General features: G+C 45.1%; 2 protein-coding genes across 2 annotated transcripts; both read left to right on the top strand.

Annotated features, from left to right (window-relative positions):
- The first annotated feature begins 31,389 nt into the window (after positions 1-31,389).
- Positions 31,390-37,987, top strand: NKX2-6 (NK2 homeobox 6). Its single transcript, XM_003902545.3, has 2 exons — positions 31,390-32,943; positions 36,091-37,987. The coding sequence occupies exons 1-2, from the start codon at positions 32,469-32,471 to the stop codon at positions 36,720-36,722; spliced, it is 1,107 nt and encodes a 368-aa protein (XP_003902594.2). The 5' UTR covers positions 31,390-32,468; the 3' UTR covers positions 36,723-37,987.
- A 23,504-nt stretch (positions 37,988-61,491) lies between these two features.
- NKX3-1 (NK3 homeobox 1) lies at positions 61,492-66,251 on the top strand. The gene is made up of 2 exons (XM_003902544.5): positions 61,492-62,345; positions 63,298-66,251. Exons 1-2 carry the CDS (start codon positions 62,066-62,068, stop codon positions 63,714-63,716), a joined length of 699 nt encoding a protein of 232 aa, XP_003902593.1. The 5' UTR covers positions 61,492-62,065; the 3' UTR covers positions 63,717-66,251.
- Positions 66,252-72,089: the final 5,838 nt, after the last annotated feature.

The following is a 72,089-nucleotide window of genomic DNA, read 5'->3' as shown; positions in this document are numbered from 1 at the left end:
TGGCTATGGTGGAAAATGCCACTGTGAACATGGGTGCACAAATATCTTCTCAAGGTCCTGCTATATTAATCTGTTTTCATACTGCGATAAAGAACTGCCAGAGACTGAGTAATTTATTATATAAAGGAAAGAGGTTTAATTGACTCACAGTTCAGCCTGGCTAGAGAGGGCTCAGGAAACCTAAAATCATGGCAGAAGGCAAAGGAGGAGCAAGGCACTTTCTTCACAAGGTCACAGGTGGGAGAAGTGCTGAGAAAAGGTGAGGGAAGAGCCCCTTATAAAACCATCAGATCTTGTGAGAACTCACTCACTATCATGAGAACAGCATAGGAGAAAATGCCCCCGTGATTTGATTACCTTCACCTGGTCTCTCCCTTGACACGTGGAAATTACAGGGATGACAATTAAGATGAGATGTGGGTGGGGTCACAAAGCCTAACCATATCACCTGCTTACAATTATTTTGATTATATACCCAGAAGTGGAATTGCTGAATCATATGATAATTCTATGTTTAATTTCTTTTGGGAGCCAACATACTGTTTTCCACCGCAGCTGTACCATTTTATATTCCCTCAACAGTGCACGAGGGTTTCAGTCTCTCCACATCATCACCAACACTTACTATTATTCTGGGATTTCTTATAGTAGCTGTCCTAATGGGTATGAAGTGGTATGGTTTTGATTTGTATTTCCCTAATGATTAGCGATGTTGAGCATCTTTTCGTGTGCTTGTTGGATGCTTGTATATCTTCTTTGAAGAAATGTCTCTTTAAGTCCTTTGCTCATTTTTTAATCGGATTGTTTATCTTGTTGTCGAGTTTTAGGAGTTCTCTGTATATTGTGAATCCTAATACCTTATCAGTATGTAATTTGCAAATATTTTCTCGCATTCTGTGGGCTGCCTGTTTTCTCTGTTGATAGTATCTTTTGATGCACAAAAGTTTTTCATTTTCATGTGGTCTAGTTTGTCCACTCTTTCTTTTGCCTGTGCCTTTCATGTCCCACATTCTCCCTTTATTCTTTAATCAGTTTGGGTATACTGTATTCTTCCAGGAATTTTACATCTATTTCCAAATGTATAATATTCTTCTATCACCTGATTAATGTCTGCAGCATATTTTATTATTCCATTTTTTTATTCCTGGTTTTGTTTTCTTGTGCCTTCTTCATTTCCTTAATCAATCTTGCCAGAGATTTTTCAACTGTGTTCATCTTTACACACAGCATTTTGGCTTTGCTAAAGTTCTCTTTTGCATGTTTGTTTTCTATTCCATCAACTTCTACCTTTCTCTCAATTTCCACTTTGCCATTCTCTTTAGAATTCTCCTCCATCTTTTTCCTAACTTCTTAAGGTCAATGCTTAGCTCACTCATTTTCAGCCTTTCTTTTCTGTTATAAACACTTTGGAGCTATAAATTTTCTTCTATATTCTACAAATTCTGATATGTAGTATTTTTATGACAATTCAGTCATAAATGATTTTTAATTTGTATTTTATGTTCTTTAACTCATGGGTTTATAAATTTTGCTATTATTTATAAGTTATATACATTACATGTGACTGAGACTGCACATTAGGAACAATGGTGACAGATAAATAATACTGTTGATTTAATTCAATTATCTGGCTCCAGATTTGAAAGCAAACTACATGGCAAATTAACAGTCTGGTTGCACTTATTTAAATAAGACTAATCTCACAAAAGCAACCTTATTTTGTGAACAAAAATAATCTTTCTTTGAGAGTATTATTACAAGGGGGAATATCATCATGAACAATGTTCAGATTTTGAAATGTGCAAAGAAAGAAAAGATTACTAAGTGTTCTGTCTACAGCATCATTCCAGGTTGTACCTGCCTTTCATTGCCTTTGAACTATTTTATAACTCCGTAAGTTGAAAAACTCTGACAATGATGCAAATGTTTTTGTCTATAGAAGTACAAATTAGCCGGGCGCGGTCGCTCACGCCTGTAATCCCAGCACTTTGGGAGGCCAAGGCGGGCAGATCAGGAGGTCAGGAGATGGAGACCACAGTGAAACCCTGTCTCTACTAAAAATACAAAAAAGTATCTGGGCACGGTGGCGGGCACCTGTAGTCCCAGCTACTTGGGAGGCTGGGGCAGGAGAATGGCGTGAACTTGGAAGGCGGAGCTTGCAGTGAGCTGAGATCGCGCCACTGCACTCCAGCCTGGGTGACAGAGCGAGACTCCATCTCAAAAACAAACAAACAAACAAAAAAGTACAAATAAATTAGGTCCAGTTGAATGCAATTGATTAGTGACCCATTTTGCATCTATTTCAAATTCATTTTAGCACTCCTTATCTGTGTGGGTGTGTTTGTGTGTGTGTGTGTGTGAGTGTGTTATTTCGAATTGTCCTTTGAATAAGTTATAACTTAATTAATGAGATAAATGAGATAAATTAGAACTCTGGAATATGTTCATTTAAAGAGATAAATTACTTGGCTGGGCGTCGTATCTCCTGCCTGTAATCTCAGCACTTTGGGAGGCCAAGGCAAGAAGATTGCTTGAGCTGAGGAGTTTGAGACCAGCCTGGGCAACATAATGAGACCCTGTCTCTACAAGAAGAACAAGAAGAAAAACAAGAAGAAGAAGAACAAGAAGAAGAAGATTGAATAATTAGCAGGGCATAGTGGTGTGCATCTGTCTTCCCAGCTGCTCAGGAGGCTGAGATGGTCTGCACTCTAGCTTGGGTGACAGAGCTAGATCCTGTCTCGAGGAGGAAGGAGGAGGAGGAGGAGGAGGAGGAAGGAGGAGGAGGAGGAGGAGGTCAATTGCTAAAAGTATTATTTTAAAACTTTTTCACTCTGGATATCTGTTTGTCTATTTCTCCTTACACATACAATAATTTTTGCTCTATATGCTTTAAAACTATGTTATTAGATACATACAAGTCTAGAATATTAACTCTTCTTCACAAACATAATCTCTCATTATAGGGCAACACTTTTTCTCTAAGAATGCTTCTTAACTCAAAGTCTATTTTCTCATAATTGATAGTATTGAGTTAGTAGGTATGTGCTTTATCTTTTTTCATTCTTTTAATTTCAAGTATTTTTAAGTGAATATGTTTTAGGTGTGTTTCTTGGAAAAATCTATTTTTTAACTGCAGGATTTAGTCTGTTTGCATTTATTGTAATTGCTTGTATATTTGCACTTTTTTTTTTTTTTTTTAAATGAAACAGGTTCTCACTCTGTCACCCAGGCTGGAGTGCAGTGGGTGCAATCTCGGCTCACTGCAACCTCTGCTTCCCAGGTTCAAGCGATTCTCCTGCCTCAGTATCCCAAGTAGCTGGGATTACAGTCAACTACCACCACGCCTGGCTGATTTTTGTATTTTTAGTAGAGATAAGATTTTACCACGTTGGCCAGGCTGTTCTCGAACTCCTGGCCACAAGCAATCCAGCCACCTCAGCCTCCCAAAGAGCTGGGATTACAGGCAGGACTACAGGTGTAAGCCACTGCACCAGGCCTGCACTTACTTTTATAATCTTATTTTATATTTCCTTTCTGTCCTGTCCCACCTTTTTTTTATTTATTTGCTTTTCTGTTTGTTTTGCTTCCCTTTCTCTCCTTTCTTGCCTTTTTTGATAATGAAGAATTTTTTTCTCTCATTCCAATTTCCCTCCCTCTTTCTGTTCTTTTAGTAGCCATTTGTTATATGTTATATTGTGTCCTCCCCCCGACCCCACCAGAAAAATTTGAAAATTCTAAGCCCCAGTACCGCAGAACATGACATCATTTAAATAGGGTCATTACCAAAGTAGTTAAGTTAAATTAAGATCATCATACTGGGTAGGGTGGGCCCTTAACCTAATATATCTGATGTCCTTATGAAAAGACAGAGATACACAGGAAGAAAATTATGTAAAGATCAAGGCAGAAATTGGAGGGCTGCATCTCCAAACCAAGGAACACTGTGGATTGCCAGCCATCAGCAGAAGATAGGACAGAAGCGTGGAAGAGATTCTCCTTCCCAGCCCCAGAAGGAACCAATCCTGCTGGCACCTTGATTTTGGACTTCAAGCCTCCAGAACTGGAGAAAATCAATTTCTGTTGTTTTAAGCCTCCCAGATTTTAGTACTTTGGGATGGTAGCCCTAGGGAATTAATACACTACCCCAGAAACTATAACATGCATACCCAATTTATCAAAATCATTACCATTAATGAGGTCATTATCATCCTCATGAACAACATAAGGACTATGGGATATTTTAACCATGGTTTTCCTATCGTCTTAACATGCTTTTTTTTGTTCTTTCCTATTTTGTGTTTTTCCCCAATCCCATAGGACATTATTTTTATGAATGTTATATGCCTTTGTGATTTGTTTACTTTCAATTACTTTCAATTTGTTTACTTTCAATTCACCATCTTCTTTGTTTAGCATTCGTTTTTTGTATCTCAAACTTCCTTTCTGGGATTACTTTCCTTGTGGCTAAAGTGCATTGATGAAAATTTGCTGGTGAAAATGCTCTCTGTTAGTCTAATAATGTCCTTCTTAGATACACTATACTAGGTTGTCAGGTGTTCACTCTTGGCACTTGACACCCTTGGTATATCTTGGAGATATTATTCCACTGTCTTCTGGCTTTCATTGTTGCTCTTGAGCACTCTATTGATAAGGCAGCCATCAGTCTAATCATTGCTCCTTTTTGAGTCATCTGTCTTTAGGGCTTCCTTAAGATTTTCTCTGCTTTTTGCACTCCGCCGCTTCCTCTGATGTATCTAGGTGTAGATTTCTATTTATATTTCATTATTGGGATTTGTTGGGATTCTGGAATCTGAGAATCGATACCTTTATCCTTTCAGAAAAATTGTCAGCCCAGTCTACTCAAATATTGCCTTAGCCTCATTCTCACTCTCCTCACCTTTGGGAATTTCTGGAATGTAGGTGACATATATGTTAGACCTTTTGCTGTCTCCTCTCTTTCATAGCTCGTGTTTGTCATTCTATATGCATAATCAGTAAATTCTTTAGATGCATTTTCCAGTTCACTAATTCTCTCTCTAGTGTTCAAGCTGTTGTTAAATGTGTTCAATTAGTTCCTAACTTTATAATTTTATTTATTGAAGTACTATTTGATTATTTTTCAAATTGGCTTGATTTTTATATTATCAATTATCTTTAGGCAAAGAACACCAGGAACACACCTGTAGTTGAGCAAGTGGGTTCATTACTCATTGCAGCAAAGGCACATGCATACCATAAGGATCCATGAGGATCTCAGTAAGAGGGTCTAGAGGCTGTAGATGCCATTAGGCATCTCAGTAAGGGGGTAGTAAAAGGACCTGTTAAAAAGATTTGGACTTTGGCTGGGTGATTTGAGGGAAGGTTTAAGAAACCAGGGTTTTGCTTTGTATTGGATGCGGTGAGGAAGCAAAATTAATTCTATAACTGTGTATCAATAAATCTTATCTAAAAAGAGGACAATTATGATCACTCATATTAGCCAAGATACGGGGATATTTGGTCATTTTTGCTATTAGGACAATGTTCATATATTGTCAGACATGACAGTGGAGTGGTCTTGGTTTTGCCCAGGTCCATAGTGGTCACAGAGTAGCCTTGTCTGGTGCTGATTTTCTTTTTCTTTTTTTTTAAGACAGGGTCTCACTCTGTTGCCCAGGCTAGACTACAGTGGCTCACTGCAACCTCCGATTGCCACGCTCAAGGAATCCTCCTACCTCAGCCTACCAAGTAGCTGGGATCAGAGGCGCTGCATATCCCCACCCCTGGCTAATGATTTTATTTATTATAGAGATGGGGGTCTCGCCATGTTTCCCAGGCTGGTCTCGAGCTCTTGGACTCAAGTGATCAGCCCACCTCGGCCTCCCAAAGTGCTGGGATTACAGGTGTGAGCCACAGCGCTCAGCCAATTTTCTGTTGTCTATGTTCAACAAAAGAACAGTGAGTGTCAGGCCAGATATTAGATGTTAGAGGCTACTTTTTGCTTTCTCAATAGTCTCTTACATTTTAAATTTTCAGTCCTTTCTTTTACATCATTACACACACCAAACATGGTTACTTTCCATTCTGAGTCAGATCACTTCAATATCTGTAACTTTTGTGGACCTAATGTTGCCATGTGTTGTTTCCACTGGCCCTAGCTTATGGTGCTTTGTTTGTGTGTATATGTGGGAGGTTTTTTGTTTGTTTGTTTTTTATTTGTTTGTTTGTTTTGAGACAGAGTTTCGCTCTTGTTGCCCAAGCTGGAGTGCAACGTCTGCCTCCCGGGTTCAAGCGATTCTCCTGCCTCAGACTCCCAAGTAGCTGGAATTACAGGTGCCCGCCACCACGCCCCAGTAACTTTTTGTATTTTTAGTAGGCATGGGGTTTCACCATGTTAGCCAGGCTGGTCTCAGCCGGACCTCAGGTGATCAGCCCACCTCGGCCTCCCAAAGTGCTGGGATTACAAGCTTGAGCCACCATGTCCTGCCTACGTGTGGGTTTTAACTCTGCCTTTGGTTTCCTACTTTGTGACATTTTACCTGTGTGAATTCTGAGTCTTAGAGTTGGGCTCCTGCAGCGAATATCTGCACATGCTTCCACCAGGACCCTGTGGGCACTACCAATCTATAAGCATGCTCATAAATTATTGGCTTGTAAATTATCAGTGTGATGTTCAGACCAGCCTGATGATGTGAATTGGTGCTACAAACCTGTGTGGGTGCCAGTTTTAAGCTTGAGTTCTCAGGTAATATGTTTTTTACTTTCTGCCTTAGTAGGCAAATTAACTGGCTGTATCCTCTTTTCTAAATCATTCTTGCACAGAGAATGTCATCACATGAAGTCCTAGCTTTCTGTAGAAATTCTCTATTAGCTTATCCCCAGTGAGCCTTAGGCTCACTGTCTCTGGTGCCATAAAAACTGAAACTCAGCTGGGCATGGTGACTCACGCCTGTGATACCAGCACTTTGAAAAGCCAAGGTGGGCAGATCACTTGAGGTCAGGAGTTTGAGACCAGCCTGGCCAACATGGTGAAACCCTGTCTCTACTAAAAATACAAAACAAAAATCAGCTGAGCATGGTGGTGGGCGCCTGTAGTCCCAGGTACTAGGGTGGCTGATGGAGGCTGAGGCAGGTGAATCACTTGAACCCAGGAGGCAGAGGTTGCAGTAAGCCAAGATTGTGCCACTGCACTCCAGCCAGGGTGACAGAGCAAGACTCCGTCTCAAAAAAAAAAAAAAAAAAAAGAGGGAGAGAGAGAAACAATATATGATGCCAGCTCTTCCAGTTTCTGAGAAATGCCAAAAATCAAGATTTAGTGATTTTTTTTGCCCTTTCTCATTTGAAAAACTTTTAAACATTAAAAAAGTTTCAAGAACAGTACAAAAATGCCCATGTGCCCTTTACCAATTCCCTGGACATTAAAATTTTACATTTACTTCATCCTTTTTTTCTCTCTATGTGTGTGTGTGTGAGTTATTTTGTAAACTGTGAAGTTTAAGACATAATGGGCCGGGCGCGGTGGCTCAAGCCTGTAATCCCAGCACTTTGGGAGGCCGAGACGGGTGGATCACGAGGTCAGGAGATCAAGACCATCCTGGCTAACACGGTGAAACCCCGTCTCTACTAAAAAATACAAAAAACTAGCCGGGTGAGGTGGCGGGCGCCTGTAGTCCCAGCTACTCGGGAGGCTGAGGCAGGAGAATGGCGTAAACTCGGGCGGCAGAGCTTGCAGTGAGCTGAGATCCGGCCACTGTACTCCAGCTTGGGCGACAGAGAGAAACCCATACAAAAAAAAAAAAAAAAAGACATAATGCCTCTTTATACCTAAATACTTGGGTATATGTTTTCTAAATACATTATCTTATATAACAAGAGTGAAGTTATTAAAATCAGGAAATTAGCACTAACATCTTACTCAGATTTCACCAACTTTCCAAATATTGCCTTTCATCGAAAAAAAAAAAAAAGACTCCTGGATCATGTTTTGCATTCAACGTCCAGGTCTCTTTAGTCTCACTGAATCAAGAAGAGTTATTCATTGTTTCCTTAACTTTTATGATCTTAACAATTTTGATGATTAAAGACCTGTAATAGATCGCATGTTCTAAAAATGGCCACAGTATTTCTAGTTCAATATGCTCTTCCAGAATAGTCTTGACACTCTCCATTGAGATGGGTAGAGTCTATTTCTTGAACGTGAGTGGGTTGTTGTTGCTTTGACGAGTAGAGTACAGCAGAAGTGATGCTCTCTGATTTCTGAAGCTAGGTTATGAAAAGAATGTGACTTTTGTCTGATTCTCTCTTTCTGTCTCTATCTCTTTATCTCTCTTGCTGTCTCTCTCTTCACTTATCCTTAGAATCCAGTCACCAAGTTGTGAAGAAACCAAGTAGGTCTCATGGAAAAACCGCATATCGGTGTTTCTGCCAAGAGGCCCAGCCAAGATCCCAGCAACAGGCAGCATCAACCACCAGACATGTAAGTGAATGAACTTTAAGACACTTCCAATCCCCAGGCTTTGAGTCTTCCAGCCAAGACCCACATATTATGGAGTAGGAGCAAACCACTCCTTTTCACACTTTCTGAATTCCTAGCCCAGAGGCCATAAACAAAATAAATGATTGTTTGACATAAATATGTGTTGGGGTTATTTGTTACACAGACATAATAACCAAAATAAGGCCTGTTATTTTTTAAGATATCCCTCAATTTGTGTTTATCCAATGTCAGATTTGTTCCTTAACATGCCTCTTTTTGTTTTTCTTTTCTTTTTTTTTTTTTTTTTTTTTTTTTGAGATGGAGTTTCACTCTTGTCACCCAGGCTGGAGTACAGTGGCACCATCTTGGCTCACTGCAACCCTCACCTCCCGGGTTCAAGCAATTGTCCCAAGTAGCTGGAATTACAGACACCCGCAGCCACACCCAACTAATTTTTATATTTTTAATAGAGACGGGGTTTCACCATATTGGCCAGGCTGGTCTCAAACTCCTGACCTCAAGTGATTCACCCACCTTGGCCTCCCAAAGTGCTGGGCTTACAGGAATATTTCTACTTTTAAAGTATGGGCTTAAATTCAAACATTTTAACATACAGTGTGGACCAGGAAATGATTTTTTTTTTTTTTTTAGATACAACACTGAAACACAATTCATAGAAGAAAAACTGATAAATTGGACTTCATTAAAATTTAATACTGCTCTGTGAAAGATGCTCTTAAAAGAATGAAAAGACAAGCCATAGACTAAGAGAAAATGTTTGCAGAATACATATCTGAAAAAAGATTTGTGTTCAAAATATACAAAGAACTCAACTCTCAATACAAAAACAAACAACCTAATGTAAAAATGGGCAAAAGACCTCAACACACACCTCACCAAAGAAGACATGCAGATGGCAAAATAAGCACATAAAAAGATGCTCCAGTCATTTCCCATTAATGAATTGCAAATTAAACCAGTGGTGAGATACTACTAGAATGACTAGTTGACCAGAATGAGGTATCATTTGAATGACTAATATCCAAAACACTAACAATTTTGAATGCTGGTGAGGATGTGGGGCAACAGGAACTCTCACTCATTGCTGGTTGGAGAGCAAAATTGTACAGCCACTTTGAAAGACTGTTTGGAATTTTCTGACAAAACTAAACATACTCTTACTGATCCAGCAATCAAACTCCTAGGTTTTTACCCAGATGAGTTAAAACCCTCTGTGCAGACAAAAATCTGCACACTAATATTTATAGCGGCATTATTCATAATTGCCAAAGACTAGGAGTAAGCAAGATGACCTTCAATAGATGAAAGGATAAGCCAACTGTGATACATCCAGATAATGGAATATTACTGTCGCTCACATCTATAATCCCAGCACTTTGGGAGGCCAAGACAGGAGGAAAGATTGAGCCCAGGAGTTGGAGACCAGCCTAGGCAACATAGGGAAACCTTGTCTCTACAAAAAATAAACAAAATTACCAAGGTGTGGTGGTGCACAACTGTGGTCCCAGCTATCCGGGAGACTTAGGTGGGAGGATCATTTGAGCCCAGGAGGATGAAGCTGCAGTGAGCCATAATCACACTACTGCACTCCAACCTGGACAACAGACTGAGACTCTCTAAAAAAAATTTAAAAAATAAAAATAGAGCTATCACGTCATGAAAAGACATGGAAGAACCTTAAATGCATGTTGCTAAGTGAAAAAAAAAAAACCAATCTGAAAAGGCCACAGACTATGATTCCAGCTATATGGCATTCTGGGAAAAGCAAAGCTACAGAAACATTTACAAAATCATTGGTTAACACGGATTCAAGGGGGAAGGAGGAAGGGATGAAGGGAACACACAGGATTTTTAGGGCAGTGAAACTATTCTTTATGATACGGTGATATTGGAGACATGTCATCATACATTTGTGAAAACCCATAGAATATGAAACACCAAGAGTGAACTCTACAGTAAACTATGGAATTTAGATTAAGACTAAGGTATCAAATATTGGTTCATCTATTATAACAAATATATCACACTAATCCAAGATTTTATTATCTAGTATGGGAAATTGTATAGGTGGGGTACATGGAAACACCACTTTCTGCTTAATCTTTCTATAAATCTAAAACTGCTCTAAAAAATGTCTATTAATTTGGCTGGGCACAGTGGCTCACGCCTATAATCCCAGCACTTTGGAAGGCCAAGGCGGGTGGATCACGAGGTCAGGAGATCAAGACCATCCTGGCTAGCATGGTGAAACCCCATCTCTACTAAAAATAAAAATGAAAAAATTAGCCGGGCTTGGTGGCAGGCACCTGTGATCCCAGTTGCCCTGGATGCTGAGGCAGGAGAATGGTGTGAACCCCTGGAGGCAGAGCTTGCAGTGAGCCGAGATTGCGCCACTGCACTCCAGCCTAGGTGACAGAGCAAGACTCCATCTAAAAAACAAAAAACGTCTATTAATTTTTAAAAAATACAGCATGGGCCAAACGCACCATCTCTGCAGGACCAATAGTTGGTAAGCCTTGTTTAAGAGAAGTGAATCCATTACTATACAAATGAACCCTATTTTCAGAAAAAGGAACAGATGCCCATTAACGACTGCAGTACTTAGTTAGTGGCTAAGTCAAGACTAGAATTTAGGCTTTTTGTTCAATTCCAAGTTCTTGTCAATGCACCTTACTGCAACATTAGTGTCCTCACCCTATCTAAGAACAGGCTTAGATAAAACTTGTCTTTGCTCTAAGTGAGCTGTAAGTTACTACAGGAAAAAGTCCACGGAATAGAAAAACGATCATCATTCCCAAAAATGAGTTGGAATGAGGCCTGATAAAGTACCAAGGGCAGTGGTCAATGTGGTCAAGGATGCCTTCCAATGCCCAGCTCCAGATGGCACTGTGCCCCTAAGGGTCCCCACCCCAACGCACATGCCCTCCTAAGATTGATGTGAGAGGTACAGAAACCAATGCCGCCACAAACTGTCACTTTTCTTTCTATGCATTTCCTCAAGAATTTGAACTCATAATAGTGAAGCATGATGCTTGAGTCATTTCAGGGAGAGGAATGTAACTTTCACTTTTGAACAAAACAGCTCTGTGTGAATACACATGCATTTAATATCCCTTTTATTTGTGTGGTTAGTCACATCAATCTACCTTTTGAGAACTTACTGCAAATCCATGGAGAAGAAAATATTAAACCTTTAAAGGCAGTCAAGGCTTTACATCTAGAAAAAGCATGTTTATATGGGGTTTTCCCCCCATAATTCTTGCATAAACCCAGTGATACAGATTACTATGCCCATTTTACAGATGAGGAAACAAAGTTCAGAGAAGCTGTGTGACTTACCCAAATTCATGCAGTAAGTGATGTAAGCCAAACTTAACAGCTTGGCCTCCAAGAGGCCTGCTCTTCATTACAAACCTTGTCTTTTTTTTTTTTTTTTTAGACCTTGTCTCACTCTGTCACCCAGGGTAGAGTGCAGTGGCATGATCTCGGCTCACAGCAGCAGTATCCACCTCCCAGGTTCAAGGGATTCTCCTGCCTCAGCCTCCCAAGTAGCTGGAATTACAGGGGCAGACCACCATGTCCTGCTAATTTTTGTATTTTTAATAGAAACTGGGTTTCACCAAGTTGGCCAGGCTAGTCTCGAACTCCTGGCCTCAAGTGATTCACCTGCCTTTGCCTCCCAAAGTGCTAGGATTATAGGCATGAGCCACCTCCCCTGGCCAAACCTCCTTGCCATTCTAATCAATTCATAAGCAAAGAGTCCACTCAAGCAAAGGAAGGTGATGCCAACTGAGGGCTGTCGGGAAAGGCAACTGCCCTAAGTTTTCTGTCCCTTGAGCCAGCCCCAAACTCTGAAGCCCTTAGACCTTTGCTATTCAAAGTGCGGTCTGAGAACCAGCAGCTTATGGGAAGTGCAGAATCTCAGGTCCCACACTGCTGAATGAGAACCTGCACTGTGACAAGGGCCAGGGTAATTCCTAGACTCTTTAAAGTCTGGGAAGCCCTGGTACAGACACGTAGTCCTGCGGGATAAGGCATTGTCTCTAGCAGAACTGTACCTCATCAAGTGAACATGGAAAGTGGAGAAACAGATTGAGCCAGACACCCAATGCCATCAAATCTGCCAGCTAGGTTTTTGGGTTTTTTTCTTTCCCCAAAGGGGTATATCCTGGCAGTAAGCCTCAGTGGGCGGGTGAGCATAGGTACATGAAGGCTGTTTCAGCAAGGCAGCTCTAGCAATCACAAAGTGGGGGAGCTCTTGAATGGCCCCAGAGTGGTCCTGGAGTGTAGGTGGGGCACTATGGGAGAGCAAGCGGCAAGACTGTCAGCACCGCAGGAATCGCTTTCTAAGCTTGCCTACAAAACCTCAGGTGCGGGCTGGCTAGTGCCAGCAGATACCAGGTAGGTGGTCTCCTGCACCTCCCATCCCTTCCCAGGCTGGGATAGCAGTGAATGTTCAGTCAAGGCCCCTGGGCTAGGAAGCCAATGTCGACAGTCTCCTCCAGTCACCCAGGAGCTGAGTATCACCATGCGGCGGATCCAAGCCGGAAAGGCACGCGCAGCCCTGTGCGGGGCAGGTGCAGGTCAGGTGTGGGGCAGGTGCGTGCTGCCATCCCCAAGAAAGGTCCCTACGCACCTCACCTCTTTCATCTGTACAATGGGACTGGTTGTGGTGGGAGAAGAGGTCTAAAATAGGATTAAACAATCTCTCGAGTGTGGTGTGCAGGTCACAGCCAGCGTGAAAGACGATGAGAAGAAACAGTTTTGCAAGTTATAGTTATACTGCAATAACAGTATCCGTTAAAGCATATGATACTATGCTTTTACGGATACTATTATCTAGATTTAAGTTAAAATAAATATTTTGTTTTACATTTTCTAAAAGTTAGTAAAATCAACATAAGCTATTAAGTAAATAATATTAACAGTACGGAGGGAAGTGGAGTGCGAGAGGAAAACAGGAGTAGGGTCGGGACTAAGGGTCTTGGCCACCATGCAGGTAAAGTGCCCAGGGTGGGCGCGCAGTCCCTGCCGGCTTGGCTCCTCGGCGTCCGGGAAGAATGGGAGGGCCCCTGGTCTTCTCACTGCTCTGTGTGGACTTCTTGTGCCGCCCCTGCCCGGCCCGGGGTCGCCGCCCGCCCTGGCTCCTCTTGCGGTCCCCGGCCCGCGCCGAGCTCCACCACCCGCCCTGGCGCCGGCGGCCCCGCGCCGTCAACAGCGGGAGGTGTCGGGTGGCCCAGGGTGTTTAGGCCACACCGGGAGGCTGTTGGAATGACAAGGACGTCCCCGTGGCCAAACGAAAACAACCCCACCCCCTGCGGCGCCACCCAGCGGGGAGCAGAGAGAGACTGAGGGCGGAGGCGGACCCGGACCCCAGCCCCATCCGGACAGAGTCCAAAAGTAAGCGGGGCCACGGGGAGAGCAGGCACCACAGCCGCGTCCTTCCAAGAAGCTCCTAGGAGGTGGCCGCGGTGTCAAAGCCGTCCCAGAGTTTGTTTCGTCGTTCCAGATAGCTCGCGTCCTTGTTGTTCGCCTTGTCGCAGGAACCTCGCCATCGCGCAATCTGCACTCGCCCCTCCGCAGATCTAAGGCCAGACCTGGGCCACCCTAACTTCTCGGTATCTCCTGTTTCTACAAACCTGCCGGGTGGAGGATGCAGCCGGGCGCGGTGGCTACAAGGAAGTGCTCTGGTGTTAAGAACTCAGCCTCTGAAACCCGCCGCCCAACTTCAAATCAGTGACGTGCTTTTGTTGTCCCAGCCTTAGTATCCCCGCTGCAATAAGAGGTACTCAGCTCAAACCATCTGGGCGAGGATTAAACGAGTTCACATCCATAAAGGACTAGAACAGGGCCTGGCACCACGTAAACATTCTTATCATCAAGGGTTAAAAAACAAAGTTCTCTAAGATTTAGAAAGTGAACAGGTTGTTTTTCTGCGGAGTATTTGTGTCTGTTTCAATGTAAAATTCAAGGTGTATATTTCAAAATAGATAGCTAAACGAATGGCTATTCTATTAAAATGATAAGAGAAACCTCTAATGAGAAAATGCAACATACAAGTAAATCTTACACAAATAATTCTGCTGAGACAATCACCGTTTATCACTTTACAGTTTAAAAATCAAATCATCCAGCAAGTTCTGACTTGCCTGCAAACCCATCCTCTACACTTTTTATTTTTATTTTTTTAAGACAGGGTCTTACTCTGTCGCCCAGACTGGAGTGCAGTGGCATAGTCAGGGCTCACTGCAGTTTCAGCCTCCTGGGCTCAAGCGATCCTCTGCCTCAGCCTCCTAAATAACTGGGACTACAGGCGGGCACCACCGTGTCTGGCTAATTTTGGGGTTTTTTGTTGTTTTGTTTGTTTGTTTGTTGTAGAAATGGGGTCTTTCTCTGTTGTCCAAGCTGGTCTCAAACTCCTCAGCTCAAGTGACCCACCCACTTCAGCCTCCCAAAGTGCTGGAATTACAGGCGTGAGCCACCACACCCCAGCCGCCATCTACACTTTCTAATTCCCCTCGTTTCCCTAATTTTGCCATGAAATCCTTCCCCAGTTGGTCCATACATTCCCAGTAATATGCATAGGAGTAAACAGCTTCCTTACCTGCCCCGCTTTCTGCCTGGTTCTGCTGAGAATAGGGAAGGGGGCGGGCCTTTGGGAGCCTCCACCTCAGGGTTCCTCCCAGTCAGAGGCTGAAACCCTGGTGGGCAGCTGGCTTTTGTTAACTCGGAATACACCTGACTGGGAATAATGATTTATTTGAAGTGTCTGCTCTATTTGTGGAGAAAAGTTTTGTTAAGTAAAAATAATTATAGTAAGGACATAGATACTATAACACCAGCAATGATTCATTTCGTCAATGCAAAGATGATGACTGCAGGCTGCTTTCAAAAGATGGAGACACTGTTTCAGGCTAAGCCTTGTTATGTTCATTACATTCAAGTAAAGATAAATCAATTATCTCTACTACAGGACTAAATTGGCCCTTGAAGAATCTACTAGGAAAGAATGTAACATCCACAATGTCTTAACATAGTTTCACTTTATGTTTCACTAACATAGTTTCACTTTGTGTGCATAGCTGAAAACAGCAAAACTTTATCCTTCCACTCCTCCATTCTTTAATCAGAAAATAATAAGGGTTCCCCCAATCTCTGCCTCAGATAATCTCTCTCCCTATTTTAACTGGGAGGAGGCATACAAAATATAGCAAACACACACACGAAAAAATGTATAAAACATAAATGTTGAAGCTAATGAATTGTAAAACAAACACTAAGACAACACCCACCCAGATCAGCATACCCCGGAAACTCTCACAAGCCTCCTCTGGCTCACAAACCTCTCTCTCTCCCTCCTCCTTAGTAGTCATCACCACCCTTACTTTTATGGAATTCATTCCTTTTCTTTTTAGTAGTTGCATTACCTAAGTATGCCTCTAGAATATACAGTAATTTTGCCTGCTTTTAAGACTTGAAGTAAATGAAATCATTTAGTGTGTGTTTTGTATCTGGCTTATTTTGCTCAATATTTTGTCCTTAAGATTCACCCCTGGGGCCGGGTATGGTGGCTCCCACCTGTAATCCCAGCTCTTTTCAAGGCTGAAGCGGGATGATCGCTTGAGCTCAGGAGTTTAAGATCAGCCTGGGTAATATAGTGAGACCCCGTCTCCATTTGAAAACAATTTTAAAATTAGCCAGGCGTGGGTGGTGCATGCCTGTAGTCCCAGCTACTCAAGAGACTGAGGAGGGAGGATTGCTTAAACCCAGATAAAAGATGCAAGGAACTCTGATTGTGCCACTGCACTCCAGCATGGGCAACAGTGCAATACCCTGTCTCAAAAAAAAGAAAGAAAGATTCATCCTTGTTGTGTGTATCTGTACTTCACTTACTTTTGTTGTTGTGGAGTATTTCATACTACTTATTTACTTAGCATTTCATACTTACAGTATTTCATACATATTCTTCTGTGTCATTCCATACTATAACATACTTTCTTTTATCCAGTTTTACTATGGGTGAACACTTGAATTATTTCCATTTTGGAGCTATTGAAAACAGTGCCACCATGAACATTAATGTAAGCGTCTCAGTGCAGGTGTTCACATACTTCAGTGGGGTTTATTTGCACAAGCGGAATTGCTGGGTCATAGAATAATTGAACCTCCAACCTTGTTAGACACTGTCATGCAGACTGTCAGTTTTCACTCCCACTCGCAGTGTATGGACATTTCTCTGGCTCCACATCCTAGCCCACGCCTCCTGTGGTCAAGCTTTAAACTTTCGGCCAATTTAACCTGTTGATGAATGCCCCTTTTTATGCCTTACTGCCTCTTTAGATTTCTTCCTTCTGGGGGAAAAAAAAAAAGTTGTTTGTCCATTTTTTAAATTCTTATTGATTTGGAAGAGATTGGTCCATATTCTGGATACCAGCTCTTTGCCATGATATGCTGCAAAAATCTCTCTGGTTCGCCTTTTTAGTAGAGTACTGATGGTTTTTGATGACCAAAATGTAGTCTCATTTGCCAGTCTTTTCCTACGTAGTTATATGTATTATAAGAAAGCCACCTCCTACCCCGAAGTCATGAAAATATTCTTCCAAGTCTTTTCTTTTTTTTTTTTTTTTTTTAGACAGAGTTTTGCTCTTGTTGCCCAGGCTGGAGTGCAATGGCGCAATCTCAGCTTACTACAACCTCCGCCTCCCTGGTTCAAGCGATTCTGCTGCCTCAACCTCCTCAGTAGCTGGGATTACAGGCATGTGCCATCATGCCTGGCCAATTTTGTATTTTTAGTAGAGACAAGGTTTCTCCATGTTGGTCAGGCTGGTCTCGAACTCCCGACCTCAGGTGATTCGCCCACCTCGGCCTCCCAAAGTGCTGGGATTACAGGTGTGGGCCACTGCACCTGGCCTCATTTTTAAAGAAGCTTTAACCATTTGCTTTTCACTTTTAGGGACATTGGGGTTTTGAGTCGGTGCCTTAAAATTCTACCTCCAAGACATTCTCCTGCGATGCAAGACAAATATCCTCAAGATTCGGGTCGTGGCCTCTATAACCACTGGGTTTTCTTGGCCCCAGGCAGCCCGAAGTGGGGGAAGCTGCAGGCAGCCAAGAAAAATTCATGTCTGCTACTGTGCAACCATCTCAAAGCCAAATGATGCAGATGTGCTCCACGTTTGCCCCTTACATCCCCAAGGCAACTTGCAAAAATACCAGAAAGCCCTCACAACCCTGCGCTGGCTGCAGGCTGTGCCCAACAGTGGGTTGCCCAACATGAGCCCTTCTCCAAGCTCCAACAGCCATTTCTGAGCCAGGGAACTCTGGGAACCAGGAACTGGGCCCATTCAACATCCACCACCACCCCTCCACCCCTGTCACCTCCTGATCCCTTGGCTTCTCCTGGTGGGATCACTTTCTCTAGAAACTGAGGTCTCCTAGGAGACTGGAAGGAGCCCCCACCCCACCCCCACCCAGAGAAGAAGTGGTTGTGAATGGATCCTGCTAGGCGCCAAGGCCCAGCTGGGCACAGAGGGGCTGAGACTACACCCAGAGGCATCACTTGAGACTCTCTGAGTGGTGTCCACTTTTCTAGTAGGTCCTGCCACCACAGGCCACCTTTCTGGAAGAACTGATGCCCTCCATCCTCCTCCCTCTCCCCCACTTTATACCAAGGAAAAACAACCTGAGAAAAATATTTTTTGCAGGAAAGTTTATGGTGATGAACAACACTGTGGGAGGCCATTGTTTTAGACTGAGCTCTTGCACCAGGCTCCAACAGACCAGACCAGCCAAAATGGAGTCACTCATGCTAAATGCCACAAAATCAAACTGAAATTTTATGAAAGCAGACAGATTTCAAAACGGCCACTTTTTTTTCCTAAAAACAAGAGATTCCAGTCTACTCAAGTCAGGATAATCAGGAAGTCCCCTCTGCTTTAACCCTTACAAAAAAGTAAACTGATACTAACCAATCAGCTTCTTTTTTATTGTTTTGTTTCCTTGTTCCCACCTTCCAAAACTCACTGTTCGAACACTGCCCAGTGCAACTCTCCAGATATTTTGTAGAATGGAGGCTCCCCCAATTCAGGAATGGCAACTAAAAGTCAATTACATCTATCACAAATTTGGTACAATTTTATGTCTTTTGACAATAGAAATGTTACTTATAAAAGTGATCTGTAAGAAACCTAAATATCCCACAAAATAACTCTAACGTTAAAATTCTATAGATCCACTGGGTGCAGTGGCTCACATCTGTTATCCCAGCATTTTGGGAGGCCGGACCAGGCAGATCACCTGAGGTCAGGAGTTTGAGACCAGCCTGGCCAACATGGTGAAACCCAGTCTCTACCAATAATATAAAATTAGCCAGGCATGGTGGCGGGCACCTGGAATCCCAGCTACTTGGGAGGCTAACGCAGGAGAATCGCTTGAACCCGAGAGGCAGAGGTTGCAGTGAGTCAAGGTTGCACCACTGCCCTCCCAGCCTGGGCGACAGAGCAAGACTCCATCTCAAAAAAAAAAAAAAAAAATCTATGGATCCACAGGATAAAATATAATTACTCAAAATTATGTTATAGAAGAATGTTTGATGACATGCACAATTTCTATAATACATTGTTATATTGTTAAGGGGGGAAAGTAGAAAGCCACATATCTAATCCTTATTTATTTAAAAGGAATTAATTATATACATACACAAAAAATAAGCAAATGGATGATAACAAAAATTTTTTTCTAGGTAACGGGATTAGGAGATTTTTATTTTCTTTGTGTTTTTCTAAATTTTTCTTTGTGTTTGATGAATGCGTGCTACTTTAGGAATCTAGTGTCTTTGAATAAAGGAAGGAGAGTGATCGAGAAAAAAGAGAGATTGAGATTGATTCACGACATTTTCAAAACTACTTTGGCTCCTTGGGGTGAGGGCAGACCTGTCATCAAGGCTGGTTTCTGTGCAATCAACCCTGAGGCAAGGTCTATATCCCTAGAAAACTCTGAATTGAGGCAACTACTGGGGTAATTCAGGCAGGAGAGAGAGAGAGACACACACACAGAGAGAGAGAGAGAGAGAGAGAGAAAGGGAGGAAGGGAGGGAAGGAGAAGAAACCTCTGCTGTTTCTCTGCCTGGAGAAGACTGGAATTTGCTTAATAAATGTACGCTTTGTTCTAGTTATTTTGGTTTTTCTATGCAACCTTCTCCATTTGAATTAATTTACTCCCTGTCAAATAAAAGCCAATCCCAGTTACTGTACTCAGAGGTTTCTTTGAACCACCCCTGAGCGCTGCCAGAGAAAAGTCAATCTGTGTTGCCAAACTGGAGAGCCAAGGCAGAGCCCCTGGGTCGCCCTCCTGCCCGGTACAGCCGCCCAGTTCACTCACCGTGACTCATCCTACACAAAGATGAGTGACCACACACACATGCATTCCTGGCTTCTGGAGGCCCAGGCTCTGAATCAGCATGCCCATCCTTTGGGTTTAGCCAGCAGAGGTGACTGTCACCCACCCGCCTGCCCAGCCACCTTGCCAAGGTCACCATTAACTCTGTTTTTAAATTCAAGGTTCATTTCTAGGTCCTCTTACTTCACCTACCAGTAGCATTTTACATGGATTTTTTTTTTTTTTTCTCACGCTGCCCCCAGGCTGAAGTGCAGTGGCGCCATCTCAACTCACTGCAGCCTTTGCCTCCTGGGTTCAAGCGATTCTTGTGCCTCAGCTTCCTAAGTAGCTGGGACTAGAGGTGCACACCACCACACTCGGTTGATTTTTGCATTTTTAGTAGAGACAGGGTTTCACCATGTTGTCCAGGCTGGTCTCAAACTCCTGACCTCAAAAGATGGGCCTGCTGTGGCCTCCCAAAGTACTGGGATTACAGGTGTGAGCCACTGTGCCCGGCCTTGCATTTCACATGTATTTTATTCCCTCCTGCTTTATACGCTTCCTTCACTTGGCTTCCAGGACACCTATTGCCCTCTCTGGTTGTTCTGCCCTTCTCTAGAGTCTCCTATACTGGTTCTCCCGACCTTTTTTTCTCTGACAGTTTTTTTTTTGAAATTTTCGTACTATAGGAAAATTGAAAGAACAGGGCAATGAATACCCACTCCTATTTCCCTCACCCAACTCTTCCCCTAACCATTCACCAGCTATTGCCAGTTCACCACATTTGTTCTCTCTCCATGTGTATTTGTTGAGCCATCTGAAAGTTGCGTATGCCATGACTTTCAACAGAACCACTCTATTACTACTACAGGTAAGAAAATTAACATTAATATGATACCATCTAATATCTACTCAGATTTCTCCAATTGTCTGAAAAGCGTTTGTTTCTTGTAGCTTCTTCTTAGTCAGTATCCAGTCCAGGTTCACAAAATGTATTTGGTGGTGATCACTCTTTGGTTTCTTTTAATCTAGATCAGCTCAGCACATTTAAAGAAAATAATAATAACATTGACCTTTTTTGCAGAGTTCAGAAGAGTTGGTCTGTGAATTTCTCCTATCCCCCAACCTCTTAACTTTTGGGCTGCCTGAGAATTTGGTTTTGGACTTCTTTTCTTCTCTATTTACACTCATTTTCTTGGTGATCTCATCTGGGATAATGGCTTTAAATATCCACATGCCAAAAACTCTCCAATATATATTCTTAGCCTAGGCCTGTCTCCTGAATGCCTGACTCTAAGTATTAATGGAGATCTCTACCTGGTATTTCATAATCAGCTCAAATTTTAAAACTGAACATTTGGTCTTCCCAAAACTTCTTCTGCCTGTGGCCTTTCCCTTCGCAACTGATGGCAACTCCACCTATCCATTTGCTCAAGCCAAAAAACTTAGAATCATCCTTGACTCATCATTGTGTCTTACTGTCCACATCCAATCTGTCTGGAAAGCTTGTTCCCTCACCCTTCAGAATATCCTCTGAATCTGACCACTTTTCACTACCTCCACTGCTTCCACCTGGGTCCGCTGTCTAGATTATTGCAATGGCCTCTGAACAAGTCTCCCTCCTTCCACCTCTGTTCTCCTGTAACCTGTTCTAACACAGAACCCAAGGAGGGCTTTCACAATCTTAAGTCACATTATGTAATATACACTCTTCTACTCAAAACTTTCCCATGTTCTGACTTTGCCTCAAAAGTAAAAGCCAAAGATATTCACTAGCCCATCAAGGCCCCCTTACCTCTCTGACCTCATCTCCTCTATCCCCTTTCCCCCTTCCCCTCATTCACTCCACTCCATCTATTCTCAGCACATTGATTCTCAAACATACCAAGTGTGAGCCCACTTTTGGGCCTTTGCACACTCCCTCCAGACTCCCACATGGCTCCTTCCCTGACCTCCCTTGGGTCCTTGCTCAAGCGGCACCCTCTCAAAAAGGCCTATTCCTAATATTTCTTCTTAAAATTGCAATTGCTCTCCTTTGTGCAACACACATGCATGGCACACACACATCCCTGATCCCCCTTGCCACTTATCTTACATTACCTTCTAACTTGCTATGCAGTTTACCCATGTGTTATACTTCTTGTTTATTTCCTGTTCGTCCCTCCCCAGTGTAAGCTCCTAAAGGCAGAAATCAAGCTGACCTAAGCAAAGACCTGAAGGGGCTATGAGGACATCTGGCAGAAAAGATAATGCTACGGGTAGAGAATTGTACAAACACATGAGAAACATCCACAGAAAGCACAGCGCCTGGTAAGCACAGAATGAGTACTAGCTACTATTAATATTTAGTCCACCTCTCCCTTCAAAATGGAAAAGCAATGCTGTGAATTTTAATAAATCATTTATAATTAAACCAACCATGTTTATTTAAAGCTACTTGGCAGAAAGGCACTAGGTAAGAAGGCTGGGCGGGGGGAGAATGCCAAAAGCTGATATCCCACAGACACCTAACTCATGCCTAGGAGACCCAGGGAGGAATGTGGCATTCCCAGCATAATAGAGGCCCTGATCCTCTGCTTGGAAGGATGTGCTGTCAATTACATTATTCAATTTCTCTGGCCCTGTCTGTAAAAATGAAGGGGTGGTTGATAATGCCTAGAGTTGGATAAATTAATAGCCAAATATTAGCTTTTGATAAAGAGTCCCTCCTGGAATAAGACAGGAAATAACAATTATTGTTAGGACCGGCAGCTTTATTCTCTGCATAAACTTGGTTTGACACTCTCTCCTGTGTATTTTAACACAATTTCAGCTCCTCCCTTCCTATCTCTATTCCCAGACTCTCAGAGGGATCAAAAGGAAACAGAAAGTAAAATTTTGAAGATGTGACTATTTGACAGTCGGCATGACAGTTCAGAGTCAAATATTCTATAACTTTTTCTTATAATTTCTGTTCTGCAATCTCTCAAATTGCTAGGAATGGATAATGAATTAGCAGCTTCTTTTAGGGTAAATGTATTCCCCTTACATCCTTCACCTACCCCAAGCATACCCAGGGTCTTCTGGCCATAGGTCCACTCCAACCCTGCTCCAGGCAAGCAAGGCAGCCTGGAGGAAGGAGTCCTGCCAAAGAAAGTTGGATGAGCAGCTCTGGCACAGTGAGAGTCTTCTGGGCCTAATTCTTTTATGTAAAATGGACCTGCTCAAAAAAAAAAAAAAAAAAAAAAAATCTCCCTGGGTCGCTTTTAAATGACCCATCCTGCTCTCTAATATTTCTACCCAGCGTCAGACTGTCTGGGGAGGAGGTAGAAAGGGAAGCACACACTTGGTTATCAGAATAATTTATCTACATGGCACCAAACATCAGCATGCTGCTGTGGCTGCCTGCTCCATCTTTATCCATGTAGTTGCTCCCCACTGCACTCCCCATCCCACCACTGCTATGCATGTTTGGAGAGTGGCCACTGGGGAAAGAGTAATGGACTGTGCTGCAGCAGCTCCCCAGGCCCTGGGTTTCCCCTCCACTCCCCCTGCACAGTAACTCACATGCCGGGAAGTATCCACAAGTTCCCTGGGCATTGGGGGAAGATCTCAGGAGAGTTTCCACTTTCTCTGGCATCCTTCCAGGATTAAGGAATATGGAAGCCTGTGGCCATACTACAAATTAAGTTCCTTCCATGCAAGGCACCCTCCAGGGCTGGGTGGTCCCACAGATGGCTAGGGACATAGTCTGATGGTTGTTGCCTTAGGGGGCAATAGATCATCAGACTATGAGTACCTTAGGACTCAAAGAGTGCTGTGCATCAAAGATAGAATGGATAAAGAAAATGTGGCGCATATACACCATGGAATACTATGCAGCCATAAAAAAGGATGAGTTCATGTCCTTTGCAGGGACATGGATGAAGCTGGAAACCATCATTCTCAGCAAACTAAAACAGGAACAGAAAACCAAACACCGCATGCTCTCACTCATAAGTGGGAGTTGAACAATGAGAACACATGGACACAGGGAGAGGAACATCATGCACGGGGGCCTGTCATGGCGTGGGGGGCAAGGGGAGGGAGAGCATTAGGACAAATACCTAGTGTGTTCCGGGCCTAATACCTAGATGATGGGTTGATAGGTGCAGCAAACCACCATGGCATATGTATACCTATGTAACAAATCTGCACGAGACGGGCGGATCACAAGGTCAGGAGATCAAGACCATCCTGGCTAACATGGTGAAACCCTGTCTCTACTAAAAATACAAAAAACTAGCCGGGCGAGGTGGCGGGCCTCCAGTCGCCCACCACCTCGGGAGGCTAGGGCAGGAGAATGGCGTGAACCCGGGAGGCGGAGCTTGCAGTGAGCTGAGATCCGGCCACTGCACTCCAGCCTGGGCGACAGAGCAAGACTCCGTCTCAAAAAAAAAAAAAAAAAAAAAATCTGCACGTTCTACACATGTATCCCAGAACTTAAAGTAAAATTAAAAAAAAAAATTTTAAAGAGTGCTGTGCAGAGGCAAAATACATCTGAAGGATGGCATGTCACCTCATTCACACCTCCATTCAGTTATGGGCCCCAGAAGCTGGGATAGAGGGTTTTTGTTTGTTTGTTTGTTTTTGTTTTTGCTTTGTTTCTTTTGTTTTTTGTTTTTTGAGACAAGAGTTTCACTCTGGTGCCCAAGCTGGAGTGCAGGGGTGCGATCTCAGCTCACTGAAACCTCCGCCTTCCAGGTTCAAGCAATTCTCCTGCCTCAGCCTCCCGAACAGCTGGGACTACAGGCACCTGCCACCAGGCCTGGCAAATTTTTTGTATTTTTAGTAGAGACAGTAGTTGAGATGGGGTTTCACCGTGTTAGCCAGGATGGTCCCGATCTCCAGACCTCATGATCCTCAGTCTCCCAAAGTGCTAGGATTACAGGCATGAGCCACGGCGCCTGGCCGGATGGTATTTAACTGGGAAGCCCACTTCACAGCTGCTCTTAACACTTAGAACTGCTTCTAGTTTGGCCTGACCCACCTCACCTTAGCAGGTTTCTCCTTTTTCTAAAGAGCGTGCTTAAAAGGTCTTTTAAAAGTTAAACTCACAAGCACAACTAGTTTATCTGTATTATACCCTAAAAATAGCTTTTAATTAGAAAAACAAGTTCAGAAGCCTGGGCTGATTCTAGCAAGTCACAGGAGGTCCCTGGAGGGTGAATTCAGGAACAATCCTTGGGAACTTGTAATTATGTTGAAGTAAGAAATCAACTAGGGTTTCGGTTTGTTTGTTTGTTTGTTTGTTTAAATGGCCTTTCTTTTTTCTTTCTTTTTTTTTTTTTTTTTTTTTTTTTAAATGTTTAATTTTCTTTTTTTTTTTTTTTTTTTTTTTTTTTTTTGTAGAAAGATTCCATTTAGAATGTTGTTCACTGTGGACATCTCCCACTTATACAGCCAGTGGAGGGGGTGGGTGGCCCTATATTCAGTGGGCACAAGGAGAGGTGTAGACATATTTTACATTTGTAGAGAATAACAATAACGATACTAGAAACTTATTTATAGCAATGTGCAGGTTGGTAACTTCTTTTCTGTTTGTTTGTTTTTGTTTCTTTTTTGTTATACTTTAACTTCTAGGGTACATGTGTACAACGTGCAGGTTTGTAACATATGTATACATGTGCCATATTGGTGTGCTGCACCCATTAACTCGTCATTTACATTAGGTATATCTCCTAAGGCTATTCCTCCCCGCCTCCCCCGCCCGCCCCGGGAAGCCATGAATAGTATACCTGTCATGTCCCCCTCCCTAGGCGAGCGGCTGGCCAGCGGCTATAAACAAGTTAAGGGACTCCTCTGAGCCTCAACATCCCATCCCTGGATGGAGAGAAGGACGTCTGCCCTGCTTATCTCAAAGGGACATCGATGAGATCATACAAGCCCAAGCTGAGGTTACATCTGATGCTAAAAACTAGATGAGAAAGGGTCTGTCTGACCCTCAAGGTCAGCAATGTGTGTGCAACTCCCCTCTCGGGGTTTGGGGACGCAGCCACGTGTTCCATCGCACACCATGCTTTGGGGATGCTGTAGGGCTCAGCAAGACCGCCGACTGCCAGTTATTAAAAGAGCAGCTGCAGTCCTGCCGCGCAGTGGGACTGAGAGCTGCAGCCCGGCTCAGGCTCCACCGGGCAGGGAACGGCGACGCGGGGATGGGCAGCTCTGGGCTGCGCTGATCTGGGACTCTGTCGGCCCTACAGACACACACACATACATGCACACACAGATGCATGCACAGCCGCTGGGCCTGGAGTTTATTTTTCCAGGGCCTGGTGCGGACTCCGCTCCTGCGGCAGGCGGCGGCACTGGAATGTTAATTGAAACGGAGCTGGCGAGCGCGGCGCAGATAAGCTTCGCCCAGCAGCGTCCCCGCCTGCGGCTCCCTGAATCCGCCATCCGGGGAAGGACCCGCCGCCTCTCTGGCCGCTGAGGGTCTTCTTTTCCACGCTGGAGGAATGAAACGCGCGCGGAGGCGGCTCGGCTCCCGCGACCCCCCGGAGTCAGCCCCACGGTCCGTCCCAGAACTAAACGGTCTCCGCCACCCAAAGCCGAGAAGCTGGGAGGCCGGCTCGGGGAGGGTGACGCAGAGAAATGGAGAAGCCCACCTGGCGGTTACATACCAGCAGATTTTTATTTTCTTTAACTGGTTGGTTTTTCTGAACATGTAATGCAAGAAATCTCTTGGCCCGCTTCACTTTACGCTCCACCCATGCTCGGAAATTCCCCTAACCCTGAGAATTTTGCACAGATTTTCGGGGTTCGCGGGGAGCGCCTCTGAAAGTGATGGCGGGCAAACCGTCAAAACGGCCTCAGCACAGCAATTCAGGAAAAGATCATATCAGATCCTTAATTCACACCATACACTCGAATACACTCGAATGTAAGCAAAGAAATTATAACAAATACTAGAATAAAAAGTGGGTGAACTCCTTTTTAACCTCAGTGTAGGAAAAGAAAGGTCTTCTCACCATGACTCAAATCAAGAAGCAAGAGAGATAACAAAAATGATTACATTTTATAAAATGCATGGTAAAAAGCACTATAAAAGAAGTCAAAAGACAATTGTCAAACAGGAAGAAAATATTTTCAACACATAGCACACATAAGCAAAGTAACTGATATTGAGAAAACCTAAAAATTGAAATTGGGAGATGGATGCAATTTACATTTGTGTATATATGTGTGTATATTTATGTGTTTTTAATTTTTATGTATATTATACATGTATATATATAGATACATACACATATGTATATAGATACATACACATATGTATATATATAGATACATACACATATGTATATATATAGATACATACACATATGTATATATCCCTTAAACATATAAAAGGATGTTGCACCTCACTTATAATTACAGAAATGCAAATTAAAAACAACACTGAGATACTGTTTCTCACCTATCAAATTTGTGAGAATTAAGAGGCGTGATCACGCATTCCGTTGCCCAGACTACCTGGGAAGCAGGCACTCCCATACAATACTGGTGGAATGCAAACCCGTAGAACCTTTCTGGAGAGGAGAACTCCTAAAAATATTATATATGCATTTATGTTTCACCTATGGTCCCATGTCTTAGAAATTTGTCTTTTGACAAATTCAACTGACAATTGTCTTTTGACTCTAAACACATGCCTCCAACAATATGAAAACACATACAAACTTAAAGTACTGGAAAACTCTAAATACTCATTCATAGAACAGTGGTTGAATAAACTTTGGTACACTCATGCAATGGAGTACCAGGCAACTACAGAAAACGATAAGGAAGACCTCTTTGGACCAATATGATGTGACTGCTGAATATATTGTTAACTGAAAAAAAGCTAATGGCAAAAGAGTATCTTCAGGAATCAATGAGAGCTGGGAACAGTTCATGTTCTGGGGAGGAGGCTGTGCCAGCCATGGGACTTTGGGTGGGTGATTAGCTGCAGGTGCGCTTGCCTTGTGGCAGCAGAAAAAGGATGCACCAGTGATCAACCAGTCTCTTAATATGGAATATCTTAGAATATTTTTTTACAAAATTTTGATTTTGAGAACCATGTTAATTTTTCAAATACTCAAAAATATAAATACATTATTAGAGTATTAAAAAGTGGATCCCAGCAAAAGGGACCATAGCAAAGCTGAAATTTCCACCATTGATGATCCCCAGACATCCTTTGGGCCAGTCCCCAAAGTACCCTAGGAACTATCCCCAATCAAGCAGGACAGATACCTGTCCCCAACAAATATTTGTTAAAGACCTACTACGTGCCTTGGGGACACAGCTGTGACAACAGACCCAGAGCCCAAGTCTAGTCTAGTCTAGTCTAACGGGGATCCTGCACTTGGGTTAAAGAAGAATGATTTCATCTCGGCCCACAGGGCCCACTAAGCCGCGAGGTAACCAGGAATTGCCTGTTGAGTATGGTACCTGCTGGAGGGAATCCCTTCGTTTTAGGAGAGTGAAAGAAACAGGAAATAATGACTTTTGTTAACCATGGAGAAGAAGAGGTTCAGGGCCGGGCACGGTGGCTCACGCCTGTAATCCCAGCACTTTGGGAGGTCGAGGCGGGCTGATCACGAGGTCAGGAGTTCGAGACCAGCCTGGCCAACATGGTGAAACCCCGTCTCTACTAAAAATACAAAAATTAGCCGGGCGTGGTGGCGGGCGTCTGTAATCCCAGCTACTTGGGAGGCTGAGGCAGGAGAATCGCTTGAAACCGAAAAGGCGGAGGTTGCAGTGAGCGGAGAGCATGCCACTGTACTCCAACCTTGGCGAAAGAGTGAAACTCCATCTCAAAAGAAAAATTAAAAACTCAATAAATATAGTGTACAAATTCCGTCTGATTGTGCAAGGTAACACACTGCATGGGAATCATTTAAAAGTCTGTGTTCTACACAAGAATGCAAGTTCGGATAAGAGGGCTGTGACCTCTCATTTTCTCAGTATTCCCAGAGCTTGGGCAAAGCCGGCCCACGGTAGGCGCTTAAAACACTCTGTGGACCTGAGTGAAGCAAAGCGGATCAATCACACCCCCAGCACGACTGTCTCCATCTCACGTAAGAACAGAGGTGATCACGATGTCTCCATTCCTGAGTAATGGACACACACACACACACACACCCCTCCCCACACCACGCTGTTGGGGCTGCACGGAGTCCTGCCTAAGAAAGAGTCTCTGGACTCTGACTTTTCTGCTCTCGCCGCCCCTCCTAGTTTCCTGCCCGGCTCTCCTGGGCGCCAGCGCTTAGGCAGGTGGCCTGTCGCTCGCGCCTCTGTTGCACTGTGAGGCAGCACCCGCTAATGCGCCTCCAATTGACCCGGAATGGGCGAGATTCCAGGTACCAGTTCCACTCTCGGCGGGCGGGCGGCTTTCAATGCTCCTGGCGCTGAAGGAGGAGGAGGGTGGAGGGACGCCAGGCCCCTCCGAGAGGTGACTGAGAGAGGGCGAGACCCAAGCGAGCAAAGAAACTGAAACCTGAACGCAGGACACTGCAAATTCCCGCCGCGTGGCGCAGTGCTGCAGAAGGACGGCCTTGCTCCCTGCAAGGGTGGGGCGAGCGCGACAGGGACTCCTATCCCCAGGTTTGCGCCCGGAGCGCGCATCCTGAGCCGAAACGACCCTTTCCGTAACAAGGACTCGCTATGGTGGAGAGCCTGCTCTTGCAAAGCGGCGGGTAACTGCTCCGCAGACCTGGACTCCGGGCGAAGGGAGATGTTGCCACCACTCGAGAGGGGTTAGAAAGCATTTTCACGTACAAAAATCTCATCTGATCCTCGCAGCAAGCGAGGAAGGGCAAGGCTGGGGACGTAGGGCTAGGATTTGAAATCGAGGCTTCCGAAGCCAAGTCCCCCCTCAAGGTGTACTTTCTTCTATGACTTAGGTAGAGCGCGACTGTCTGCCACGAAAATTCCACCAAGTGATAAGGCGCTGGAAGGTTTCTGGCGTTAGGTTTCTACCCCGGGCCACGCTACTTCCCGCCTCCAGCACTTGGAAGGCAAGAACCCAGTGAGCCGTCAGTATCCCCTGGAAGGACGAGGCGGAGCTCCTATCGCGGAAATATTCTAAATTCAGGGTTTCTTGTGGGTGTCCGGTGATGATTGTAAATACCCATAGACTAGGCACTCGCCTGCACCTCCAGGGAAAAAATACGATAATACTGTTTTTCTAGAAAGCCCTGGAATGAATGGCATGTCTTATGAGCATTAAAATCTTTGATTCATTGATGTTTCTTCTATATATGTATCCTGAGAAAATAATAGAAAATATTGACAAGGATGGAAATTAAAGCCACAAAATAAAGTCTTATTTACAGTGATGGAAAAAAGATATTATCTGAAAACACAAACACAGTCTATTATGGTCTATCCATAACATGAAATATTAGATTCCTATTTTAAATTATATTTGTTTAAAAAATTCTAAAGATGAACTGGCCATGCTTATGATGTAAATTTAAACATATACAAATAGATATACCCGATGAGCTCATATATGCAAAAATAAAGAGAAGAAGGTGCACGAAAATGTTATCTCTGGGTGGATATTTACTTTTAACTTTTCTTCACTTTTTCCAAGGTGCACATGATTGACTTTTATCAGGAAAGAAAAATCCAAATGAACGTAAGGGTCATCACAAGATTTTGAGATCTCTAAGAGCAAAAGATGTCTATTTCCAAAGGAAAGAAAGAAAGGGTTAATTATCTTGGTTTAGAGGCTAGTCTGGTCTTGCCATTTGGTGAACTATCTGGGCCACCTTTCTGATCTAGACTCCTCGCTGAACAAAAAGAAGAAGAAGAAGGAGAAGGAGAAGAAGAAGAAGAAAGAAGAAGAAGAAGAAGAAGAAGAAGAAGAAGAAGAAGAAGAAGAAGAAGAAGAAGAAGAAGAAGAAGAAGAAGCAGCAGAAGCAGCAGCAGCAGCAGCAGCAGCAGCAGCAGCTGGAAACATTTGGGTATAGCTTTGATGTAAAGATTAAATGTTACTATGTACAAGAAATCATTACTTGGTAGCTGAATGATCAAATTTGCTGAAATTTTGCATAAATCTTTGTGTGCAATTTTGCACCCATTAGCCTGGGGAGATGAGTTGGGTTTATCTGGATTTCAGGAGATAATCATATTCAAACAGCTGTTGTAACACTGAATTCACGTAAGTAGGTTTAAGAAGCATCTGAGGCCTGAGCGGTGGCTCACACCTGTAATCCCAGCACTTTGGGAGGCCGAGGTGGGCACACTGCTTGAGCCCAGGAGTCTAAGGCCAGCCTAAGCAACATGGTGAAACCCCGGCTCTGCAATAAATAAATAAATAGCCAGGCTTAGTGGCTGCATCTGTGGTCCCAGCTACTCAGGAGGCTGAGGTAGGAGGATCACTGAGTCCGGGTCGAGGCTGCAGCGAGCCATGATCTGGCCACTGCACTCCAGCCTGGGAGACAGAGAGAGACTCTGTCTCAAAAAAAAAAAAAAAAAAAAAAAAGGAAGGAAGGAAGGAGAGAGGGAGGGAGGGAGGAAGGAAGAGAGAGAGAAAGGAAGGAACGAAAAAGAAAAAGAAACATTTGATCTGAAATCCCCAAAAGAGATCCCATTGTGATTAAAACACAATTTTTAAACCCTCTTCGATTCTGTGCTGGAACTGCTGACACCAAATCCCGTTTCGCTGATCCAGGAGTAGTAACAGCAGGGGCTGGATCTGTTGGCGCTGTCTCCGTATTGGTAACCTTTGGGCCACACTGCCCCATTTACTCGGCGACCGCTGTAACCGAGGGACTTTTCTGGAGATCTAATGCGAGTCAAATCTTTCCAGCCCTTCGGCGGGCGCCGCATTTATACGCGCACACAAGCTGGCACGCTCCAGGCAATCCGCTTTAAGGAGGATAAAGCAGAAGAAGAAAACGAACGTGGGGACACCCAGGGCGACGGGAGCCCCCCACCCCACCCCACCTCGCCTCTGACCACTTTGCGCCGGCCGCCGCGATTGCCTTCCCGTCTCCTCCACCATTCGCGGAGCCCTTTAAGAGGTCGAGGGCTCCAGACATGTAACCCCCACACCCATTCCTCGGTCCTGGGACTGAGACGCTGCTCCTAGGAAGTGGCGGGTCGGGACTCAGCAGACCCGGATTCAGTTCAAAGAGAGAGGTTTCCATCTCAGTATAGGCCCTGGCGGGTCATGACTCACTTCAACTCTGCGGTCCGGCCTCTGCGCACGTAAGATCCCAGCGCGCACCTCAAATCCCGCGGGTCCCAGTTGTCTCTATCTTAGCTTTCCTCCGCCATAAGAATGCAGAGTTGAGCTAAGACCAGGCTGGATGGACCGGATCGGGTTGCACAGCAAGGACTCCACCCCCAATCCTCGCATGTCCACTAGGAGAGTCCCCGTGGACCCTAGGTTGACCTCGGAAGCTCCCGCTAGTACCGTATTGACGAAGATCCTAGCCGCGCAGCACTGTCTCTCCGCGTTTTCTTTGCTTTGAGAACCATCAGTACGAACCAAACCTCCCAGGAAGGCGACTGGGGACTGGAGAGGATTAGACGGGCGCGCGAAGAAAGCGCTGGGGGAGGAAGGTGCAGGGTTAGCACGTGATTTCTGCGAGAACCAATGGGGGGCTACGGTCTCGTCACCCGGCCCTGGACCCGGGCCTGCCAGCATGACCCAGAGGAAGGCGCTGTGTGGGACGCTGGGCGTCTGTCCCAGAGTTTGGGTCTGTCTGCGGGGCCTGCAGCAACAAGACGGGAAGATCAGGGTGCCGCTCCTCACGGGGACCAGGCACTCCTCGGCCCCGCCCCATCCGCCTTCGGGATGCTGTTGAGCCCCGTCACCTCCACGCCCTTCTCGGTCAAGGACATCCTGCGACTGGAGCGCGAGCGGAGCTGCCCGGCGGCTTCGCCACATCCGGGGATGCGGAAGAGCCCGGAAAACTTTCAGTACTTGAGAATGGACCCAGAGCCGCGAGGGTCAGAGGTTCACAACGCTGGTGGCGGCGGCGGTGACAGAAGGCTGGACGGTTCGGAGCCTCCTGGGGGTGCCTGTGAGGCAGTCTTGGAGATGGACGCGGAACGGATGGCGGAGCCACGTGAGTAAGCGCTCAGGTCTTGCCTCCTACGGGGGGAATGTGGGGGCGGGGGGGGCGTGATCCATGGGTGCATGGGGAAAATACGCCTCCTATCTCCTGGGTTCGAGAGTCTGTCTTCATTTTTTCTCACTTCAGGAGTCCAAAAAAAGGCCTCTCGAACCCCATTCCCACCCTCTCCCGACACCCAGCATGCTTCACACACCTCTAACGAAATTAAGCCCCTGAATCTTAAGGATTCACTTTTCCCAAATCCGCTCCTCTGATTCCCACAAACGCATGGCTCCCACTCGCAGCCACAGTGCCCAGAACCTCCATCTTCTCATCCTCCACAGCGAAACCCTCTGCAGTGTCTTAGCCGTGCCAGTCACCACCACCCTTCCCTTCCATCACCTGGTGTCTCTCCACCCCCAAACCGTTTGCAAAAGAGTGTGGGCAATCAAAGCAGTGGAACCCTAGTGGCTCCGAGGTCACTCCTAACCAGGCCCTTTCTTGCTGGCCTGGCCGGGGGCGGGGGGGCCCATTCCTCCTCATGGATTTTTCTTCTGGAAGACGGAAGATGGGGACCGGGTGGCGATTGAGTTTCCCGAAGTGGAAGGCCCCGTTGGCACAGGATTCTCCGCGTCAGGGAGAGTGTTAAAGGCTGCCAGGGTTTTCTCTGCCCTGGGACATGGCTCTGGCCGAGTCCTGTCGCCTGAATCCGAAGGCGCAACCATGCGCGCCGGGCTGCGAGGCCCACGCACCTGTGTCCAGCAGGCTGGTAGGGAAGGGGCTGGCGGGGAGTTGTGTTGCGTCGATACGGAGGCTTTGGCTGGAGAGGCCCGACATTCCAAGGGATGAAAACTCCACCTTTTTCTCTCCAAACCTCAGCACCTCGCTCAGCATTCTCAACGCAGGGACCCTGAGTAGCGCCCGGCAGGGCAGGCCTCCTCTGCCAGACTGCCCTGGCGCCTCCATTCAAGGCGCAAACGAACGAAATAAATCAAGGGGCTGGATCGGAGTTACCGGCTTGCAGGCCGGCTACTCACTAACTCCAGAAGCCGGAGAACATTATCTGTTGTGTCCGCGAAGAAGCTGGTAGGTTTTCTGCAGTGCTCAGCTAACTCGGCGATCACTTCTGCTCCGCTGACAAAGGATCACGTTTCTTCGACCACCACAGTCGCCTCGCAGTCGATGGTATTGGTGGCGCCTTCCTTGTCCCGCTGGAAACCAAATCCTGGGAGCGTCTCTTCTGCTGCAGCAGTGGACGCCGCCGAGGAGGGACCCGAGGCGGGCTCCAGGAACTGAGCCCAAGGCCGCGGTAGCGATCCGGACAGGGAAGGCACCTTCGGTGGGCTTCGTGCCCTCCTCCATCGCAGTCAACCACCTTGCCCTCAAGAACTCCAGGATTGTGAGCAGGAGGGCGCAGGGTGCTGGCGCGCCCTGCGGTACTGTGCAGCCCCAGGGCCTGCATGATCTGTGACTTTCAAATGGGGTCCTCCTTGCTCTACAGCCTGACTGAAGGTCAGTTGTTACCTTTCGATGTGCTAAGAAAACAAACCCACGTCAGGGTTTTTCCTCTTTGCAAGGAGAGATGGTCTCAGTTTATTTGAGCACAGGCGTCTCTGAAGGAAGTTGTTCTCTCCTCAAACTTTAAATACTAAACAGCTCCATCCCCCCATGACATTGTGCCAGGGCCTTGGGTCTTAGGAGTCTGGTTCCAATCGCACTGGCTCATTTAGAGTCCTGTCCCTTCTTGCCATGAACTTGCACCCCCTCCATGCTCCTGGTTTTCTCCTGGCATGAGATCCCATGAAAACTCAGCATTTCCCTTCTATCCACCCTTGGGGTAAAACGGGGCTTAAGCCCAGACAGGAGAGAGGTGAGAAGAAGGAAGGAAAATGCTGCACCGCGGTGGGCACAGTCTCAGCTGTAGGGGTCGCCCTAGGTGAAAGGAGGACTTCAGGGTGAAGCCCACATCACCTGCTTGCCAGAAAGACCCCAAAGGAAGGAGAGGCTACCTTTTAAGAAGGCAAATGTGGACCTCAACTTTATGTAACTCTCAAAGAGAACCTCAGTTTCTGAGCCAAGAAATATTTTGTTTTCATCATATATTGTTATTTTGGATTACAAACCATCACATCCAAGAAAGCTGGGATGCATCCTGGTGTTGGTGGAGTGCTGTGTCAAAAAGACAAGAGTGTGCACAAAAGTGGGGTGAAGGTAGGAGACACTCAAGGCCCCGGCTCCTGGACTTAGAGCTGAGTTCCCTGCAGTGCGCTTGGGGCTGCGAAGGAAAATGAGGCAGACGGGAGCCTCCTGAGAGCCTGTCACCGAGTTTGCGCCTTCTTGACACCCGGGCTTCTCTGTTTTTCCTTCCTTCCCCGCCTTCCTCCTCCTCCTCCTCTTCTTCCTCCTCTTCCTCTTTCTTCTCCTCTTTCTCTACTTCCAAGGAGAGTCCAAAGTCTCCCCAATCTGATCGACACCTCCACTCACACTTGTTCCTCACAGCGAAGGTTTACCAAACTCGACCACCATACACACACGGTTTGTTTGTTTGTTTGTTTTTTGAGAAGGAGTCTGGCTCTGTCACCCAGTCTGGAGTGCTGGGGCGCGATCTCGATCTCGGCTCACTGCAAGCTCCGCCTCCCGGGTTCACGCCATTCTCCTTCCTCAGCCTCTCGAGTAGCTGGGACTACAGGCGACCGCCACCACGCCCGGCGAATTTTTTTGTATTTTTAGTAGAGACGGGGTTTGACCGTGTTAGCCAGAATAGTCTCGATCTCCTGACCTAGTGATTTGCCCGTCTCGGCCTCCCAAAGTGCTGGGATTACAGGCGTGAGCCACCGCGTCCGGCCCATGCACACACATTCTAAGAAGCAAATGGAGCTGCCTTAACTCTTTATCTAGAGTCTACCTTTTGGAAAAGGACGCACACATCGGGGACCACATGGTGTCACAATTTATGTTCCAGCAGTAACATAAAAGTGACAGAGCTTGGAGGGAAAGAACATTGAGACAGTCCTGGGACAGGGTTCGGGGGTAGTAGGAGCGAGGAGGGGGATGGGCAGAGTGAAGGCTGCCAGGGAGAGGGAAGTCTTGAAAACTAAGTAGAAACTGCTCAGGTGAGCCTTAGGCTGGGCGCTGATGTGTCACTTCCTGTGCTTTTAGAACCCGGCCTGAGCGCGGCCTCGCCCCTCGGCGGCGGGACCAGGGTGCCAGAGTGCGGCGTTGGCAACGGCGGCGACAGCGTGCGGGGTGGCCGCTCCGAGCAGCCCAAGGCGCGGCAACGACGGAAGCCGCGCGTGCTCTTTTCGCAGGCGCAGGTGCTGGCCCTGGAGCGGCGCTTCAAGCAGCAGCGGTACCTGTCAGCGCCCGAGCGCGAGCACCTGGCCAGCGCGCTGCAGCTCACGTCCACGCAGGTCAAGATCTGGTTCCAGAACCGACGCTACAAATGCAAGAGACAGCGCCAGGACAAGTCGCTCGAACTGGCCGGCCACCCTCTAACGCCGCGCCGAGTGGCGGTGCCCGTCTTGGTGCGCGATGGCAAGCCCTGCCTGGGCCCCGGGCCCAGCGCACCTGCCTTCCCCAGTCCCTATGGCGCCACAGTGTCGCCCTATTCTTGCTACGGAGGCTACACCGGAGCACCCTACGGAGCAGGCTACGGCAGCTGCTACGCGGGCGCGCCCTCCGGTCCTGCGCCGCACACACCACTGGCCAGCGCGGGCTTCGGACACAGTGGCCAGAATGCCACCCCGCAGGACCATCTGGCAGCCACGCTGCAGGGCGTCAGGGCCTGGTGAGGCTCCTCGGCTTGACTCTGCCCACTAGGGTCAGATGCTCGGTCCCTTCCCCTCCGCCCGCAGGTCGCGACAAGAAGGAGGGGACGCAGCGCTGGAGGGAAGCTACTGCCCGACGGCGCTTCGTTCCGCAGCGATCTCTGGAACTGCTATCTGCACCACAGTCACCCAGCTAAAGGCCTTGCCTGGGACGTTCTTCCCCCAAAAGGCGACCCCTCTACCGGTCACCCACCAAGCAACACAGGGACTGAAGAAAACCGAGGCTGACTGGCAGTTTGGGGTGTGGGAGCAGTACTGAGGCGCGTGACTTTTGGGGCTTCAACCCCAGAGGCCCAAGAGGCTCTCGCATCTGTACGCAGCAGCCCCGGGGCATCGGGGGTGAATGGAGATGGTGATCTAGCGGGCCTACCATCCTCCAATTAATGACAGCTGTTGGGGAAGAACGAGAAGAGAATGGGAGTGCGGGAAGCCGGCTGAAGAGCCGGGAACTTGAGGATGGGGAAGTTCACGAAGAGGGACCTGCTCTGAGCCTCCTCCTGTGGGGTTTAAACATCCCCACAAGGCTGCGCCCCTGCGGACTCCATTAATCCAGAGGAGCGCTCTTTTCCCGCCATGTTTGCTCTCCTGGAAGTAGGCTCTACCTTCCGGTCCCTTTCACTGTTGTGCATTTTATCTCTTTGTACAGCACCGGACCTCCAATAAATATACTAAACAAGTGTGCATGTGGTTGCGTGTGTGTAGGCCGTTAGAACATACATACGCCATTACCTTGAAACAATTTCGAGTTAAAGTAAAAATGAAGCCCAGAAGTGCTAGGAGAACAAAACCAATTCAGTCTTGGAGGTAGGTTTCCTAATTTCTTCCTTCACACTCCTCTCTCCCTCTTTGTAGGTTTTCTTTGGAGCATCAACAGTTTCTAAGTTTTGCGCCAGGAAAAGATCAAGTGCCCTGAAGTCCTAAAAAGATGGGTAGAAAGCCTGACCTTTAGGCTTTCTAAAATTGTGAAATTTTGACATCTCCACCCCTAACGTATCTGAGGTCATGCAAACTCAAGAATGAAAACAAACTCATTTTACTCATAGGGACATGGGATCAAATAGAAAATGTGTGTTTGCCGAGACAGATTTTATAGAACATTTAGTAAAAAAATGTGGCTTTTTTTCTCCCCTTGAATTGCATTTTTAGATAATGAAAATTCTAATTATTCATCCCGCAGGACTACTGACTTCTTGAATGTTAAATTCTCGTATTTGATAAATTCCTATATTTAATTCAAATGTACTACTCCTGAATTTTCTTATTTCTAATATGACCTGGTTGTTTTACTAAAGTGAGAAGCAGACTGCTTGAGGGTGTGTAAACTATACCTGACTGTTGATAGCTTTCATCCCTTAGAGTGTATATGTTTAAGCTTAAAAAAAAAAAAGGTAGTGGTTGATTTTTTTACTATCATTTTCTTGCATTTTCTCTCCTTTGGGGTTTTGCCACTTCTCTCTTTTATTTCTTCTTTTTTTTTCATTTATTTATTTATTTATTATTGGGCTGGGGTATTTATTTATTTATTTATTTATTTATTGAGTCTGCTCTGTTGCCCAGGCTGGAGTGTAATGTCATTGTACAATCTTAGCTCACTGTAGCCTACACCTCCCAAGCTTGAACCATCTTCCCACCTCAGCCTTTCAAGCAACTGGGACTATAGGTGCATGCCACCACACCCGGCTAATTTTTAAAATTTTTTATATAGAGAGGTTCTCCCTGTGATGCCCAGGCTGGTTCAAGCCATCCTCCTGCCTCAGCTTCTCAAAGTGTTGGGATTACAGGTGTGAGTCACTGAGCCCAGCCCTCATTTCTCCATGCTCATTGCCAATAAAAGTGTGTTCAGAAACACTTCACAGTATCTTCCAATTACAGTGTTGTGCCCCTGGGATTAAAAAGTGGATATGCCTATTTTAAATTTGGGAATATCGGTGAGTCAACTTGGTCAACAAAACTGAGAAAAAAAGTGGAGATTACACTGAAAATTTCCACCATGAGAGAATTGTCATAGAGTGCCCCCACTCTTCTTTCACTTGGGAGGCCATTCCTCACAAGAGGAGAGGTCTCACCCTTGGACTCCAGCCTTAGACCCATGACAGGTGAGCTGCAGTCCAATGCTGCCACTGAATTATAATCTGCCCAGCCCGCAATGGTTAAGTGAGGTTTATTAAACTTTTCTATTATCAGATTCTAGAATGCTATATGTTAATTTGTTTAAAATCCTCCGGGGAAGGTCCCTACCCCAGAAATGTAGGTCCCTGTAGTATAGATTGAGAAGTATTTGGCACAGAGTAGGAAATTAATAAATGTTATTTCCTTCACCCTCTCACCCTCTTCTAACATGGAATAGTAGCAGAAGAAGCAGTTACTAGATATGTGATGTTTTGAATAACCTTGTCTCTGGAGTTAGGGTGAGTGAAAGACTCCCTTGCCTTCTCTACACCGTTGTGACCACAGGGAGAGGTACAGGAAGATCAGCTGGGTCAAGGCTCAGAGTGAAGGGGGCAAGAAAGAAGCGCAGTTTAATCATCAGGAACTCAGTCATTCCTGAACATTCCTGGTAGGGACACAAGAAAAAAATAAGATTTGGCTGCCATCCTTAAGGAATGTATTTTCTAATTGGGAAAGCAAAGACCAACATGAGGAAGGTATCTAAAAATACAAAGTGGTATATGCTGCATGTCAAATAGGACAGACATTAAGCTCACTCTAGAGAGAAGGAAAATCCGGCCCAAGCTGGGGTGCTTAGAGAAGGCTACATGGAGAATGGGGGTTAATCCAGGTGATTAGCACAGGAATGACACTGTTTGCTGGGAGAGGTTCCAGAAAATCTCTAGGACTTTGGAATGGATAAAAGAAATGGGTATATGCCAAAGCCAGAGCTATATTTTATAGTAGTTTGAGACACAATTCAAGTTAGCTTCAGGGACTTTGTAAACTGCATTCAGTTGGCTGAAGGGGTGTGCGAGGTGGGAAGGGGTGTCAGTTACATGTACACCCAAGATCCTTTAGATGTTCCATTTGCCTGCCACATTTTTTGTTATGCTCCCTGGATTGCTGTGGCATCTATATCTGGCTGGCAAAAAAAAAAAAAAACTATAACTAAAATCGTGTCCATGTGCAATCCACGTGGCTTTCCCTTCAGACCACAGCAAGAAAGTTTGAGATTCACATGACAGCAAAGATTTCATTCCTAAAGGAAAGGAGAGTGAAGGAAAACTCTCTTCCCCCATCTCCCCACTCTCTGCCTGTCAAGATCACTTTAAAACGCATCGGTCTCCCAGCTCATCAAGCCCACCCCCAGCTGCCTGTCTTCTGTCTCCCTAATCTCTCCTCTGCACTGAAAGCTGCCCCTTTTTGTGTGTCTCTTACCCGACAACTGCTTATCCTCTGCAGGGCTTTTACCAGGGAGCCGCTCTGTAAGCAATCAGCCTCTTATCTCCATCGTTCACTCCGGTCACCTCTTAATGTTCACAAGTTCCCCAAATGGGAAGTAATTGACCTCTAAACAAAACAAAAAAGCTCTCAGAGAGATAGCAGAGGTTCCTTTCCTGACTGTCCCAGGGCTAGGGGTCTCACCTAGGCCAGGTGGATAAGTCAATAAAGTTGCAGACTTCCTGGCTCCCTGTCTTTCCTTTCCCATCCCAGCCCCACTCCAAGCCAGCTCCATCCTGATACCATCTGCAAGTCAGATGGAGTCTAATTCTAGATCACAGACTAGACTTGCCAGATTCCTGGCATTTATTTTTTGTAATGTTGTCATTATTATGATTAACAAAATCATTATGATGATTTGAGGAAGGCATATTTAAATCTTTTAAAATTCCATTTGAAAAGTGTTTACAACCCTCAATGTTTAGACCAGCTCTTTAGTATTTTATTGGCTTGTCAACTGACCCTTTTTCTTTTTCACAAAACGAGGGAACTCTCAGGCTTAAAAACTGTGCTCCTCCTTTCCCTTCCCTTCCCCTAACGAAGAGTCCAGAGACACAGAGGATGTAGAGAAACCTGAGTTTGGAGTCCTTTCATTCTAGTCCCAGTTCCACTAAGAACATGCTCTGTGACCTTGAGTAAGCCTCCTAACCTCTCTGGGTTTCACTCTCTGCACCTATACAATTGAGGAGATGGATCTCTGAGGCTACTATTCTAATTTGAGGTGGCTCCCTATTGATTTCAGATGCCTTTACTTTTTTTAAATTATAAGATAGATCATAGATCCAGAAGACTACACAAAACATATGTACGGTTTAAAGAATACCTGTAAAGTGAGCACAGATGGAAGTCCCACTCAAAGCAAGAAACATGGGATGCCAGCTCCCCAGCAACCCTTCTTCCCACACCCCTCCCAGAATGCAACCCTTTCCCCCTCCTCCTCTCAAAGGAGGTACCAGCTACTCTGACTTCTCTTTAATAGTAATAAATAATGAACAGGCTTCTCTTTATGGATTTACCAGGCTTCTCTTTTTGTATTTACCCATATGGATACATCTCTTAACAAATATGGTTTAATTTTGCTGGATTTTGAATGTTCTATAGGTAGAATCATACTACATATATTCTTTTTTTCTTTTTTTTTTTTTTTTTTTTGAGACAGGATTTCACTGTGGTTGGAGTGCAGTGGTATAATCATAACTCACTTAAACTACTGGGCTCAAGAGATCTTCCTGCCTCAGCCTCCCAGGTATCTGGGACTACAGGCACACACCACTGCACCTAATTTTTTTTAAATATTAATTTTTTTTTTTTTTTTTTTTTGAGATGGAGTCTCATTCTGTCACCCAGGCTGGAGTGCAGTGGCTGGATCTCAGCTCACTGCACGCTCCGCCTCCCCGGTTCACGCCATTCTCCTGCCTCAGCCTCCCGAGTAGCTGGGACGACAGGCGCCGGCCACCTCGCCTGGCTAGTTTTTGTAGTTTTTAGTAGAGACGGGGTTTCACCGTGTTAGCCAGGATGGTCTCGATCTCCTGACCTCGTGATCCACCCGTCTCGGCCTCCCAAAGTGCTGGGATTACAGGCTTGAGCTACCGCGCCTGGCCCAATTTTTTTTTTAGAGACAGAGTCTGGCTATATTGCCCAGGCTGGTCTGAACTCCTGGCATCAAGCGATCCTCCTGCCTCAGCCTCTCAAAGTGCTGGGATTATGCGCAGGAGTGACTGCACCCAGCTATGTATGTATTCTTTCATGACTTGCTGCTTTTATTTAATTTGATGTTTGTGAGATTTGTTCATGCTGTTGTGTGCAGCTTCTGTTAGCTCATTTTCACTGCTACTCTGTGTTCCATTAAATGCCTATACCTCAATGTATGTATTTATTGAAAATGTAGGGAGTTTCCAACTGTAGATTGTAACAGATTTCTGTTAGTGCTACCCTGTCTCACAGGTACAGCTGGATTCCATAGCTGGAATATGTCCTGGGCTGTCATGCACTTTTGTGACTTGCTGGCAAGCATCCATCCTCTGATAGATTTCTATTTTATATAACAAATAACAGCCTTGCACTGGCATACCCTTTGAACTATGGTATGATTTTATTCTGTACTTACCATCCATACAAGGCAGAATATATTACTACTGCCATCCAGAGTCAGGGTCCCAGGGTCAGAAAAGTGACAGCAACATTGTGAGTTAGTGGTGGAACTGGGAATAGACCCTGGGCTCTCTGTCCTCTCATCCCTGGGTTCCTTCCACTGAATACTCCACAAGGCATTCTTGTCTTCATACAAATCACGGGACTCTTGAGTGACACTTTCTGTCTGTGCTGAGTGAAAAATGCAGGAGAGGTAGGAGGCCTTTGGAAATCATGAAGAGGGGAGAAATATGAAGCCAGATGCCAGAAAGGGTGGGGACGGAAGGGAGAGATACAACTGCATCTTCCTATTCCTGTGGGTAAACAATGCGTGATGACCCTGGCTTCTGCATTCCCCTTGCCTAGTTCAGTCCACAGTTTCCTGTGTGCCTTGAGGCCCTGGGGACACTGATTCAAGCTTTCAAATGGCTAACTCTTCAGAGTGGGGAGCATTCCCCTGACTGTTTCTCCTCCTCAGTTCCACCTCCCCCCACAGTGGGGAGAGGGCTTCCTGGGAAGCTGATCTGCCTTCCTCCCTGACCCTCTGTTTAGACTCGTCTAGCAACCCCCACCCAAACCAAAAGAAATGTGGTCTTAGTGACATAGTCCAGATTCCACTGTAAGAAAAGCAAAGATATGCCCAGCAGCCCTGAGCCCCAACCTCAGAGTGCTTCTGACTCTGTCCCTGTGGGGCTGTCCTTGTAAGCTGCTCTCAGTTATGCCTGCCTCCTTCCCACTCGTGCGACAGTGACTCCTGCTTCCTCCCAACGCCAGTCCAGTTTAATTGCCTGAAATTTGAGGACACAGGATTGAAATCCTAAGTGAGGACTTTAGTGGTCCAAAGGGGATCTTTTCCTTGCACAGCTCCCATATCCAGGCCATCGCAGAGCCCTCTGGTGCCTTGCCTGGACATTCCTGGTAGACAGCCTGTCTTAATGCCCCAACTGGGTCAGGTGCCTCCGGCATGAGATCCTGGAGTACCCCGGATGTCTCCACGATAGCTCGGTGACTCTCCACGTTTGTTGTCCTTTTTAAACAATCAGTTGTCTGTTATTTTTAAGCAATGAATCTGCCCTATGTATTTCCAACTTGCCCTGTGCCCAACATAGCGGAGGGGGCCCCATACCATTTGTTGATTGATCAAATGCATGAATGGCTGCTGGTTGACTTTTTTGTATGACCTCACAAAGTCTTCATTAAACATTCAGGCACTGAGCTGGCTCCTGAGCAGTCAGATCCTCTGGAAGAAATCCCTTCTCTGTGCGGATAGGGACCTAGCTCTTGGCAGGGATTGTCTGACCCCTGATAACAGGGACCCTAAGAATTTCTGTCAGCCAGGATTTATGGCTATGGAGAAAAAGGAAGTTCTTTGCTTCTTCCAACCATTCTCCTGTAGATCAACTTAACTTTAATTAGCAAGTATAACAAATCAAGCATTGTGGGTGAATATAAGATCAGTATTATTAAAAAATATTTACAAGAGACCTATTAGTGCAAAATACTCTTCTATGCACTGAGAAAAGGGAGCATAGAGAGCAAGAGAGACCCATGGATGCAAAGAACATTTAGTCCTATTCTGAAGAAGATTATATACTGGCAGGTGAGACAGCACCTCTACAGCTAATTATACCACATGGAAAACTAGAAGAGGTGCATTATAAACATCGCCTGGGAGCACACAGAAGGGAACTATTTATTCTGACTGTGGTCAATCATTCATTCAATTAATTGAATGTCTACATTATGATTCCTGGACAAAAGATGCTTATGATGAGAGACAACCTGGCTGTCGTTCAATGTCCATTTTCCTTCTTTCCTCTTTAATAATTGAACCCCAGAGTTTTAGTTAAGCACACAGTCTCCCAGCTAAGGATTATATCTCCCTGACTCTTTCTGCAGTGAGGGGTAGCCAAATAATTACATTCTAGCCAAAAGGATGTAAGCAGATGTGAGGGGGGCACTCTCCATGACACGGCCTCCACTTTCCTTCTCTTCCTGCTGCTGGCTGGAATACAGATGAAATGGTGAGAGCAGTAGCAGCTATCTTAGATTATGACAGAACAACAAGATAGAAGAAGGCTAGGCCTCAGGTTACTATCTCCCACCTGACCATGTGCAATTTCTCCTAACTGGCATTCCTGGATGCCAAGCCATTCCTTTTTCTCTCCAAGCCACTCCTCATGCTTCTATAGGATTTTTTAAAAATTATGTTTCTTGATGAAAAGACTTTCATATGTAGTCTGCATTCTTCAACCAGACACACAAGAGCTTCAATAATCTGTCTCTTCCCTACATTTTCAGTCTCATTCCCTGCCAAATTCTTCTGCATGCTTTCTGCTTGCAGTCAGCAAACCTCTGGCTCTCCAAAACACATAAGGCATGTCTTCCTCTTTTGGTCTTTCATGCCCAGTTCAATGCCACCCCTAAGGAAGTCCTCTGAGCTACCCAGTCAAGGACTTTTCAGGGTGCTCCGAGCTGCCACAGCTCATGGTTTGTTCCCTGTTGTAGCACATAGTTCACCCTTGGATTGTAGTTGGCTGTTTCCCTAATTGCTCTCCAATAAAACCATAAGCCACTTAATTGAAGAAATCAGTTTTACCCAATTTTCTTTGTGTATTTACATTTTTATTGAAGTACAGCATATGTAGAAAAAATTGTATAAATAATAAATGTACAGCCAGAGAAAATTTAATAAAGTGAACTTCCCATATCATCAGCACCCAGATCATGAAACAGAACATTAATATCCTCCCCCATAGAAACTCTCTTGTACTCTTTTTACGGTCAGCACAGCCCAAAGGAAACTACTATCTTGACTTTTAACATCATAGATTAATTTTGCCTGTTTTTGGAAAAGGCAAAAGTAAACATAAGTTGAATCATATGGTTTATACTCGATTTTTGTCTGGTTTCCTTTGCTTAACATTATGTATGTGAGTTTCATCCATGTTGTTGCAGGTGGCTGCAGTTCATTCACTCTTATTGCTGTTTGGTTTTCATTGTATGAATATACCACAATGGATGCATCTATTCCACAATGGATGGGCATTTGGGCTGTTTCCAGTTTGGAGTTATTCTCATTAGTGCTGCTGTGAACATTCTTTTTTTTTTTTTTTTTGAAACGGAGTTTCATTCTTGTTGCCCAGGCTGGAGTGCATCTCGGCTCACTGCAACCTCCACCTCCCAGGTTCAAGCGATTCTCCTGCTTCAGCCTCCCATGTAGCTGGGATTACAGGCATGCACCACCACTCCTGGCTAATTTTTTATTTTTAGTAGATACAGGGCTTCTCCATGTTGGTCAGGCCGGTCTCAAACTCCCAACCTCAGGTGATCTGCCCACCTCGGCCTCCCAAAGTGCTGAGATTACAGGCGTGAGCCACCGCGCCCAGCCAGATATTCTTGTGCATGTCTTCTGGTGAACATATGAGCACATTTCTGATGGGTATATACTAGGTGTGGAAACTCTGAGTCATGGGATAGGCATATGGCCAGGTTTAGTAGATCTATTTATCCAGAGGAGTTGTGTTAATTTACATTCCCACTAGAAGTGGGAGCTCCATATTCTCACTATCCATAATCAGTTGTCTATTCACGTCTCCCTTCTTCCCCTTCCTTGCCCAGAACAAGGCAATACAGATAGAGAGTGAGAGTACCATGAATGTTTGTATAACGGTATACAGTTGAGTTGAACCATTGGAGGAGCAGAGGGAGGTAAAAATAATGAATGTTTAAACCCATACCGAGTGCTGAGCTCTTGACATGCTTTATAGTATTTAATCACTATAATCACGCTCTACACTCTAAAATCCAGTGGAGCCCAATAAACTCCCAAATTAGGAAACTAAAGACCAGAGAGATTAGGAAACTTATGCAGAATCACCATCACTAAAGGTAGAGGTAGAAGCTGAGCCTCCAAAGTCCACTTGCTTTCCATTATATCCTGTTGCCTTCTGGCACTCATTACAATTTGCTGCTCCTATTCTTTAACTACTTAAACATACAGCTATATCTGCCAATGATTCAGCACCCAGCATCTGCCTTCTGACTGATTGTGGTGTTTTTTGATCCTGCTATTTTCATCCCAGCCTCAGAGGGAGTGACTTGGAGGGAAAGTGGCCCAAAGAGCACCTTCAGACGTTTCAGAAGGCTAAGATCTCAGCGATGCCCATGGGGCTCTGATCTCTATCCAGGGATGTCTGCATTCAGAATCTACAAACGACTTATTACGTGTGAATATTGCATATAACGCCAAGAACGTCTGTGCTAGAGGAGCAACCAGCAGCCATTGCTTGCAGAACTTCAACTGCCCACCAGGGGACACCATTGCCTCCAGTTTCCTACCGTGGGAAAGAGGGAATTCCCCCAAACTCCTCGGGACTCCACTCGAAGCTCCATTTGACTTTGAGCAATGATTCAGGTTTCTTTTTTCAGGTCAAGCCTTTTACCTTCCTATTTGGATGTTGACAGTTGGGGATGAACTGGAGACATTGAATCAACAGATTAAGGGCTCCAGGGATAGCTGCTGTTGTTGGCAGTGGTTTCAGTGTGGCAAATATTAATGATAACATTGGTGATGCTGGTGGCTAGCAGATCAGTGGGATGCTTTATAATGCATTAATGTCCTCCATAAATACCGTCTCATTTAACCACCATATGAGAAAGTATTATTCCCACATAGCTGAAGAAACTAGGGAAACTGAGAGACTTACCCTAGGTCACCCAGCTTGTAAATCAGAGAGAGAATACAAACCCATGAATCCTGTTCAGGGTTTAATTTGTGTACCTAAAATATAACTGTTTTTAAGAAACGCCCTCTGAAGGGTTGGTAAAGCAAATACTGCTAACAGATTAGCCTGCAACTCTGCCTGCCTCCTCACCAGCGTCCAGGCTCTCACTCCAACACACCGAAGGAAAAGTGATCGGATCAGTTCCTTCCCACTCAACTGTTGTTCTTGACTCACAGCAGAGGTTCCCCACTCTTCCTGAGTTGAAGACCGCTTGGAGAATCAACATCATTGAATCTAGTGGATTCTGGCCTCACTTTACCCTGACCAATTCGGTGACGGAGACTGTTACTTCATCTCTCCAGCCTTCAACTGCATCTTAGGTAAGATGGAATGAGTTAAATCTCACCCATGAGACTCTTTGGGTTGTAAGTGACAGAGGCCCAACTCACACCTGCATGGGCAATTTCTTTGCCCACACAGCTGAATGGCAGAGAGGCTTAAGGTGGAGCTGCACTTAAGGATGGCTGAAACCAGGGAATAGCAGGATCTCTTAACCACTGAATTAAAAAATCAATGCAGCTTTGGGGACTCTGTGCTTTCTTACACTATGGAGTAAAATCCACTTGACCTAAAAATAGCCTTATCTACAGGGAACGGCCAAAACCTCCAGGGTGGGTCAGGCTGGGATACAGTGGCTGGCTTCCTCCCAGGACTGCAAGCTGTGGCAATTGGCAGATACACAGAGGGGCAGTAAGAGAAGGACTTGGCTCCACCCAGGAAGATCAAAATGAAGTTAATGTGCATGAAGTCCAGTCTATAACTACCACCCTCCACATACACACACACCCACTGTTCTGGGGACAGCTGGAGACACCAGAGGCCCTCCAGCCTGCAGCATCCTCTGATAACTGCCTTAGGCTTTACTTTGACCTGATCCCCCCTCTATATACAAAATGTAGTAGGGACCCCATAGACCACAGATTGCTTTGATTCTACACCACCCCCACAGAAGGCTCTGTTCCAGGGCTGCCTGGTTCCCTTCCCGCTAAGCGGCTCCTCTCAAGCTCCGAGCCTCAACACTTTAGGAACAGAGTACCAGCCTTCAGGATAATTGTATATCCAGAGGTAGTGAACCCAGGGTTCACCCAACAATACTATTAAAGCAGAAATTGATTTCTTCAGACACACTTTTTCCTGCTTTTCAAGCACTCTCAGCTTCTAGGTTGGATAGTGAAACTGTTGGCAAAGCTCTTCTGGGTGAGCTGATGGAAGTCCTGCCCTCCTCCATCTATACTGATAGGGAATGTGACATGGCCCATCAGACGCATCAGGGACACTGCTGGATGGAGCTGTCCAAGGCTGAGCTCATAAGCTGGTCAGACACTAAAGCAAAGACTACACATACTTTGTCAGTCCTTGGCTCACTTCCATGTGACAGCCAACCCTTAGGACTCTCATTTATCAGAGGGCTCGCTTAGGCCAGGAGAGGTTAAGTGTACATGCACCTCGCAAATGGCAGAACTGGGATTTAAACTTGGCCTCTGAGAGCCTGAAGCCTGCTGGCATCCTTGCATCCTCTCCTGCATAGGTCCACCTCCTTAGCTCAGGCTCACTGGCCTGGGCCTCCTGATTCCACTGCTGCAACCTGTCTTCAAGTGCTGCAACGGCACATGCTGTCCACTATGAAGTGGACACCTAGTATTTCTATCAGCAGTGTCTTTCCAAAATGCAAATTTGGTGGTATTGCTTCTCTTTGCTCCAAATCACTGCACAGCCCCCGAGTGGCCTGTCGTATACAAACCCTTCCGTGTGGCAGTCCAGGCTGCTTCCCATCTCACACAGGCCCCGCATCCTTCTCCTCCCTCCTCTGCACCCACTCCAACTCTCTCAATGCGTCAAGGCCCATGTAAAAGCCCACCTCCTCCATGAAACCTTCTGTCCTGAAGCCACTGGTCTCAGAGAGTGAGAGTTGAAGGGGTTCCTTGTCTAGTGACTTTCAAACTAGGTGCTAAAAAACTACAAGGGTCCTCGGGACCTACACTGGGACAAACAGCTGCTGGGTTCATGTGGCAGGGAGGGGTCATGAGCTCCCGGCAGCAGATTCACCTTTATCTGCCATGGATTTGGGATTTCTGTAAAATTTCATCTGAAAAAGGTTCTGCTGCTAACATAATACATAATATTTTATGTATCACATACACATAATTATTATATTGTATATTATATAATATAGTATTTCCATGTAGCATATTATAAAAATATGTAATATAATATTGAATATATTGAATCATGTAATATAGTATTGAATACAATATAATATATAAAATATATTATAATAATATATTCAATACTATATAATTCAATATATTACTGAATATATTATTCAATATATTATTATAATATTTTATATTTTACTTATTTTTCTATTATATAATAATATTAATATTATATTGTTATATTGTTATATTTATATTTTCTATTATATATTATATCATGTTATAATAATATATAGTATATACTGTATATATATGTCTGTATATATAATATTATATCCTTATATATTGCCTGTGTATACTATATATTATATTTTAATATAATATAGTCTATGTGTATTTCAGTATCAGTATATATTATATTGTCTATGTATATTTACTATATTTATATTTTGTAACATGTCTCATATATCATATTTTAACATAATATATTATATGTTATGTTTAACAATATATTATGTTTATATTCATCTCAATATATTATAGTATATATAATATTTTATTATATTCATATTATATTATAGTATGTATGTATATTATATTTGCCACACTATAATATATTATATATGTATAATATATTATATTATATATAATATACACTATAATATATATATAATATAATATGTTGTTATATTATATATTATACATTATAATATAATATATTATATATTATAATATATTGCCTGTATAACTATTATATAGCTATAATAATATTATATATAATATAATATATAATATAATATATTATATATGTATATATATGCTGTATATATAATATAATATGTTGTTATATTATATATTATACATTTTAATGTAATATATTATATATTCTGTATATATTATATTATATATCTGTATATTATATATCTGTATATTATATATTATTTTAGCATAATATTAGTATTATATTATGCATATTATGTAGTATTTATATATCATATATTGTATATATGATATATATGTTACTCTTCCTATTATATGGTATGACAACACAGTATATTATATATTATAATTTATATGTATATTATATTATATTATATATTTTATATAATGTTATATAATATCTTTTTTAGTATTATATAAATTATATGTAATATATTTATATTACTACTATAAAATTTTAATATGACATAGTAATGATAGCATAATAAGCAGCATCCAGTCCAACCTTCTCATTCTACAAATTGGAAGCTCCTCCAGCACTTGCTGTTCACTATGAATTTGACATCTGGTATATTCTACCGCTGTTGATATAATTGTTTTTTCTTGTATATATCTGTCTCCCCAACTTGAATATAAACTCCTCATGGGCAAGGATGAGGTCTTATATCTGGTTATCTCCAGGGCAAACAAGGCTTAAGATACGTTTATTTATTATGACTATTCCATCGTCTGCTTCAGGTATTTCTTTAAAGACATAACACAATGCAGACAGAGCTAAAGCCCTACCCCAATCCCTGCCTGCTCACTCTCTTCTCAGAGGCAACCACAACCCTCATGTTCGTGTGAATCATTTCTGTGAATGCACAGAAGCGTTAGTGTGAATGCACAGAAAATGCATCTTATGTGTAATTTATTGTTTCCTGAGTTCCAGTGCTTTATGTCAGTGGTCACTTCTTTATCCTTTTGCACCTTGAGTAATGTGGGGGACAGGTGTGAGAAGAAGGCTGCTTTTTCAGATCTATCATGTTCTCCAGCTGGACTCTAAGCTCCTTGAGGGCAGACAGCACGTTCTGCAACCTCCCAACACCCCTCTTCCCAATTTAAATCACATGCTGACTCCAGGGACAATTCCTACTCATCCCTTAAGGATATGGCATTTCCTCCTCTGGAGAATCCATGGCTAGGAGCAATGTCAGCAGAAAGCAGCATCCTAGGTGATTAAACATGCAAGATTTGGGGCCAGATGGTGTGCATCTTGGCTTTGCTTCTTACTAGCTGAGTGGCTGCAACAAAGTTAGTCAACTTCTCCTGCCTTGGTTTCTTTTTCCATAAAATGGAGGTATAATAGCCTCTGTGCATGGGGTTGCTGGGACGACTAATATAATCAATATCGATGTTAATATACAATAAACTGATATTACATCAATTGATATCATCAATAAGTACAAGCACAGTGCTTTGAACAGTGCATTCTAAGCTTTAGGTAAGAAGTAGCTACTATTGTTTTAATGCCAAGCTAAGGATTTCTGCATTGCTGAATTTCATTAGTTTGGAAACATTCAAACTAATGAAGCATTCGGACTGTTTCATGCACTCCCAATGCAAGTTCAGGTCACCCTAAAACATCTGGACATGAAATGGGGCAGCCTCCCCCCAGCACTCATCCCTCACTGGAGGGTGGATAAGTGTGTCCCTGAAAACCAGGTGTCTCACCTGGCTGCTCCTTTCTCCTGCTCTAGGATTCCCCATCCCTGGGGAATTTCCACACTTTTCCTCCTGCTCACATCTCAGATGGCACCAAACAGCTTATATCCATATTTGAGGAAAGCAGCCATTAGGAATGTGGGGCCTTAATGTGCCCGTGAGGACTGGTTTCCCAGGGGCCTTCAGCTAAGCTCAGTAGTCAGAGTCTGGGTCCCCCACCTGCAGCCTCCTCTTCAAGATCACCTGCTTAGACCGGACCCCTCCCTGCCACCTGCTCACCATTGTTCTCCCCTTGCCTCCTCTAGCTGACCTTGATTCTCTCCAGATGTCTAGGGAAGAGGCGCTGTCATGCTTGATCTGGCCGGTCAGTTTCTCTATTTGCCAATCAGCTAACTGCTGGCTTTTTGTTTGTTTGTTTTGTTTTTGTTTGTTTTGTTTTTTGTTTGAGACTGGGTCTTGCTCTGTCACCCAGGCTGCAGTGCAGTGGCGCCATCTCACTGCAACCTCTGCTTCCCAGACTCAAGCAGCCCTCCCACTTCAGCCTCCCCACCACACACATCGCCCTTCCCCCAGTAGCTGGGACCACAGGCATGCAGCACCATGCCTGACTAATTTTTGTATTTTTGGTAGAGATGAGGTTTCACCATGTTGCCCAGGCTTAACTGCTGGCTTTGACGGGAGAACATGTGAATGATATTTTTTTTTAAGTCCTTTACATTTCCATTGCCATGTCATAGAAATAAAACACTGGAAAGGGGCTTTGACTGTGCCTGTGACATTGTGTTTCTTTTCTCTTAAGGTACATGAGATAAATCAAATTATAGCAATTACCTCTACTTTTTTAATTGTTTAAAACATGTGGCCGGGCGCGGTGGCTTATGCCTGTAATCCCAGCACTTTGGGAGGCCGAGGCGGGCGGATCACAAGGTCAGGAGATGAAGACCATCCTGGCCAACACGGTGAAACCCCATCTCTACTAAAAATATATATATATAAAAAAATTAGCCAGGTGTGGTGGTGGGCACCTGTAGTCCCAGCTACTCGGGAGGCTGAGGCAGGAGAATGGCATGAACCCGGGAGGTGGAGCTTGCAATGGGCTGGGATCACACCACTGCACTCCAGCCTGGGCAACAGAGCGAGACTCCATTTCAAAAAAATAATTAATTAATTAATTAATTTTTTAAAATTTACAAAAATAAAAAATAAAACATGTTAGTGTAAAAAAAAATCACATTTTTTAGGAGATCGAAATAAAACTGACCTACACACTGAGAGACATAGGTCAAAGTTCTGACTTGGTCACTGACATGTAATTTTTGGTGAGTCATTTAGATTATCTGAACCTCAGTTTCTCCACTACTACAATGATACCTAAGGCCTTTATCATGCAATTCTGTGGATGTTTAAGTGGGAATGCCGCAATGTCTCCTGTTCCTGGACATTCTCCTCTCTGCCATTCCCTGCTTCCATGCCTTCCAGCTTGTTCCCTATCTCCTTCTTTCCTCCCCCAGCCCCTCAAGAGGGGAAGGGAGCCTGGATAAATATATGAATGGATGAAAAGTTCTGTCCATGCCCAAAGTATTTCAGGCATCAGGGCGCTGCTGCAGGGTGGTCTCGGGGGCCTGCCCTTCCTTCCCCACATGCCTGAGGTGGCCATTTCCCTTCTGAGCTGTGAAAACAATAGCAGGGTCTTGCCTGCCTCCCTCCCTGGGAGCAATAGGGATGGGACTTGCCTCAGGCCAAAGTGGAACTCCTGGCTGAGCAAATTCCTCCCCACCCAGTGGTCCACGGTTGTGCGTCCCAAATAATTTTCAGGAAAGTGTCCATCAGAGGAGCCACAGTCAGCAGTCCTGAGAGAAAGCCGTTTGTTTTGTGAGGCAGCCTGTCCAGCCCCCCAGGTCCTGTCCAGTCTCAAGGATCAGTAGAATCCTCTGGAGAGCCAAGCAGAGGCTTGGCACCCAGCCGCTCACCCACAGGGATCTGCACCCACCCCGTGCCTGGAAATGAGCTCCATCACCTTCTCAGATGGTCATCCACCTGGGAAGGTGTCATGTTGGGGCACCAGGAGGCTACAGTAACCTGCTTCATGTTATGATGGGCACTGTGCGGCAGGAGTGGCAGAGGGAAGGTCTCAAATTGCTCTGGCAGGCAGCGCAGGGTGGGAAGGTCAGAGCCTCCTCCCTTAGACAAACAACACCCGATGCATCTCCCAGGCGAGGGTCTTCGTTAAACTGTTGAGCAGACCAGGCTCGGAAGGACCAAGGCCACCCAGTGAGAGGGCAGGGAAACTTCTGCAGACTCAGCCCTGCAGCCTGGGGCTCTCCAGAAGCCAGCAGCCATGGAGGGGTGAGAAGAGGTGACCAGGGCACCGTTAGCAAAATACTCTTGGATTCCTATTGCCCAGTAAATGCCCACTGGTGGCTTTTCTGGGGCCATAGCCTTGATGAGGGGTATAATAAGGTTGAGCTATCATCTGCTGCAAACGTCTCCCAAACCTTCATGCCTTGGCCTTACAGAAAGGGCTGCAGGGACAGCTGGCACAAACAGCTACAGAGTGGCGAGGTCAGACATTTTTAAAGGGTTCTGGGATGGAAGAGAGGAGGACTTTCTGCAGGTATGAGATAGGAAGCATGAATGGGCACATGAGATAAAGAGCACAGAAACACATGAGGTCTGGAGTCCCCAAGAGGAACAATGGAGACCATCGCATGAACCTATAGTGGCCTCTGTCTCCTCCTCATAAAGCCCCCCTCCCTCTCTGGCTGAGCCACTCAGAGCCCTTGGGTCTCACTGCTCAAGGGAGAGAGTGTTTGCTGGACCAGTAGCACAGGCATCACTTGAGAGTTTGTCAGAAGCACAATCTTAGGGCCCTCCCAGATCTACCGAAACAGAATCTACTTTTTTTTTCGGCTAGAGTGCAGTGACGTGATTGCACTGCAACCTCTGCCTCCCAGGCTCAAGCGATCCTCCCCCACCCCTCAGCCTCCTGAGTAGCTGAGACTACAGGCACATGCCACCACGCCCAGCTAATTTTTTGTGTTTTTGTAGAGATGGAGTATCGCCGTGTTGCCCAGGCTGATCTCAAGCGACCCACCTGCCTCAGCCTCCTAAAGTGCTGAGATTACAGGTGTGAGACATCATGACTGGCCTCAGAATCTACATTTTAACAAGATCTTCAATGTGTGTAAGTGGTGCCCCAGCAGTTGGTCTCTTTACCCTCCCCTCTTGGGCCAGGTCTCTCATAACCTGCAGCTCTGCCCTCTGCCAACCACCAGCTGGAAAATAAAGGTCAGACTAATTCATGCCACTGTGTAAATGGTGGAGGATCACTTAATGTGCCACCAAACTCACATCACATTTTCATATTAACACATGACAATAATCTTAACCAAATGCCACAGGGAAAAATGTAGGGCCCAGAGCAAGACCAGTGGGGAGGGGCTGCCGGGGAACCACTGAGGAAAGGAAGTGGCCTGAGGACAGTGTCATTTGCCTCTGGTTCCATTCTTCAATGGCCCTGCCTAGTGGGCTCCCTTGGGAGAAGAAAAAGAGAAACAAGCCAGGAAAGAGGGTCAACTGAGCTAGGAATTTTGGAGAAGCCGTGGACAACCGCTGCAACCCTCGGGAAGTTGTCCACAGTCCTGGCTGCCTTCCTCATTCTGTGAAACTGATGCATACTTTCTCTTTTCCCAGTGTCAACCCAAACAATGAAACCCAGGCTGTCAAAGAGCCTGATCTGTTCTCAAAGCCATTTCCAAAGAGCCAGGTTGACAGGTGTTTATGGAACACCTGCTATGTGCCCAGTGCATGGGGTGGTGGGGAAGGCACGGGCTTTGGAGCCAGGACAACCTGGGTTAATAGTGAGAACCTGGGCATGTTACCTTCATGCCTGAGCTTCCTTCTCTGCACAAAACAGTCCCCAGTGGGTTGTAGTGCTTATTGAATGCCTATAGTGAGCCACAGACTCACTGTGGTGAGCCTAGAGTGAGCATTCAACAGGTGTCAGTCTTCTCTGCGCTGTCCTGGTGTGAGGAAGGAAGAGGAGAAGCCAAAACACAACCCTGGGCCTCAATAAGGTTTACAAGAAAACTGGTGCTATGGTTTGAATGTGTCCCTTCCAAAGTTCAGGTGTTGACATTTTATGGTACTAAGAGATGGGGCTTTAAGAGTTGATTAGGTCATGAGGGCTCCTCACTCATAAATGGGATTAAGTCCCTTGTGCAAGTGGCTTCACAAAGGATTCAACCTCTTGCCATGTGAGGACACAGCATTCCTCTCCTCTGGAGGCTTCAACATAAGGTACCACCTTGGAAGCAAAGAGCAGCTCTCACCAGACAACCGAACCTGCTGGCACCTTCATCTTGGACTTTGCAGCCTCCAGAACTGTGAGAAAATAAATGTCTGCTCTTGATCAATTACCTAGTCTATGGTATTTTGTTATAGCAGCACAAATGGACTGAGACAACTGGTGAGCATCAAAAGATTAAATACTCTAAGGCAATATAAGATTATGTGCCCAAATGAGCCGCAGAGCCATCAATGAAGGCTGGAGAGGGCTACAAAGTCTTTTGGGCGGAAATTGAACCAGTGAACACAAACAAGAGATAGAAAATGTACATGCAGCTTGCAAAAAGGCCTAGGACTGATAGAAGTGAGCATGACACAATTGGAAACCATGACAAACCAGTCGGGAGAGGCAGGGGAGAATGTCAGTAAGGAAGGGGAGGGAGGACAGGGAAGCTGAGGATTGTGACTATCCAATCTTAAATCTGCGTAGCTGTCTGCTCCCCTAATCCATTCCTTTCCATTAAAACCACAGTAAAGTCTCTGGCTTTCCCCTCACCCTCTCTATGTCCCAACTGACCCTGGTGTTTCCCTGCATGGCCCTGCAGGCTGTGCCCCCTGCTTCTAGGGCATGTGAGCATAAAACTTCCTTCCAGGCTGGGTGCGGTGGCTCATGCCTGTAATCCCAGCATTTAGGGAGGCCGAGGCAGGTGGATCATTTGAGGTCAGGAGTTAGAGACCATCCTGGACAGCATGGGGTACTAAAAATACATAAAAATTAGTTGGGTGGGGCGGCCTGTGCCTGTAATCTCAGCTACTCAGGAGGCTGAGGCAGGAGAATCACTTGAACCTGGGAGGTGAAGGTTGCAGTGAGTCGAGATTGCTCTATTGCACTCCAGCCTGGGCAACAAGAGTAAAACTCTGTCTCTAAATAAATAAATAAATAAATAAATAAATAAAACACCTTCTTCCTTTGTGACATTCACTTCTGGGTCTGTGTGTCTTACCATACCTAATTAAAACAAACCCCGGATACCTTTTCAAACACACATACAGGGGCCAATTCTATGGGCTCTGGTTGTACTTCCTACCCTGAAGGGTATCAGTGGAGGCAGGTGGGGTGGGTGGAAGGATTGAGGGTGATGCAGTGGAGACATCCAAGGGCCTAGAGGTTTAGGGACTCAACTTTGTTATAGTTCTGTCATCTCTGTAAACTTGAGGCTCCTTCCTAGAAAAGCAAGACATTTTCTTAGATAATCCAGAGGTCCCTTCTAGCTCTCAGATGGTTTCTAAAACATGCAATGGAGCAATGTAAAAATGTTTCTGTGTAATATGAATTTGGGAGGAAAAAAGGATACAAAATTATATTTATCCTACCATTGAAGATAGCCAAAGACTGGAAGAAAATACACAAAGAAAACAGTTTTAATGAAGGGATGGGATCATGGGTCTAAAGAGATATTTATAACTTAAAAGGAAAAAAGGCTCCAAAGTTCACATCTGTACAGTCAAGGTCAAGCTGGTAGGGCCTCCTTCATCACTGCTACTCTTTTGCTAGTGCCCCATACTAGTTTCTTACTGCTGCTGTGGCAAATTACCATAAAGTTAGTGGCTTAAACAATGCACACTTATTATGCTATAGTTCTGGAGACCAGAAGCCCACACTGGCCTACTGGGCTAATATCAAGGAGTCATCAGGGTTATGTTCCTTCTGGTCGCTCTAGGAGAGAACCCACTTCTTTTCTTTCCCTGCTGCCTCCATCAGTTGGCTCCTATCCTCCTTGCACCCTCAAAGCCAGCAAGAGCCAGTTGAGTCTTTCCCATAGTTGAGTCTTTCTAGCCTTGCTTCACTTGTCACATCTTGTCTGACTCTGATTCTCCGGCCTCATATTTACGCTGATAAAGACCCCTGTGACTACAACAGGCCCACTTGGATAATCCAGAATAACCTTCCCATCTCATGATCAGCGGACCAGCGAAGCTAATTCCATCTGCAGCATTAACTTTCGCTGTCTATTTACATAGCATATTCACAGAATCTGGGGATTAGGGGTTGGCCATCACTGGAAGGGGGCATTGTTCTGGGCTGCAGCCCCTGAGTGTCTCCAGATTGCCTTGCACATTTTCACCCAGTTTAAACTGCATAAACACAGCAAGGGGAGGAGGATGAGCCTTCCACTGTGATTTCCCTGGGGGTCCTTTGGCCCCTCTTGGATAATTCTGCTAGCCAGTGAGATGTCTCATAACAACTGGAGCTGGACATTGAGCCAGCAAGCATTTATGGAGCACTTTCTGTATGCCGAGAACTAAGCCAGACTTTAGGGATGGTACAAATATGAGGAAGATACAGTCCCTTCTCAGGGAGCCCATAGTCTCATAAAGAAGATGAGCCGTCCACACCCCCCAAATACAAAGCACAAGGGGAGGAAAGATGCAGTGAGGTGAGGCTGAGGACCATGAGCTGTGGCCCCACTCACAGGCCTGAGGAGGGTGTGGTGGAGGAGGGCAGTCTAGGCTCAGCTCCAACTTGATATTTTTCATCTTTTTAAATTATCAACGAGTACAAGGAAATACACCCTGTTCCACTATCCTCCCGTACCTCTCCCAACCTACTGTCTCCATCTCTCCAGCTCACTGAGAGGAGGTAACTACTCTATGGAAAAAAAGAATACATATGTATATATCTTGTTCCTGATATAGTCTGTATGTTAAAGTGTTCAAATGAAAAACATTATATAGGTAACTTATAATGCTGTTTTATACAATGGGTTTTGTCTATAACACATTTTGCAGCTTGGACCAGTCTCTAACCAAATTGAAGGTATATTCCCAAGTCAATACATTGTGTATTTGTGCACTTCTAGGGCAAATCGCCAAACACAGAATAGCTGTGTCAAAGGATATGCTCAGTTTTATTTTGACAAATATTCCCAAGTTACCATCCAAAAACAGTCATGCATCCTTAGGGAAAAGAATATGCTCTGAGAGATGCAATGTTAGGCAATTTCATTGTTGTGCAAACATCACAGAGCTACTTACATGAACTTAGATGGATATAGTCTACTACACACCTAGGCTACATGGTATGCCCTGTTGCTCCTAGGTTACAAACCTGTACAGCATGTTACTATACTGAATACTGTAGGCAAAGGTGACACAATGGTAAGAATTTGTGCATGTAAACATATCTAAACATAAAAAGGTACAGTAAAAATAGAGTATTATAACCTTATGGAATCACCATCATATATGCTGTCTGTCACTGACCAAACGTCACGATGCAGGGCATGACCTTATGATAGCAGCTGTTCCTCCATGCTCTACACTGGACATTATCCATTTTCTTTCAACCTTTGTCAGTCTGAAAGGTGGAAAAGGCTTGCCTCAATGTGATTTTGATTTGCATTCCTTCACTGATGAGGTGTAGTTAAAATTATTTTTTCACGTGCTTGTTTGTGTTTTACATCTTTGAGCTGTCTGGAATTTATTTTGTCATAAGAATAGGACTTTATATTTTCCAAATGGCAGCACTTTTTATTAAATAATTCACACCCAACTCTCAATTTTAAAAATGAAAGGAGGCCATCTCAATCTAAACCTCACACTATATACAAAAATTAATTCTGAATGAATCATGGATTTAAGAGTAAAGCATAAAACTTTTAGAAGATAACATAGGAGCAAATCTTCAGTATTAGGACTAAGTAAAGAGTTCTTAGGCAGGACATCAAAATCACATTCTGTAAAATTCAAAAATTCATAAATTGATCTTCAATGAAATTAAAATCTTTTGTTCTTTTGAAGATCCTGTTAGAGGGATGGAAACACAAGCTACAGACTGGGAGATAATATTTGCAAATCACCTATCAGACAAAGACTTACATACAGCAATATATAAAGAATTATCACAACTCAATAGTTAAAAAAAAAAAAGAAAGAAAATTCAATTATAATACGAGCAAAAGGCTTGAACAGATATTTCACTACAGAGGAAATATGGATGGCAAACAAGCACATGACAAGGTATTCAACATCTCTAGGATTTGTGAAATGCAAATTAAAAATTTAAACCACAATAAAGCCAGGCACAGTGGTTCACACCTGTAGTCCCAGCACTTTGGGAGGTGGAGGCAGGATTGTTTGAGCCAAGGGCTTTGAGACCAGCCTGGGCAACAAGGTGAAACCTCATCTTCACAAAAAATGTAAAAATTAGCTGAGCAGGGTGGCACACACCAGTAGTCCCAGCTGTTCAGGAGGGTGAGGTGGGAGAATCTCTTGAGTCCAGGAGTTTGAAGTTGCAGTGAGCCATGATCCCTCCACTGCACTCCAGCCTGGGCAACAGAGCAAGACCCTACTCTAAATAAATACATAAATAAATAAAAAGTCTGTAGTCTAGTTAACTGTAATGTCCCAATGTAAATTTCCTGTTTTCTACATTGTCCTACAGTTGTATAAAATGTCATTGGAGGACAACCTCCTGTGAATCTACAACGATTCAAAAGAAAACATTAAAGAATGTTCTAACATAAAGAGACTTTGAAAAGATAAGAGAAGAAAACCAGCTTTGCCAAAGTCTTTCCCATTGCACAGGTAGTTTTCTTCGGTGGCCGCTTTATCAGCAATAACCTATTAACTTTCCTTCCTCCAGAGACACATGACATACCATCCTTTTGAAAAGTTGCCAGTGGAATGAAAGGCATCTTAGACCAGGACAGACAAAAATGTCGCATTAAAAAAAAATGGTTAAAAAAAAATCAGCCTACCCTTTTTCCAGATTACCAACTGTTACCATTTAACCCATTGGCTTTATGGTGTGGGATCTAACTGCATCCTTGTTTCAGAACCATTTGATGTAAGTTTCGTAGATCTTGTGCCTTTGCTCCTACACACTTCAGTGTTAATTTCCTAAAAATATTCTCTTATACACTGACAGTACAGTGTACAACTTCAGTAAATTTAATATTAATTCAATACTTCCACCATCGTCCTGACGCTGAGACTCACGCCTGTAGTCCTAGCACTTTGAGAGGCCAAGGCAGGAGGATCACTTGAATCCAGGAAATCGAGGCTGCACTGAGCTATGATGGCATCACTGCACTCCAGCCTGGGCGGCAGAGGGAGATCCTGTTCGTAGAAAAAGAAGGCAAAAGCCAAGGAAAGAAAATACTTCTATCATCTATGTTCCACTTTCGTCCGTGTCACGGTACCGTCCATCCAATCACAGTATCAGCTGGTCCAATTCAGCTAACCCATTGTTTAGCCAATGGGTTAAATGTTAACAGTTGGTAATGTGGAAAAAGAGTATGCTGATGTTCTTTTGAACTACTTTTTTAAATGCAGTTTTTGCGCCTATCCTGGCCTAAAACGCCTTCCATCCTTCTGGAAACTTTTCAAAAGGATGGTTATGTCATATGTCTGGGAAGGAAGGAAAGTTAATAGGTTATTGCGGATAAAGGAACCACCAAAGAAAACCACTTGTGCAATGGGAAAAGGCTTTGGCAAATATGGTTTCCTTCTTTCAGCCTGGGGTCAGGCTGCACCTACTTGTCATGCCTCTTTGAGATCGTAGATATTGCAGATCTAAGTTTGCCACCATCTCTCCCAGAGAGAGAGAGCACCCAGAACTCTCACGGTACCGTGCGGCTGCAGTGACTGCGTGCTCACCCCGTGTGATTGGCTCTGACGGTCCTGAGGAGCTAACTGGAGTGTTCGTCTTGGTCATCCCATCCCCATGAGCTTCTCAACTTCTGTTGCGGGTGGGTTGGGGCAGAGGAGCCCAGCTTTGGGGTGCGCTCCCGACCTGGGAAAACGGCTCAGGGCGGAGGGAGAAGAGCTGGGTGAAGGATAGGGAATTGGGGAAGGAGAGGGAACTGGGGAAGGAATCCCCTAGGGAGGAGCGGAGCGGGCTCGTGGTCAGGCCTTCCCGTTCTGCGGCGTCACCTGGAGCGCAGGGCGGCCAATCCGCGGCGCGGCCCGTCCCGCGGCCAATGGGAGGGCGGCGCGGCGCGCTCCCCCCGGGACTATAAGCGCGCTGGGAGGTGGAAAGTGAAAGCTGTGCGGGCTGGCGCAGCGGGGCCAGAGCAGGGCAGCCGGGATGCTCAGGGCTACGGAGCCGCTGCCCGGGGAGGCGAAAGCGGAGGGGGCCGCGCCGCCAACCCCGTCCAAGCCGCTCACGTCCTTCCTCATCCAGGACATCCTGCGGGACGGCGCGCAGCGGCGAGGCGGCCACACGGACAGCCCGAGACGGCGCGACCCGGAGCCAGAGCCAGAGCCGGAGGGAGGACGCGTCCCCGCCGGGGTACAGAACGACCAGCTGAGCCCCAGGCCCCGCGCCGCGCCGGAGGAGGCCGAGACGCTGGCGGAGACGGAGCCAGGTAAGCGGCGAGGCCGGGACCCGAGGGCAGCCTAAGGTGGACCCCCCCAGAGCTTGGGGTGCAGGGACGCGGGGCCCCGCGGCCTCAGGCAGAGGGAACTCCCCGCCTCCGCAGCCACGCGCGCGCGCCCCGGGGATGAACCCTGAGCCCCAGCGTCAGGGCGGCGCAGGATTCTGACACGGCAGGACTCTCCCGGCTCCGTGCCCTCCGCTCCCCGGGGCTCAGAAGCCGGCGCGACCGCAGCGCCACCGCCCTCCACCGTCCCGGGAGCGGATCCCGCCCTGCGCCACCCGCGATCGGCGCCAGCCCCACGGTAGTTACGAGAACTAATGATAACTTATTAATAGTGACAAAGTAGGGGTTGACCAGGAAAGCCTCCGTGTGCTTCCCAATCCCGTGGGCAGTAAAGCGGTACATTTTGTGTTCCCTCCAGGAAAGAGTTATTTTCTTTCCTGTCACTTCTGATGAGGCGACCGAACGCCTCGTTTAGCGAAGACGGAATTAAAGCCCAGAATAAGCCTGCCTCTGCGTCTCCCGTGGCACAAGCCCTTTCTTGCCCACCTGAGTCCTAACACCGGATGTCTTTTGGTCCGGCCTTCCCGGGGTTCTTGTTCCTCTGTCTTCCCTGCCTCCCTCTCCTGCCTCTCCTCAGCACACAGATCCAGAATCCCCATCTAATTCTACTAGACAATAGGGAGAAAGTTCAACCACGAAACATCTCTAACTTTGGGTTCTTACTGATTCTTAGAAAATGAATAGGTTATAAACATATTTACTCACTCTTCACTCCGGAGAGCTCCTTAGTCATGTGAAAAAAGTGAAATGTATCCACGATGACAGTGGGCTGTTTGTTCACTCACTAAAGAGATAAGGGTGGATTGAATTCTGTTCTCTTCCCTGCTAACATGTAACTTTTGTCTTCCCATCCCTCTTTCCCCGCTGTCCTTTCCAGAAAGGCACTTGGGGTCTTATCTGTTGGACTGTGAAAACACTTCAGGCTCCCTTCCAAGCCTCCCCCAAACCCCTAAGCAGCCGCAGAAGCGCTCTCGAGCTGCTTTCTCCCACACTCAGGTGATCGAGTTGGAGAGGAAGTTCAGCCATCAGAAGTACCTGTCGGCCCCTGAACGGGCCCACCTGGCCAAGAACCTCAAGCTCACGGAGACCCAAGTGAAGATATGGTTCCAGAACAGACGCTATAAGACTAAGCGAAAGCAGCTCTCCTCGGAGCTGGGAGACTTGGAGAAGCACTCCTCTTTGCCGGCTCTGAAAGAGGAGGCCTTCTCCCGGGCCTCCCTGGTCTCCTTGTATAACAACTATCCTTACTACCCATACCTGTACTGCGTGGGCAGCTGGAGCCCAGCTTTTTGGTAATGCCAGCTCAGGTGACAACCATGTATGATCAAAAACTGCTTTCCCCAGGGTGTGTCTATGAAAAGCACAAGGGGCGAAGGTCAGGGAGCAAGAGGTGTGCACAACAAAGCTATTGGAGATTTCTGTGGAAATCTCACATCTTCACTACTGAGACAATGAAACAACAGAGACAGTGAACGTTTTAATATCTAAGTCTGTCCCCCAGTGCATACTATAGGTCATTTTTTTGCTTCTGGCTACCTGTTTGAAGGGGAGAGAGGGAAAATCAAGTGCTGTTTTCAGCTCTTTGCATGATTTTGGATGAACTGTACACCTGAGGATTCTGTTCTACAACTCCATCCTCCTGTGTCACTGAATATCAACTCTGAAAGAGCAAACCTAATGGGAGAAAGGACAGCCAGGACGAGGATGTCACCAACTGAATTAAACTTAAGTCCAGAAGCCTCCTGTTGGCCTTGGAATATGGCCAAGGCTCTCTCTGTCCCTGTAAAAGAGTGGGGAAAATAGAGGGTCTCCAAGAGAACACCCTCATGCTTAGCACACATTTGCATGGGAGGGGGAGATGGGTGGGAGGAGATGAAAATATCAGCTTCTTCTTATTCCTTTTTATTCCTTTTAAAATGGTATGCCAACTTAAGTATTTACAGAGTGGCCCAAATAGAACAAGATGCACTGGCTGTGATTTTAAGACAAGCTGTATAAACAGAACTCCACTGCAAGAGGTGGGGCCGTGCCAGGAGAATCTCCGCATGTCCAAGACAGGGGCCTAAGGAGGGTCTCCACACTGCTGCTCGGGACTGTTGCGTTTTTTGTTAGCAGAAAGTGGAAAGGACTCTCCTCAACTTTTTTCTCCCAGACTGGAGAATTTAGAATCAGAAGTTTCCTGGAGTTTTCAGGCTATCATATATACTGTATCCTCAGAGGCAACATATTTCTTCCTTCCCTCCTTTTACAATTTTTTGTTCCTTTTTTGCAGCAATTACTCACTAAAGGGCTTCATTTTAGTCCAGACTTTTAGTCTGGCTGCACCTAACTTATGCCTCACGTATTTAGCCCGAGATCCCGAGATCTGGTCTCTTTTTTTTTTTTTTTTAATTTTTTTCCTCTCCCCAAAGCTTCATCTGTCTTGAGTTTTTAAAAAAGGTTGGGGGCAGATTCTGAATTGGCTAAAAGACATGCATTTTTAAAACTAGCAACTCTTATTTCTTTCCTTTAAAAATATATAGCATTAAATCCCAAATCCTATTTAAATACCTGACAGCTTGAGAAGGTCACTGCTACATTTATAGGACCTTCTGGTGGTTCTGCTGTTACGTTTGAAGTCTGACAATCCTTGAGAATCTTTGCATGCAGAGGAGGTAAGAGGTATTGGATTTTCATAGAGAAGGAAGAACACAGTGCAGAATGAAGGGCCAGGCTCACTGAGCTGTCCAGTGGAGGGCTCACGGGCGGGGTCATGGAAAAGAAGGCAGCCTAGGCCCTGGGGAGCCCAGTTCATTGAGCAAACAAGGGACCGAGTGAGCCTTTTGCAGGAAAAGGCTAAGAAAAGGGAAACCCATTTTAAAACACAGCAAGAAACTGTCCAAACGCTTTGGGAACTGTGTTTATTGCCTATAATAGGTCCCCAAAATGGGTAACCTAGACTTCAGAGAGAATGAGCAGAGAGCAAAGGAGAAATCTGGCTGTCCTTCCACTTTCATTCTGTTATCTCAGGTGACCGGGTAGAGGGGAGACATTAGAAAAACATGAAACAACAGAACAATTACTAATGAGGTATGCTGAGACCTGGGAGTCTCTTGATTCCACTACTTAATTCCATTTAGTGAGAAACCTTTCAATTTTCTTTTATTAAAAGGGCCAATCTACTGTTGGTGGCAAAATTGCCACCATAAGTTGATAGAAAGTTGGCCAATTTCACCCCATTTTCAGTGGTTTGGGCTCCACACTGAAATATTCAATGCCATGTACTGCTGACACCCACCGGAGTACTAGCCAGCACAAAAGGCGGGGTAGCCTGAATTGCTTTCTGCTCTTTACATTTCTTTTAAAATAAGCATATAGTGCTCAGTCCCTACTGAGTACTCTTTCTCTCCCCTCCTCTGAATTTAATTCTTTCAACTTGCAATTTGCAAGGATTACACATTTCACTGTGATGTATATTGTGTTGCAAAAAAGAAAAAAAAAAGTGTCTTGGTTAAAATTATTTGGTTTGTGAATCCATCTTGCTTTTTCCCCGTTGGAACTAGTCATTAACCCATCTCTGAACTGGCAGAAAAACATTTGAAGAGCTAGTCTATCAGCATCTGACAGGGGAACTGGATGGTTCTCAGAACCATTTCACCCAGACAGCCTGTTTCTATCCTGTTTAATAAATTAGTTTAGGTTCTCTACCTGCATAACAAACCATGCTCCAGTCTGTAACATAAAAGTCTGTGACTTGAAGTTTAGTCAGCACCTCCACCAAACTTTATTTTTCTATGTGTTTTTTGCAACATATGAGTGTTTTGAAAATAAAGTACCCGTGTCTTTATTAGATGTATCTGTGTGTGATTTTCAGTTTCCCAAAAATTACATGCTGTGTAACTTAGATATTTCTAATTACCATATCCTCTTGCCCTCGTCCACCTGACACACCAGTTGCAACCTATAGTGATCGAAAGCCTCAGCCTACCCAGTAGCTAATGATGGCCATCCTTTTATAAATGCACTGTCCTTCATTCCTGTTAAGTCATGGGGAGAGGAAGGCCTTTTCTCTCTTCAGTTTAATAATCAACTGTTCCACTATTCACAATAGCAACATCATGGGCTGAACCTACGTGTCCATCAACAGATGATTAGATTTTACAATGCGGTGCATATATACCATGGAATACATATGCAACCATCAAAAATAATGAAATCACATCTTTTGCAGCAATATGGATGGAACTAGAGGCCTTTATCATAAGTGAAATGACTCAGAGACAGAAAGTCAGAAACGGCATGTTCTCTTTTGGAAATGGGAGCTAAACGATGGGTGCTCATGGACATACAGAGTGGAATAAGAGACACTGAAGGTTCCAAAATGTTGGAGGGTGGGAGGAAAGTGAGGGATGAAAAATGGCTAGGTACAGTGTTCACTATTCAGGCAATGAGTACTAAAATTCCAGACTTCACCACTGTGCAATAGATCCATGCAACACAACTGCACTCGTACCCCCGATCCTATAAACATAAAAATAAAAAAATTTAAATAATCACCTACTCCAGCCAAGGAATACCTTTTGTTTAAAAAAAGATAACCAAGTATTTACTTACTTTCTTGAAGACCTTAAAGGGAACACAAAGACTACAGCAATCCTTCTTTAAAAGTTCCCCTTTGGCCAGGCGTGGTGGCTCATGCCTGTAATCCCAGCACTTTGGGAGACCAAGGTGGGCGAATCACCTGAGGTCAGGAGTTCGAGACCAACCTGGCCAACCTGGTTAAAAAAAACCCTGTCTCTACTAAAAAGACAAAAATTAGCTGGGTGTAGTGGCACACGCCTATAATCCCAGCTACTCTGGAGGCTGAGACAGGAGAATCGTTTGAACCCAAGAGGCGGAGGTTGCAGTGAACTGAGATCATGCCACTGCGCTCCAGCCTGGGCGACAGAGCAAGACTGTCTCAAAAAAGAAAAAAAAAAAAAAAACCCTTTTATGTTCCACTAGCCCCTCATGCTATAACTTCCCTGGCTCCTGCATCTCCCAAAAAATGTCACCTTCATCCAGAGCTGACAGACCTCTTGCAAGTGACGCCTTTGAACTGGAATCACAAGTATGAAAAATAGGTTTTATTAATGTGTTAAAATAAAACATAAACAACACATCCTTCATCTCCCTGCACTTAAACCTTCATTAAATCCCACAAAAGGAGAATCCCGTTCACCTGATTACCTTCAAGAATTGACGGTTTCTTCCTCCCTCCTTCAAGGAAACAGAAGCTTAAAGAGTAAGGTGCTTACTCTAAAGAAAATATATCATAATTTCAAACTTTGCTCTAATCCTTTAAGCACATGTACACACAGGTGGGGCTTCTCTTGGCATGCTCACATCATAAGATTTACCTCTTTGCACAAATCTGTAATCATCCTCTCCTTGCCTGGAAGGCCAAGAGCTCTCAAATTACAAAGACACTTGCAGTCAATTAACAGATGTAGATTAACACGTCGAAACCCCGTCTCTACTAAAAATACAAAAAAAAATAGCCGGGCATGGTGGTGGGCACCTGTAGTCCCAGCTACTCGGGAGGCTGAGGAAGGAGAATGGCGTGAACCCGGGAGGCAGAGCTTGCAGTGAGCCGAGATCGCGCCACTGCACTCACTCCAGCTTGGGCAACAGAGTGAGACTCTCTCTCAAAAAAAAAATAAATAAATAAAAATACCTAATCCAGGAAATTAAATAAAAATCTACCATCCCTTAAGAAAGTACTCTTCTCCCTCCTTTTTGTCCCTTTTCCCACTTTCTTTCAATATCTCTGCTAATCTCACACCCCTCTTCTTCTAGCAACTCCCCTTAACATGCCATCCAGCAATCCCAGTTAGCATGCCACATTTTCGTGACATCTAGAATTTCTCCTCAATTTGTCTCTCAAGTAACTTCTGGTGAAAGTTTCTAGAGCCACTGTAGCTTTGTCATCTGTGGTCCCATTGGTTCTCCCCAAGCGTCCTTAGGAAGGCCAACCATAGCTGTGAGAGGGGAAATGAATGTCAGAGGCTTGCATCTAACAACAATGTTTTCCTTCTATCAAAGCAAATTACTGTTGTAGGGTGATGTTAATTTCACACATCTTAAAGCTGACCTTGAAGAAAACAGTGGCCATTATGAGAAAGTTACTTAGCTTAGGTGCCCGGGAAACAGCTCCAGTTGTTGGGAAATTGCACCCAGAAGCTTTCTTGAGAGGGTGCTCGGGACACATCTGGGAGGAAGTGAGGAAGGCAGGGTTGAGGAGAAGGGGAACGTGACTTTTAAGACAGCTGCGACTGAGGCCTCACCCAATACCTTAAGAAGCTCCAAAACCACTGTGCACCAAATTGAGGATTGTAGGCTGGACATTTGTATCCCAGCATCAGCTGCCTCCTGAAAATGAGAATAACCTCGGGCAATGTAGTCCTGTCTGTGTTAGGCGATGGCCATCAAGGGACCCAGCTGTGATTCATTGCACCAATATGCCTAGCAGCTGGGAGGGGGCACATCAGCCCTGCACAGCAGGACTCAGTGGAGCACCATGTGATCCATGGTAAGACAGGATCCTTTCCTTGGTCACTCTCAGGGCCACAGTCTCCACCATTCATCGCAGTGAGAAAATTGGTGTCAGACGAGGTTTGGAGCTCTGAGTTCTGCACCCAGACAGCCAGACTCTGCTCCTCCCACGGCCATGATGAACACGTCACCAGGGCATGCTTTTCAAAGCTGAGAGTTATTTACTGCTCAAGAAAAAGGGCAGGACCGATAGCCCTGGGACATGAAGAGCTCCTAGTTTAGCCTAGACTTGGCCTTCATGCAAACTTTCCCAGACAGACTACCCCGTGGAAAGGGTTATCTAAAGTCTGCAAGGGAAAGGAAAAGAATTTCAGTTTCCATGGTATGTTCTCCCCTAATTTATGCAAAGGCTGTAGATACAGACTTGACTTATTTCCTGAGCTTGCTCTGGGTCCAATATGGAGTTTAGGATAGATTTAGGACAGAGATTTACGATAGATCCATTGTGTGGCATCTTCTAACTGGGCATTCTTCACCTGTTTCCAGCCAGCTCCACCATGGGAAGAGCCCGTACTGGGGAGGTGTGACCGGGTAGAGAGAAAAGGGTGATACACAGAGAAAAGTTATATTTTCTCATTGGAATGACTATGGGATACCTAGAGAATTTGTTTAAAGCCTAGTGTATTAGTTCATTTTCACACTGCTATAAAGAACTGCCCAAAACTGGGTAATTTATACAGGAAAGAAGTTTAACTACTCAAAATTCCACAGGCTTAACAGCAAGCATAGCAAGGAAGCCTCAGGAAACTTACACTCATGGCAGAAGGCAAAGGGGAAGCAACCAAATCTTACATGTGGCAGGTGGGAAGTGAACTGAGAGCACAGGAAAAAACTCCCACTTTTAAAACCATCAGATCTTGTGAGACGCACTCACTATCATGAGAACAGCATGGGGGAAACCATCTCCATAATCCAATCACCTCCCACCAGGTTCCTCCCTTGACACATTGGAATTGCAATTCAAGATGAGATTTGGGTGGGGACACAGAGCCAAACCATATCACCTAGAAATCTGCATGGGAGAATAAATGCTGATTTTGCTGTCTTAACAGTGAAAGTCCAGCAGCAATTAGTCTCAAATACCAACTGTACTTACAATTGCAGTTGCATCTGTAGATGCCTTTTACCCAGTGGTTGTCAGCATTGGTTGTGCAATAGAATTTCCTGGGAGTCTTTAAGACATACGAAGGCCCAGCACTACTTCCTACTTAACACCAACTCTACTGTAATATCTGGAAGTAGGGCTCAGGCATCAGTTTTTTGTTTTTGGTTTTTGAGGTTTTGTTTGTTTGTTTGTTTTTTGAGAGAGGGTCTTGCTCTGTCACCCAGGCTGAAGTGGCACAATCATAGCTCAATGCGGCCTTAAACTCCTGGGCTCAAGCCATCCTCTTGTCTCAGCCTGGTGAGTGGCTAGGACAGCAGGTGCACACCACCACACCTGACTAATTTTGATATTTTTGGTAGGAAAAGGGGTCTCACTATGTCACCCAGGTTGGTCCTTAACTCCTGGGCTCAAGTGATCCTCCTTTCTTGGTCTCCCTAAGTGCTAGGATTACAGGTGTGAGCCAAGGCATCTGGTCTCAGTACTTATTTTAAAAACTAACAGTGTCCAAGATTACAAATCACTTCCTTATCCTCCTTTCAACTGGTTTGTCTACTCGGCCTCTCAGACCTTATAAAATCCTGTGAAAGACAAATGGATGCCAGGACAGGAGAGAGACATCTGGAGGTGCCCACCAGGAAGGGAGGAGTTGGGGGTGGATTTTCTTTGTTTTGTTTTGTTTTGTTTTTGACTTGCTTTTTCTTTTTACAGAAAACAGATGTTCAATCTTTCTTATTTTCCTACCAAGCCTCCTCCTCCTGGAATGTCTGATATCATCAAACGCCCTTTGTAATCTAGGAAAGCCCAGCTCATTCTGGTTGATCCCTCAATAGAAGTCTAAGGGATCCAAAATGTGTGCGTGCTTTTGCCAACCTGGTCATTCAGAAGCATTTATTACCCACCTCCAACCCAGGCTCCCCCAGACTGGCAGCACACTCTTTGACTTCACCAATGGAAGACAGAAAAGAAAATCTCATTTTTGACTGTGCCGCTGAGGACTTTTCACCCAGCCAGAACCACAGAGCCTTCTTAGTGCATTGCTGGGAATAGCACGTGCCAGCTAACATCTGTCAACTAGTGTCACGCTTCCCTGACAACTCATCTATCAGGATTAAATCATGTCTTAAGGCTGACACAACATTTACACATCCTTCTGCCAAATTGGTAATGTACATTTAATTTTTTTTTCTGTTTTTTTTCCTTTTTTTGAGAGAGAGTCTTGCTATGTTACCCAGACTGGACTCAAACTCCTGAGCTCAAATGATCCTTCCACCTTAGTCTCCCAAATTGCTGGGACTACAGGTGCACATTACTGCATCCTGGTAGATCGCAGACTTAAATTATGTGTTCAGGGTTAGATGGGTGTGGAGGGTGCTCCAAGGAGAAGGAATATGCCTTGAGTTTTAAATTAAAATTTGCTTGCAATAAATGCAGAGTTGGCCTTAGAACTCCACCCTAAAGCCAGAAAAGCTTAAACTTGACCTAAACAGCATCTGCAAACAAGAGGGATGGAAATGAGTTAGTTCTTTTATTAAGAAGAATGCAGGCAATATTCACAACACGAACTTGAGAGCAGGGAGGAGATGGCATCCTATCACGGAAAAGTTTGGAATCTCTCCCTCACTCCATCCTGAGAGCTGGTTTATACTTAGATCCTTTATATTTTTTTCCCTTCAAGGAAGATCTGACTCACGAAAGGCTAATATGTGCAGGTTCCCCTGCTTTTCAAAGACTTGGATGGTAGGTGACTATGTGGAGTGAGCACGGAGGATTGCAGTGAATAAAGATACATGAGAAGGTGCTTAATTAGCTTTAGCAGAGCTCTACTTAGATGTTCCACCATCTCCTTCCTGTGGGGGGAAAAATAACAGCATGAGAGACTTGGATTACATTAGAGAGACTTACAGAGGGTACGGATTTTTCTTTAGTTGCTCCGTTAGCAAAACACACAAACTACCAGAGTAAATTGATCATCAAAGTTTAGGACAAAGGTC

The sequence above is a fragment of the Papio anubis genome, chromosome 8 (genome assembly GCF_008728515.1).
Source record: "Papio anubis isolate 15944 chromosome 8, Panubis1.0, whole genome shotgun sequence".
Lineage (NCBI taxonomy): Eukaryota > Metazoa > Chordata > Mammalia > Primates > Cercopithecidae > Papio > Papio anubis.
Note: the sequence above shows the minus strand (reverse complement) of the source record. Positions and strands in the feature narration are given on the sequence as shown.

What these genes read in the sequence shown, in the direction of transcription:
- NKX3-1 (XM_003902544.5), top strand. Translation starts at nt 62,066, where the DNA reads ATGCTCAGGGCTACGGAGCCGCTGCCCGGGGAGGCGAAAGCGGAGGGG. An exon ending in GCTGGCGGAGACGGAGCCAG is followed by an intron (nt 62,346 to 63,297) that starts GTAAGCGGCGAG and finishes TGTCCTTTCCAG; the next exon opens with AAAGGCACTTGGGGTCTTAT.
- NKX2-6 (XM_003902545.3), top strand. Translation starts at nt 32,469, where the DNA reads ATGGGGGGCTACGGTCTCGTCACCCGGCCCTGGACCCGGGCCTGCCAG. An exon ending in GGAACGGATGGCGGAGCCAC is followed by an intron (nt 32,944 to 36,090) that starts GTGAGTAAGCGC and finishes CTGTGCTTTTAG; the next exon opens with AACCCGGCCTGAGCGCGGCC.